Source organism: Lytechinus pictus, chromosome 2, assembly GCF_037042905.1.
Source record: "Lytechinus pictus isolate F3 Inbred chromosome 2, Lp3.0, whole genome shotgun sequence".
Taxonomy (NCBI): Eukaryota; Metazoa; Echinodermata; class Echinoidea; order Temnopleuroida; family Toxopneustidae; genus Lytechinus; species Lytechinus pictus.
In genome coordinates, this window is record NC_087246.1 from 31659639 (window position 1) to 31731727 (window position 72089).

The 72089-nt window shown below is 36.3% G+C and overlaps 2 protein-coding genes and 2 long non-coding RNA genes across 5 annotated transcripts in view; 2 read left to right on the forward strand and 2 right to left on the reverse strand.

Moving 5' to 3' along the window:
* Window positions 1–25447: 25447 nt before the first annotated feature.
* LOC129258419 (uncharacterized) lies at window positions 25448–40144 on the reverse strand. Its single transcript, XR_010297238.1, has 7 exons — window positions 40000–40144; window positions 37327–37645; window positions 36562–36622; window positions 35482–35549; window positions 34278–34338; window positions 33050–33173; window positions 25448–29836 (listed from the first exon to the last, which is right to left on the reverse strand). It is a non-coding gene; the product is annotated as an uncharacterized LOC129258419 (long non-coding RNA).
* Window positions 40145–40160: 16 nt separating this feature from the next.
* On the reverse strand, window positions 40161–44849 carry LOC135158472 (uncharacterized). Of its 2 annotated transcripts, none has more exons than XR_010297255.1 (4): window positions 44755–44849; window positions 43232–43404; window positions 41638–41734; window positions 40161–41007 (listed from the first exon to the last, which is right to left on the reverse strand). It is a non-coding gene; the product is annotated as an uncharacterized LOC135158472 (long non-coding RNA). The 2 variants fall into 2 exon arrangements; XR_010297249.1 differs by having other exon boundaries at window positions 43222–43404.
* A 5150-nt stretch (window positions 44850–49999) lies between these two features.
* On the forward strand, window positions 50000–51841 carry LOC129272731 (E3 ubiquitin/ISG15 ligase TRIM25-like). The gene has a single exon (XM_054909840.2). The coding sequence runs from the start codon at window positions 50006–50008 to the stop codon at window positions 51839–51841; it is 1836 nt and encodes a 611-aa protein (XP_054765815.2). The 5' UTR covers window positions 50000–50005.
* An 11249-nt stretch (window positions 51842–63090) lies between these two features.
* The window catches only part of LOC129272762 (uncharacterized), an 11372-nt gene continuing 2373 nt past the window's right edge, over window positions 63091–72089 (forward strand). The window contains exons 1-2 of the mRNA XM_064095824.1: window positions 63091–63202; window positions 71993–72089. The exon at window positions 71993–72089 is cut by the window's right edge and continues 2373 nt beyond it. Coding sequence (XP_063951894.1) covers window positions 72002–72089 — 88 coding nt within the window. The 5' untranslated portion in view covers window positions 63091–63202; window positions 71993–72001. The remainder of the gene's footprint in view (window positions 63203–71992) is intronic.

Consider the following 72089-nt stretch of genomic DNA (forward strand, 5'->3'; position numbering starts at 1 on the left):
TTGGAAAAAGGAAGGAAAGAAGAACATGTGAGGAAGAACAATTTTCCCAGATATACACATACGTTAGCATGATTAGTAAGACAGGGAAATGAATTAAAGATGACAAAAAGGCAAACAAAAGCGGGAAATTAAGGTAGAATGGAATGAGGCAAAATCTAAATTGGAAAATAAAAAAAAAGGGACAAGATGGGCTGCTGAGGATTGAAGATAACGAGAGGGGAAAAAAGATGGATGGTATATAGCACAATTTCGTATGAAAGTCTATTATAAACTTGTTAAATATCCAAAGCTACCGGGGGCTCTGTCCAAGAGTCAAGACCCCGTGCAGTGGAGGCTCTTAACCTGTAACCTTTAAAGGGCTCTATAACGGCCCCCTATATGGATCCTTCCGTTGAAGCACTGGCGTACGGGGGGGGGGGGGTTCCACAGCCAAGGGGAAATAAAAGAAAATGAAGGAGGCAGCGTAATGAGATGAATAAAATATTTTAAAAAATATATAAGACATGACATTTGCTATGATGTAAAAATCTATCACATAATTATAATTTTATTTCAAAATGCCATTTTTCTTCTGGCTCGCTTCGCTCGCTGGCGACTTTTTTTTAAAACAAATTTTCCCACATTTGCTATGGTGTGCCCCCTCAAAATATTTGGATGATTACGGTACACAACTACATTGATTGATTGATTGATTAATCGACTAAATTTCCAAAGCGACTATCACATAATTATAATTTAATTTCAAAATAATTTTAAAAGACAGGGAAATAAATTAAAGATGATAAAGGCAAACAAAAGCGAGTGAAGGTAGAATGGAATGAGGCAAAATCTAAATTGGAAAATAATAAAAAGGGACAAGATATTACTACCGGGCTGCTGAGGATTGAAGATAACGAGCGGGAAAAAAAGATGGATGGTATATAGCATAATTTCGTATGAAAGTCTATTATAAACTTGCTAAATATCCAAAGCTACCGGGGGCTCTGTCCAAGAGTCAAGACCCCGTGCAGTGGAGGCTCTTAACTTGTAACTTTTAAAGGGCTCTATAACGGGCCCCTATATGGACCCTTCCTGCATTAACCTTTGCGTTGAAGCACTGGCGTACGGGGGGGGGGGATTGGTTCCACAGCCAAGGGGAAATAAAAGAATATGAAGGAGGCAGCGAAATGAGATGAATGAAATAAAAAAAATATAAGACATGATATTTGCTGTGATGTAAAAGTCTATCACACAATTCAATTTTATTTCAAAAGGCCATTTTTCTTCTGGCTCGTTTCGCTCGCTGCCGACTTTTTACAAATTTTCCCACATTTGCTATGGTAGACCCCCTCAAAATATTTAGATGATTACGGTACACAACTGCAGCACTGAATTTATGTGTAGTGTGAAAGCTATATAAATATACACGCAATTTGATTAAAATTAGTGGCCATCTGTAAGGTTTAAAGTGGCTTTAATATCAAGAGGTTCCGGGGCTCTACCCCGGACCCCACTCATTTTTGCCATTAAAATGTCAAAAATTTTGCTCGAACGCTCCGCTCGCTCGCATAAATATATATTTTTGTCCGATACTCCATAATATCGCCCCCTCAAAATGTTTGCCTTATGACTCCATTGCCTGCTTTATGATGTGACCGGGAAATTCTTGGTTCTTGCCCCCCCCCCCCAGCCACCGACCCCTGTTACGCCACTGCATGCAACGGGTCAAGCTAATGTGTATCTGGTTGCCCGAGTCGAGTTCTACAAGTTAGGATACACGGTTACCCTGGCTAGGCCGTTGGAATATCCCTGGGGCCCCTTGAAAAAATACTTTATTTTAATTTAAAAAATGCGATAAATAGCCCTTTATTCCCTTTAATTTTGTTAATTTGAGCCCCCTAAATGTGCATGCGCCGGATCAAATCAGTGTTTATCTGGTTGCCCGAGTCGAGTTCTACAAGTTAGGGTACGTGGTTGCCCTGGCTAGGCCGTCGGGATATCCCTGGGGGCCCCTTGAAAATTTACTTTATTTTAATTTTAAAAATGCGATAAATAGCCCTTTATTCCCTTTAATTTTGTTAATTTGAGCCCCCTAAATGTGCATGCGCCGGATCAAATCAGTGTTTATCTGGTTGCCCGAGTCGAGTTCTACAAGTTAGGGTACGTGGTTGCCCTGGCTAGGCCGTCGGGATATCCCTGGGGGCCCCTTGAAAATTTACTTTATTTTAATTTTAAAAATGCGATAAATAGCCCTTTATTCCCTTTAATTTTGTTAATTTGAGCCCCCTAAATGTGCATGCGCCGGGTCAAGTAAGTTTTTATCTGATCGCCCGAGTCAAGTTCTACAAGCTAGGATACGTGGTTACCCTGGCTAGGCCGTCGGGATATCCCTGGGGGCCCCTTGAAAAAATACTTTATTTTAATTTAAAAAATGCGATAAATAGCCCTTTATTCCCTTTAATTTTGTTAATTTTTGCCCCCTAAATGTGCATGCGCCGGGTCAAATCAGTGTTTATCTGATCGCCCGAGTCAAGTTCTACAAGTTAGGATACGTGGTTACCCTGGCTAGGCCGTCAGGATATCCCTGGGGGCCCCTTGAAAAATACTTTATTTTAATTCTAAAAATGCGATAAATATCCCTTTATTCCCTTTAATTTTGTTAATTTGAGCCCCCTAAATGTGCATGCGCCGGGTAAAATCAGTGTTTATCTGGTTGCCCGAGTCGAGTTCTCCAAGTAAGGATACGTGGTTACCCTGGCTAGGCCGTCGGGATATCCCTGGTGGCCCCTTGAAAAAATACTTTATTTTAATTTTAAAAATGCGATAAATAGCCCTTTATTCCCTTTAATTTTGTTAAATTTAGCCCTCTAAATGTGCATGCGCCGGGTCAAGTCAGTGTTTACCTGGTTGCCCGAGTCGATTTCTACAAGTTAGGATATATGGTTACCCTGGCTAGGCCGTTGGAATATCCCTGGGGGCCCCTTGAAAAAATACTTTATTTTAATTCTAAAAATGCGATAAATAGCCCTTTATTCCCTTTAATTTTGTTAATTTGAGCCCCCTAAATGTGCATGCGCCGGATCAAATCAGTGTTTATCTGGTTGCCCGAGTCGATTTCTACAAGTTAGGGTACGTGGTTGCCCTAGCTAGGCCGTCGGGATATCCCTGGGGGCCCCTTGAAAATTTACTTTATTTTAATATAAAAAATGCGATAATTAGCCCTTTATTCCCTATAATTTTGTTAATTTTAGCCCCCTAAATGTGCATGCGCCGGGTCAAGTCAGTTTTTATCTGATCGCCCGAGTCAAGTTCTACAAGTTAGGATACGTGGTTACCCTGGCTAGGCCGTCGGGATATCCCTGGGGGCCCCTTGAAAAAATACTTTATTTTAATTCTAAAAATGCGATAAATATCCCTTTATTCCCTTTAATTTTGTTAATTTGAGCCCTCTAAATGTGCATACGCCGGGTCAAATCAGTGTTTATCTGGTTGCCCGAGTCGAGTTCTCCAAGTTAGGGTACGTGGTTACCCTGGCTAGGCCGTCGGGATATCCCTGGTGGCCCCTTGAAAAATTACTTTATTTTAATTTAAAAAAATGCGATAAATAGCCCTTTATTCCCTTTAATTTTGTTAAATTTAGCCCTCTAAATGTGCATGCGCCGGTTCAAGTCAGTGTTTACCTGGTTGCCCGAGTCGATTTCTACAAGTTAGGATACATGGTTACCCTGGCCAGGCCGTTGGAATATCCCTGGGGGCCCCTTGAAAAAATACTTTATTTTAATTCTAAAAATGCGATAAATAGCCCTTTATTCCCTTTAATTTTGTTAATTTGAGCCCCCTTAATGTGCATGCGCCGGGTCAAGTCAGTGTTTATCTGGTTGCCCGTGTCGAGCTCTACAAGTTAGGGTACGTGGTTACCCTGGCTAGGCCGTCGGGATATCCCTGGTGGCCCCTTGAAAAATTACTTTATTTTAATTTTAAAAATGCGATAAATAGCCCTTTATTCCCTTTAATTTTGTTAATTTTAGCCCCCTAAATGTGCATGAGCCGGGTCAAGTCAGTTTTTATCTGATCGCCCGAGTCAAGTTCTACAAGTTAGGATACGTGGTTACCCTGGCTAGGCCGTCGGGATATCCCTGGGGGCCCCTTGAAAAAATACTTTATTTTAATTTAAAAAATGCGATAAATAGCCCTTTATTCCCTTTAATTTTGTTAATTTTAGCCCCCTAAATGTGCATGCGCCGGGTCAAATAAGTTTTTATCTGATCGCCCGAGTCAAGTTCTACAAGTTAGGATACGTGGTTACCCTGGCTAGGCCGTCAGGATATCCCTGGGGGCCCCTTGAAAAAATACTTTATTTTAATTCTAAAAATGCGATAAATATCCCTTTATTCCCTTTAATTTTGTTAATTTGAGCCCCCTAAATGTGCATGCGCCGGGTCAAATCAGTGTTTATCTGGTTGCCCGAGTCGAGTTCTACAAGTTAGGGTACGTGGTTGCCCTGGCTAGGCCGTCAGGATATCCCTGGGGGCCCCTTGAAAAAATACACACGTGCACGCAGTACAGTGCATGCATGATACGACCACGTGCAACAAAAATTCACGTTAACATGGCTTTTTCCAGCGTTTTCGGACCTTCACAGAGCAGGAAGTGGAAAGCGAGTACCCGATTTCGTTTTCGCCGTCTGCGTTTTTCCAAACAGAATCACGGGGTAGAAAGCGTGTTCTGATATAACAAACACAAGTATAGAATGAGGTATCAGAGAGAGCCCAAAAGTATTTATGATTTCATTCTTCTGTTTTTGATCTCCAAAAACGAAATCACAACAGGTTTTTCTCTATGTGATTTCGTTTTTGTGTTTTCAAAGACCGAACCATGAGGTTGATTTCCGTTTTTGCTCTGCGATGATCGGGAATGAAAAACGAATTATCCATTAGTACCCTGATTGAGAGAGGTACCAATTCAGAGAATTTATAGTGAGTCACAGGTGATTGTGCTGTGTGAGGGTCATTATTGACCACTTGTTGGCATGTTTATTGCTAGGGAGTGGAAGTAACTGGTATCCAAGTGTAATGTCCTCTCGAAGATGATGAGTAATAGAAGGCAAAGTTGAGAAATGAAAAAGGATGAAATTTGGAAAATACTACATCAGCCCCCTCCTAGATCGTTGAATAAAATGAAACGGTCGATAACAAAGAAAATAGTAATAGTCCAAATGAAGAAAATAATTTCTCAATTAAAATGAAAGACTTGAACAAAGCGCTTTGGAAAGTGCACTTTTCTACCCGAACGAGTTTGTCTGATTTCAGGCTCGGTGGATGATGAAGAAGGAGTGATGGAGGGAGGCGTAGGCTTAGTGGTTGGTGTAGTAGTCACTTGAGAAGGTTTAGGGTTTTCAGGAGTAGATAAGCTAGGTTGAACAGTGGTTGGAACGGTTGTTGAAATGGGTAGTTCCAAATATGCTGGTTTCAGACGGTCGAGACTGATAGTTTCATGTTTTCCTTTGAGTAGGATGGTGAAAAACTTATCAGCTCGCTTGATGACTTGATATGGGCCATCATAGGGTGGTTGAAGGGTTTCTTGACAGCATCATGACGCACAAAGACATGGGTGCATGATGTGAGATCAGGGTGGACCTGTGGTTTGCGATGCTGAATACGAGTGGGCTGAGGTTTGAGGTTCTCCATTTGTTTTCTCAGTCGATGGATATAGTTGCTAGGGTCCAAATCACAATATTTCTGTTTAGGTGCTACAAACTGACATGGCAATCTTAAAGTTGTTCCATATACCAGCTCAGCAGCGCAACATCCCAAATCAGATTTGACTGCAGTTCGAATTCCAAGCATGACGAGAGGGAGAGTTTCAGTCCATCGTGAAGAAGGGGTAGTTTTGAGTGACGCTTTAAGTTGCCGATGAAAGCGCTCAACCAGTCCATTTGATGCAGGATGATAAGATGTAGTTCGAATTCTAGAGCTACCAAGAAGATGAGTTAGAGCTTGAAAGATGGAAGATTCGAATTATCGACCTCTATCGGTAGTGATGGTTGAGGGAGCACCGAAACGAGATACCCAGTGTGAAATGAATGCTCGGGCAACTGTCTCAGCTGATATGTCGGGAATAGGCATTGCCTCAGGCCATCGGGTGAAACGGTCAACACATGTGAGAAGATATGCATTGCCATTTGAAGGAGGAAGTGGTCCCACGAGATCGATATGAATGTGATCGAATCTAGCATCAGGTGTTGAAAAAGTACCTATCGGTGTCTTGGTGTGACGGTGTACTTTACAACGTTGACACTGTATGCAAGTTTTGGTCCAATTTCGAACATCTTTGTTTATTAATTCCAGGCCAAACAAATCTGTCTGTGATGAGTTTTTGGGTAGCATTGATGCCAGGGTGAGATAGGTTGTGAAGAGCATCAAATACAACTCGTCTGGATTTAGATGGGATGTAAGGTCGAGGATTGGTAGTTGAAGTATCGCATAGGATAGTAGAGTCAGAAATAGGAAGAGGTAGAGGTTCGAGTTTGAGCGAGGTTGACGTGAGTTGTTTGAGTTCCTCGTCAACCTCCTGGGCAGCGGCGATGGCATTGAAATCAATGGTAGGAGTTGAAGTGAGGGAGTTGATTTACATGCGAGATAGAGCGTCTGCCACTACATTGTGTTTTCCACTAATATGCCTTATATCTGTGCTGAATTGAGATATGTAGTCTAGGTGTCTGACTTCGCGTGGTGAATACCTGTCAGGTCTAGCATTAAAGGCATGAGTGAGAGGTTTGTGATCAGTATAGATGAAGAATTGTCGTCCTTCAAGTGCATGTCTGAAGTGACGAATAGTGAGATACACAGAGAGAAGTTCACGTCCGAATGTGCTATATCTTGTCTCAGCTGGCTGCAGGCGTTTTGAGAAGAAGGCGATGGGTTGCCAGTCATCGTCAATGTGTTGCTGCAACACACCTCCAACAGCAACATCTGATGCATCCACCATAATGCAGAGTGGGGCATTAGGTTTTGGGTGTGAAAGGAGAGTAGCTTGAGCGAGAGCTGTTTTCACTGAGTTGAATGCATTTAGGGCTGTATCATCGAGATGGATCCCTTACAAAAATGTCCTGTGGTAATACCATATAATTACCATAGGACTTTACCACACGATTACCACATATATTGTTGTGTGGTAATGCTATGTCTTAATGTCCTGTGGTATTGTGTGGTAATGTGTGGTAATGTCGTGTGGTATTGTCCTGTGGTAAATTGGAACATTTACCACACAACATTACCACAGGAATACCACATGAATGGATTAATATACGGTAACATTTACCACACAAGGGATTAATTTATGGTAACAATTTTTACCACATACCGGTTACCACACAATTTACCACACGATGGTTACTACACACCAGTCACCACATGCATTACCATACACCATTTACCACATAGATTACCACACACCATTTACCACATGACAGTTACCACACACCAGTTACCACATGCATTACCACACACCATTTACCACACAAATTACCTCACATTTTACCACACACCAGTTACCACATGCGTTACCACACATCATTTACCACACGAATTACCTCACATTTTACCACACGCCTTACCACACAAATTACGTCACATTTTACCACACACCGGTTACCACATGCATTACTACACACGATTTACCACACGCGTTACCACATACACTACCACACACCAGTTACGTAACTGGTGTGTGGTAATGCATGTGGTAACTGGTGTGTGGTAAAATATGAGGTAATTCGTGTGGTAAATGGTGTGTGGTAAACACTCACCAGTTACCACATGCATTACAATTACCACACACGTTACCACACATATTGTACATACTACATATAATACCATGCATCAGAGTCATTACCCAAAATGTGTGTGGTAACTAGTGTGATGGTATGTGTGATAACTGATGCATGATAATGTATGTAGCAACTGGTGTGTTGCAATATGTGTGGTAACTGGTTAGATACATCACAGATCATGGGTATGATTTTGGTAGCAGTAGAATGTGTTCATGACCCTATCGACTTTTATAAGATTAAGAAAATACAACACCTTCAATGAACAAACAACAAATGATTTTACAAGTGATATAGAAAGTACTGGGGTGGTATTCTGAAAACGTTCTTATCTTTGTTCTTATCTTTGTTCTTATCTCATTGAGATAAGAAGACGCTAAAATCATTGCAAATCGGTATTCTGAAAATCTTCTTAACGCGTTCTTATCTCTGTAAGGACTGCCTCCTTCTTATCTTCAACACGCCCATTTTTAGGATTTTACCAATCAAAATGCGCTTTATATTGGCAGTTTAACCAATAGAAGCGTTCCTTATGTCAAGAGAATATCATGGACACTGCGCGTACACTGATTCTGGCGCATTGCGCGAAATAGGCATTTTATACGCAACAACGACTGATTATTATTTCGAGACACGTGCACAAAATAAAGAAAGAAAGTAAAGACAAAGGTAAAGAAAGCAATTACGAATAAAGAATAAAACAGGAAGAAAGACAGTAAGTAGGTAAGTAAGAAGACAGAAAAGGGTCAGAATGAAGCAGAAATTAAAAAAATAAAAGGAACAGAGCGGAAAACAATGAAAGAAAGAAAAGGTAAACGAAAGAAAGCAAGCAAAAAGAACTTAAAAGAAAATATAAAAATCTAAAGAAATAAAAAAGGAAAGAATACAAGAAAGAAAAAGGAGGAAGTAATAGAATGATAATCAATGATAAAAAGAGGAATAAGAAATTGAAGGAAAAATAAAGAAGGAAAAGGAAAGACACTTTAAGAATAAAGAATTTTTTTTTTTTAACTTAATAGAAAAAAGAGTAAAGAACAAACGAAATAAGAATGAGCGAAAAATAGAATAAAGAAAGAAATAAAGAAAAAAGAAAGTAGGCCTAAATGAGGCACACATTTAGTGTGATAAAGCAGAAATAAATAAAAAATGAAAGAAAGAGCAAACGAACGAGCGAATAAAAAGAACAAAAAAATTAAATGAAAGAAATTAGAAGAGAAAGAAAACAGAAAAGAATGAGGGTAAAATTTAAAAAAAATTGAGTGAAAGAGGAAAGAAAGAAAAAAAGGAACAAAGAAAATGAACAAAAAAATATATAAAAACGAAAGAATGAAAGAAAGAAAAAGAATGAAGAAATAAAAAGATTGCAAAAAATAAAGTGAAGGGAGAAAGGAAAAGAAAGAAAGAGAGAAAAGGAAAAGAAAGAAAGAGAGAAAAGGGGGAAAAAAAGGGAAAAATTTAAAAGGGAAAATAAAAAAAAGGAAGAAAAGTAAAGAATAAATAAAATAACGCAAAAAATAAGGAAGAAGTTAAAAGATTTAAATGAAGAATGAAAGAAAGGAAGAAAGACAAACAGATAAAAATAAAGAAAAAGATAAAATAAATAAATGAAATAAAGAAAGACAGAACGAAAGGAAGAATGAAGAAAGAAACAAAGAAACAAAGAAACAAAGGAAGAAAGACAAAAAAGAAAGAAAGAAAAAAGGGATAGAAAAATTTTGTTCTTATCTACGTCACGTTCTCAAATTGGTATTCTGAAAACGTTCTTATCTTTTTCTTATCTTTTGTTCTTATCTTTTTCTTATCTTGCTTTCCATCGATGCTGAGCGCGTAAATTTATAATTCGCGCATATGATACAAAAGCGCGCTAAAAGATAAGAACAAAATAAAGATAAGTGGTATTCTGAAAACGTTCTTATCTTTTATCTTTCTTATCTTTTTACGATATTTATGATAATATTTAAGATAGCTAGAGGGTTATCACATCTTACGATGTCCGCGCTCTTTCTTGCTAAAAATCGATGGCCACTCGTAGTAACAAGTATTCCTCCCACCCTTTTTTTCATTCACCCTTTATTTTGCCCGTCTCCTTTGTCTTTCCCTTTTTTCTTTCTTTCTTTCGTTCTGTCTTTTTTTCTTTTTTTCTTTATTTAATCTATTTATTTTCTCTTTTTCTTCCTTTCTATCTGTCTGTCTATCTTCCTATCTTCCTTTCTTTCATTCTTCATTTTATATTTTGTTTTATTCTTTTGAATCTTGTAACTTCTTCTTTATTTTTCTTTTGCCTTATTTTATTTATTTTTTATATTTCTTCCTTTCATATTTTCCCTTTTCGATTTTTTTCCTTTTTTTCTTTATTAAGTTTTTTTTCTTTCCCCTTTTCTCTCTTTCTTTCTTTTTTCTTTTATTTTCTTCCTTCATTTTATTTTTTTGTAATCTTCTTATTTCTTCATTCTTTTCTTTCTTTCACTTACTCTTTTGTCTTTATATATTCTTTTTCTTTTATATTCATTCATTTTATTTGTTTCTTTTTTTTTTTCTTTTCTTCTTCCCTTAATTTTTTATTTTTTCCCCTCATTTTTTTCTTTCTCTTATAATTTTTTTCATTTTATTTTTTGGTTTTTTTTTTCTTTTTTCACTCGTTCGTTTGCTCTTTCTTTGATTCTTTTTATTTCTGCTTTATGACACTAAATGTGTGCCTAATTTAGGCTTATTTTCTTCTTTCTTTCTTTCTTTATTCTATTTTATTTTTTTCTCGCTCATTCTTATTCCGCTCGTTCTTTATTATCTCTTTCTTCTATTAACTTAAAAAATCTTTTTCTTTATACTTTCCATTAATCTGTCTTTGTTTTCTTTTTTTCATTCATTCTTCCTTTTTCCTTCCTTTTTATTTTCCCTTTCTTTTTCTTTCCTTCTTTGAATTTACCTTTCTTTTTATCTTTCTTTAGTTTTTAATTTTCCTTTCATCTTTTATCTTCTCTCACTGATCTCTTACTTTCTTTCTTTCTCTCTCTTTCTTTATTTCTTTGCTTCATTTTCCTTTTTTCTCTCTTCCTTCACTTTTTACATTTTTTTTTATTCCTTCCTTTTCTTTTTTTTTTTTTTTTACTTACATTCGTTCTTCTAACTTTATTGGTTCTTTATTCCTTCATTTTATCTTTTTTAATCTTTTTATTTTGTCATTTTTCGTTTTTTTATTTAAGTTTCTTTCCTCTTCCTTCTTTATTTTTCCTTAAATTTTTTATTCCTCTTTTTATCATTGATTATCGTTCTATTTATTCCTCCCTTTTCTTTCTTTTATTAAGTCTTTTTTTATTTCTTTAGATCTTTTTTATTTTCTTTTAAGTTCTTTTTGCTTGCTTTCGTTCGTTTACCTTTTCCCTCTTTCATTGTTTTCTGCTTTGTTCCTTTTATTTTTTAAATATCTGCTTCATTCTGACCCTTTTCTGTCTTCTTACCTACTTACTTTCTTTCTTCCTGTTTTATTCTTTATTCGTAACTGCTTTCTTTACTTTTCTTTCTTTCTTTATTTTGTGCACGTGTCTACGTCTCGAAATTATAATCAGTCATTGCGTATAAAATACCTATTTCGCGCAATGCGCCAGAAACAGTGCACGCGCAGCGCCCATGATATTTTCTTGACATAAGGGACGCTTCTATTGGTTAAACTGCCAATATAAAGCGCATTTTGATTGGTAATATCTTAAAAATGGGCGTGTTGAAGATAAGAAGGAGGCAGTCCTTACAGAGATAAGAACGCGTTAAGAAGATTTTCAGAATACCGATTTGCAATGATTTTAGCGTCTTCTTATCTCATCGAGATAAGATAAAAGATAAGAACAAAGATAAGAACGTTTTCAGAATACCACCCCTGGTATTTAGCTCATAGAGTCATCAATTTACAATACTGGTTTACATTTGCTATTGACAAAAAATGTATAACATCTGCTTTACTGTACAAACAGTGTAACATAACATTAACTATCAAAGAAATTACAGTGCATATAAATACTTTTTAAAAAGATACATTTCTTCTAAATACTTTAAAAAGTTACCTCAAAGGCTATCAGGCTTTTCAGCAAACCAAATTAACGACCATTGTATTTTTTTTTGCAGGTCACACATACAGAATGGACTGATTACTCTTTGTTTTATGCTTAAAGACAAAAATGATTAAACTCTTAATCGTTTTTAAGAAAATGAACAAAACATAAGGATGTGTCTACAATAGGTAATATCATATAAGTAGCTGCAGCAAAGTGCACTGTACTCAAAATTGCGTATAACAAAATGCATAATTATCCCAAGTTTACTTCAAGGCCGAAGGGCAAGTAGAAATAGACGAGAGATGATAATATGTATTTGGAGTCCACTCAGTTTAGAATAGTGCTCAAAGGAACGAATAATTTGATCAATTTACGCACCAAAAATGAAAACTAGGACAATACCCTGGCATGTAATACATGTATCTGAATTAAAGGAAAATAACACCCAAAACATAATACCACATGATCCCATTGATAAATACAGGACAATCAAAATGAATCCACTCATACCCTAATCCAATTACGGAGTACCACCTTTTCAAAGTTGGCCTCTTACAGTATGGTTCGAAGTTTCTGGATGGAGGTCGCCATTTTCGCGGGGTTAGTTAGAAAATTATTACATCAGCGACGAACTACATCTCTAAACGTTTAGGCATTATATATTCTATTTTAGCAATAACAAAGCAAATGTACAGATAAAACTCATAAAAATATTAGTTAAAATTTGTTTAATATATGGTAGGTTCAAAATACAATTTGATGAGTTTTAATGATAAGATTTACACCCCAATTTCTGATTGATTTTCGCTGCCAATTTGTAAATCGTAGATTAGGGTGTAATTTTTATCATTAAAACTCATCAAGTCGTAATTTGAACCTATCATATAATATTTAACATATTTTAATTAATATTTTATGAGTTTTATCTGTACATTTGATTTATTATCGATGAAATAGAATATATAATGCCCAAACGTTTAGAGATGTAGTTCGTCGCTGACGGAATAATCTCCATCCATAGACTTCGAACCAGAAGATGCCAACTTTGAAAAGGTGGTACTCCATACTGGGAAATCGGATTGGGGGTATATGAGTGGATTCATTTTCATTGTCCTGTATTTATCAATGGTATCATGTGGTATTATATTTTGGGTTTTATTTTCCTTTAAGATATTGTACTGCTTTATATCATGGCATTACAAAGTTCATCTGTAGTGCACACTGTGTCAAGTGCACAAACCTATTCAGGGTTCCCACAGAAATTTGAAAACAGAATTCCATGACCTCTCCATGACTAAATTGCTGCTTTCCATTCCTTTCTGGCACAGTTTACAAAATCAGACATGTTATGATCATGAACACCAATTATAATAGTAGAGTACAATCACAGAGTATGAGAGTTGTGAGACATAAAAACTAGAAAGCTGTCATAGCCAAGAGGTACATGTAAATGCAATTCCATGACTTTTCACATATCTCTGACTTTCCATGACCAATTTTTTCCAGGATTTTCCATGACTGTGGGAACCCTGTAATAATACTGCATTGACAGCTATCATTTTTAAAGTTAATTTCAATTTCCTTCAAACATTTTATTCATCTCTTTTTGGTTGGTCCTTGAATATATATACAATACAATGTTTTGGCAGGTCGTCTATAAAAGCATGTACATCGTTTTAAAAAAAAGGCTTTTGGCAGGAACTTTTGGCAAGTAGTCAACAGTATCAATGCATGTAAATTTGGGTGAAAGAATCATACATGTACACTAATTCTTAAGAAAAGTTTGTGGCTGTATTACACTATCACTTAGAGGTATTAAAAAGACAGCAGTTGCAGCAAACAATTATTTCATGAGAAATTGTCAAAATATTGTACATAATCTTTAGATCTGGTACATTATGTAAATTTGTATCTTTGTAAAATTACTAATTTTGAACTTAAAGGAGAATGAAACCCTTGAAACCAGCTGAATCCATATCAAAGAGAAAAATCAAAGGAACACATTGTTGAAAGTTTGAGGAAGATTGAATGAATAATAAGAAAGTTATGAGCATTTGAATATTGAGATCACTAGTGCCATGTAGATCCTCCCATTGGCAATGCGACCAAGATCTGTCATGTCACACACGTACAACTCTCCCAATTGGACACTGAAAATATACCTCAAAACATTTCTTTTTGCTCATTCTAATCATATGACAAACGATTCATCAATGATATAATGTTGTGAAACCTCTGTACTTGTCATCTCATAAAGAGAACACCTCACCTTGTGATAAACTCTATAAAAGTGAGAATATAAGTGAAATAAGTACTAAAGTAATGAGGGAGTTGTACGTGTGTGATATCACAGATCTTGGTCGCATTGCCGATGGGAGGATCTACATGGCACTAGTGATCTAAATATTCAAATGCTCATAACTTTCTTATTATTCATTCAATCTTCCTCAAACTTTCAACAATGTGTTCGTTTGATTTTTCTCTTTGATATGAATTCAGCTGGTTTCAAGGGTTTCATTCTCCTTTAAAATCAATTATTCTGATGATCACTAGGCACTAACACAGAAAAGCATATGTGGGACAGGACAGTGTATTATGATTGATTTGAAAAATACCTGACATTTGATAGAATTACATGCTTATTTTGCTCATTTCTCAGCAATTACACATTTTCTTCCCGAGCTATAATTATGGCACATATCTTTTATATTTTGCTGGTAATTCTATTGGATTTTGTTCGAACTCATTTTAAGATTGTTACAACTGGTAATTTATCTTTAAAGTTGTACTTGTATATGATACGGGCTCAACATAATCTAAAATAAAGTAATTTTTACCATGCAAAATAGTGAAAATTTTATCAAAATCAGATAAAATTTAAAAAATAATTACAAAAATATTGGTCATCCACACATGCAAGTAGATACATGTAAGTTTATGATATCATGCCCACATTTTTTTTTGTTCTCATGTTACCAGATAAACTAATAATTTACTTCATGTGTGTAATAAGTATGTCTTCCAATCCCATGTAGCAAAAGAACTTCCAGCAATAATCAATACAGGTAAGTCACATCAATACAGTTTACAATCCGATTTGTTTCATTCTTGGTAAACAAAATTAATGCACAATTTTATATACAAAATAATAAGTTGGGGATACGTGTGTTAAGGTCTTAAACTGTAAACTCATGCTATAGCGTAACTCGCTCCCTAGCTTATTGAAAATATGTCCAGTGTGTGCGCGCACTGCCTCTGTGTTGTTTGGTACTATTTGTTTGTACACCAACGCACCGGATGCACGCATATAGGATCCACTGCACGTACACGATCGATCACCTATGATTTTCTCTAAATGAAAAATATGCTGCACTTTTTTTTAATCTCTTATTTTGTGATGAGAAAGATGTTTTTTTAAATGGACTACAACCCCCCCCCCTCCAAAAAAAAAAAAATTTAACCAGTTGCAAAAGCATAACCCATACAGAGTGTTTGTGCGTGAATATTTTACAAATTAGATTAACATACATTTAAAAAGTAAAAGCAGGGGCGGCTCTGAACATATTTTCGTTTGGAGGGGGGGGGGGGCAAAGACAAAAAGAGTACTTAGTGCGTCAAGATTTGCATTTTGGTGCAAACGTACATGTTACCATGACACTACCCTCTGCATGAAGTAGTTGGATGTTTTGTAGTAATTTATAGGTTGAGGAGAGTCTTTTGAACTCAGTGATTTCTGAGATATATAGGCTCTTTTCCGCGAGAGAGTATAGCATGCAAGCGCTTTGGAAAAATTTCAAATCTGAAGTTGCAAAATCCGCTTCATAGTGCTAATCAGTTTTAAAATAAAAGGGCATTATTTCGAGTTATTTAAGTGCGAATCGCGACCTCAAAATTTTTTGTCACCAGAAACATGAATACCTTTGATGCTAGCGCGAAACGCGAGAAAAATTGTAAATAATAGAAACTTAGACACTGGACATTGTCAACATTTTAAAAACCGTAAACAGGATAAGTACTACCTTACTGAATAATGATTATTGATGGAGCGCGAAGCACGAGCCAAAAATTTAGTGATTTTTTAACCTAAAATGTATATATTGTTAGAAAAAGACATATTTCATTAAAAAAAGGCCTCCATTTTGGAAAAAAAATTGTTTCCTATGGTTATTTTTGGGGGGACAAGGCGGAGGGGGGGGGGGCAATTGGGGGCATGTGCCTCCTTTTCCCTATGGGACTAAATGATCAACATAAAACACTGAATTATCAATAAAAATATGAAAATAACAAGTGATAAGGATAAGGAAGTATTAAAGAGGAGAAAATTATCCAATTATTTTCTTTGTGTAACTTAACGATGAAATGACAATATCTTTTTGCAAATAAGATATTTTCGTTATTTAGGATTAAATTCTGGATTTCATTAGATGATAGTTTAAAGGTTCCCCAAAGCTTGCATAGCTTTAAACAAAAATTGAAAAGCACATTGTTTTCCAAATACATAAACCTCAACAGTGACTGACTTGAAGAATCATTTTCTCTCTCTCTCTCCCTCTTTCTTTTACTCTTACATCAGCTTTTTCATTTTATTTATTTTTGCACTAATATGCACAATAATATAATTCAATTTGTGCGAGTCATTTGTATTTACATCCTATATGTAACATTGTAAGTGTTCAATGTATGCATTCATGAAAACAGTGTTTGGCTAATTATGTATTTTACTTTACGAAAAACAAATTATAGGCCTACTATTCGTCATGTTCATATTTTCGGGATCTAGGGACCTTCTCCCCGACTTACTGCACTTAGTTATTCAATACTTTGCTAATTTTCTATACAATGATCACTTTTTAAAATTGACATTTTAATCCAATTGTTCTTTGTTTATCATGTATGTATGTATGTATTATTGTGAATTATAATTATTCTCCAGTTATTACTATGAATTTGTAAATGAAACAATGCAAATCAAATCAAAGTATGGTACCAATAAAGATATTGTACATCTTTCCTCCTGCGTTGTGCTCGCTTGTTTTATTTTTAGATACATGCAGGTAAGTTTTGTAAAGAAAATGATTTGGCACATTTGGCGAGTACGATGACAAAATTGTAATTCTGATACCTCATGGCCCATTCTACATTCGATTACAAGAATAAAAAGATACCCCCAAAAAAGAAAACGATCCTGGACTCGCACTTTAGTCTATAACTTGTTTCAAAATTGAAAGTTCCCTTTTTGCAAAATGATATATGCAGCCATTTTCTGTTCTCTTGTTTTTCGCAAAACTTACAAGATACTTACATATTTTAAAATATCAAATGCATATTTCAGTAAGCAACAAATATCACTCCTGCATATATATATATATATATAACTGCATTCGTGAGTGCCTATACAAAAGATACAAGACATTTCATTTTACAAATGGCCTCGAAATGGAGGAGTCGCCTTTAATAGTTTTCTGAAATTCCGAACAGATGACCTCGCACCAACTTATGTTGATACCTTGGGCATGTTAACATCAGTGGCGTAACAGGCGGGGGGGGGGGCAAGCTGCCCCCCCCCCCCTGGCGGAACTCACCGGGAAAATAAAAAAAAGGGAAAAAGAAAAAAAAAGGGAGGAAGAAAGGAAAAGGGAAAGGAAAGAAAAAAGGGGAAAGGGGAAGGGGAAAGGAAAAGGGAAAAGAAAACTAAGAAAAACATAAAAAAGTGAAAACGGAAAGATAACGGGAAAAGGAAGGAAAAAAAGAACAAGTGAGAAAGAACAATTCGCCCCGATATACAAATACATTAGCATGATTAGTAAGACAGGGAAATAAATTAAAGATGACAAAAAGGCAAACAAAAGCGGGAAATAAAGGCAGAATGGAATTAGCCAAAATCTAAATTGGAAAATAAAGAATAGGGACACGATAACGTACACTACCGGGCTGCCGAGGATTGAGATAACGAGCGGGAAGAAAAATTGATGGTATATGAAAGTCGATCATAAACTTGCTAAATCTCCAAAGGCTCTGTCCAAGAGTCAAGACCCCGTGCATTGGGGGCTCTTCATCTGTAACCTTTAATGGGTTCTATAACGGGCCCCTATATGGACCCTTCCTGCATTAAGCTTTACGTTGAAGCACTGGTATACCGGGGGATGGTTCCACAGCCAAGGGGAAATAAAAGAAAATAAAGGAGGCAGCGAAATGATATGAATGAAAATAAATATATGACATGATATTTGCTATAATGATGTAAAAATCTATCACATAATTCAAATTTCATTTTAACAGGCCATTTTTTTTCTAGCTCGCTTCGCTCGCTGGCGACTTTTTACAAATTTTCCCACATTTGCTATGGTGTGCCCCTCACAATATTTGGATAATTACGAAACACAACTGCATTGAATTTATGTGTTGTGTTAAAGCTATATAAATATACACGCAATTTGATTAAAATAAGTGGCCAACTGTAAGGTTTAAAATGGCTTTGATATCAAGAGGTTCCGGGGCTCTGCCCTGGACCCCACCCATAAAGCACTGTTATATGGATGAGTTCGGACCATGGCCCCCAAAAGTTCTACAACCAAACAAAAAAAAAACGAGGAAAGAAAGGAGAGTGTATTATATTTTTCTGAATATCACGTTAAAATCTATCTTCATGTTAGATTCTCTTGAAAAGGTGATTTTTTTTATCTCGCTCGCTTCGCTCGCTCGGGACCTATATTAAGCTACTTCTTGCCACAAGCGCCATACTCGGCCCCCTCGAGCATATAGAGCTTCGCCCTGATGCTCACAATCATAACAAAAATCCTGTTCACCGTGGCGTACAAAAAAAAAGAGAAAAAAAGGAAAGAAAGGAGGGTGAAATATAATATCATCTTTTTAAAATTTTGTCAAAATATATCACAAAATTGGATTTTTGCAATAAAAATGTCAAATTTTTTTTCTCGCTCGCTTATATATATTTGCCCGATACGCCATATCGCCCCCTCAAAATGTTTGCCTTATGACGCCATTGCCTGTTCTATGATATGACCGGGAAATTTTTGGCTCTTGCCCCCCCCCCCCCCCCCGTGGCCACCGACCCCTGTTACGCCGCTGGTTAACATTACATCAACAAAACCTACATCCAGTCACAGCAAAGTGTCAAATCAAGTGGTGGGCGGACTTGAACCTGGGGCGGATTAGCCCCACTCTTCCGTATCCGATTTGTTAGATGTATCCTATTCATCAGTCACTAAATGCTCGCGCTTCGCGCTTGTGTAAATTCGTTAGTTAATTTGATACACATAACAAAAACTGGTAGTAATTTTTAATTTTCTTGTCTTATAACATAAAATATCCAAAAGTTTGAGATAGTGATTCGCGCCTGTAACATCTCGCAAGGATGCTCTTTTGACAGTAATCACCACAATTGACCAAAAATCGAATTTCACATATTCAGGTTTTAAATTTTTCCTGAATATTTGCTCGCGGAAAAATAAAGCCTACGTAAAATTATGTAATCAATCACTAGTCCTGAAGGCTTTGCTCAACTTTAGTACCACAAAACTCACAAACTACTTCACGCAGATGATAATCTCATGGTGAAAATATCCGTTTGCACCAAATGCCCATTTTGACATATAAATTCCCTTTTTTACTCCCCCTCCAACGTTCATGGGGTGCACGCCTTTCCCCTGTGTACTGCACTTGTACCAAGTGGTAGCTAGCGCATATATAAAAAAGGAAATGACTCATTGAACCCTTTCCCTTCTCAATATCTTTCTCTTTCTAATTTTATTTCTATCTCCAATTTTGGAACTTCTGAGGGACTAGAGCCAGAGTCCCCTTCTTTACGACAGTGGTTTTAATTGTTAAAGGACAAGTCCACCCCAACAAAAAGTTGATTTGAATAAAAAGATAAAAATCTTGCAAGCATAACATTGAAAATTTCATCGAAATCGGATGAAAAATAAGAATGTTATGACATTTAAAACTTTCGCTTAATTTCACAAAACAGTTATATACACATCCTGGTCAGTATGCAAATAAGGAGACTTATGACGTCATCCACTCTTTCTTTTGTATTTTATTATCTGAAATATTCTCATTTTCTCCTCATTGTCAAGTGATACAAGGATTAATTCCTCCCTGAACATGTGGAATTAGAATTATTTAATGCTATATTTATTTATTTCAGTTTTCACGCAGGGTAGCCCTTTCAGTTATAGAACTGATTTACAAAGAGGCCCTGCAAAATATGGTTTAGTCAAGTTGGTCATTAATGTTAAAACGGTAAAAAATGAAATATTTTACAATTCAAACAATTGAAAACAAAAGAAATGGTGAGTGATGGACATCATCGACTGTCTTATTAACATGTCACTGAGTTGTGCATATCACTGTTTTGTGAAAAATAAGCGAAACTTAAAAATGTCATAACTTTCTTATTTTACATCCGATTTTGATAAAATTTTCAGTTATGCTAGTTTGATTTTTCTCTACTTATTAAAATCAACGTTTTTCTCGGGTGGACTTGACCTTTAATAAGCTAACCATTTTTTTCATAAATAGTAAACAAAGAAGGATTACACATATGTTATAAACTTCGGCATTTATAGTCCGGCAGCCAAACCCTGATTTTGGGGCTAAGGTTGCATTGGAATGTCATAGTTTATTTTTTAACTGATTTTGACTGGTGAGACCTTCTTTTTGAAGAATCTATATGCTGGAGCTCTGTCAGCATTGAGCAATTTGAGATATACGCGAAAATCCAAAATGGCCGCTGGCGGCCATCTTGGATTTTCTGTTTACTCACTTTAGCATACCTAGAATTTTCAAAACTTGGAATATAAAGGTTTTAGGGGGCGGAGAATCCAAATTTGAAGTTATTTTGGGGATATAACCATGCTTTGATGTCGAAATATACAAATAGCGGCCATTTTCCAAGATGGCCGCCATATAACATGCATTATATTGTTTATTTCCTGTAAAGGGTACCTAGAATTTTCAAAACATGGAATATACTGGTTTTAGGGGATGGAGAGTCCATATCTAATGTTTATTTGGGGATATAAATATGCTTCGATGTCGAAATATACAAATAGCGGCCATTTTCCAAGATGGCCGCCATATATAACATGCATTGTATTGTTTATTTCCTGTATAGGTTACCTAGAATTTTCAAAACATGGAATATACTGGTTTTAGGGGATGGAGAGTCCAAATCTGAGGTTTATTTGGGGATATGACCATGCTTTGATGTCTAAACATACAAATAGCGGCCATTTCCAAGATGGCTGCCATGGAACATGCATTATATTGTTCACTTACTTTAGCATACGTGCAATTTTCAAAATATGGAATATATATATATATATATCTTAAGGGGTGTAAAATCAAAATATAAGGTTTATTTGGTGATACAACCATGTTTTGATCTGGAAATTTGTAAATCGCAGCCATCTTAAGATGGCTGCCAAAAGTACATGCGTACACGGTGATATCTTTAAATCATTTATATTTCCTTTTTTTTTTGAAAAAGTTGGAGAATGGTCATAACGACAAAAAAATCATTGTAACGCTGATTAAATATTAAGAATTATTGACAATAAAGATGTTCGCATTATGCATCATTTCCAATGTATTAACATATGAGGTGGGCTATTCAGGGGTAAAAAGGGTGATGTTTTAAATTTGATAGGGAACCGGCTATTTAATTAAATGTACTTTAATTATCCCACCTGGTCTGTCACCAGCTTCTGGCCTGTATCCCACTCACTCATAGGCCAAACCTACTCGATCAGACGCCCCCAGACAATGTTCGCCTAGGGCTATTCTTGGCCCAAGTATTCCTCCTCACCCCTCTGGGCAAGGAGATTGTTTTACTTAACTGCTCCCGATGGGTAATTATGATTCATCCACAAAATTACTAGCAGGGTCCCGACCTTTGCAGGCCCTGTTGGAAACGTGGGTCAACATGCTCCTTTTCCCACTTTAATATCCAATTCAGCTAAAGAAGCGCCAAGGTTCTGTCAGGAGGCCCCACTTTGAGATCTGTTGACCATCGGCCTTTTGACATTGCACCACTCTTTTCCATGGCATGACAACCTCATACTGCCTTGTCCTGGATAACACTCTGTAGGTCTCATCTTGATGCAGGTGTCAACTTAAGTTGTCTGTCTTGGTAGGGCCATTCAGCAGCGGGGTAGATATACCAGGACTTCAGATTTTCCATCGGCTGAGAGACATCATGTTAGAGGCTGTGTGGTGCTTGCTTGCTCTGTCTGTGCTCATTACATAGTTCCTCAATTAACAAAGAATTTCAAGAGGTAAAGAAATCCTGCCTATATAAAGGAATCAGTCGAGTGCTAGATATGGTAAGCCATTGTTTTTAGGCTACTGTCTGGAAAAGATCTACAGTAGAAGGCTTCATGCTCTTCATAATGCAATACAGCCTGATGGTACCAAGTAATTGACTAGATAATATAGTTTGGGCATTTTTCATTATTGGTGTTGAACTTGAAAGTCCTAAGAAATAATTCAGGGCTGCAGTCGATAGGAATCATTGTTGCTGACATGATGATGCGATACGTGAACTGACTAGAGCTTTCAATTGGCTCATTGCTAGTGGCCAATTCAGAGTTACGAGAGATGTTTTCAGTGGTCCCGTAAATGGAGATTAATATTGAAACATGATTTTTTTTTTTTAAATTCTCAAATGAAGACAGTCAGTTGTTTCAAGTATTTTATTTCAGCATACAATTCTCACCCTGTTTCAACAACAGTGTCAGTGCATTGCATATGTAATATTTAACTGTATAAGCTGCAGTGATATGCAAACTAATCAAGAATTTGAAATTAAATTTACTTTACAGCAAATTTGGCAATGTGGTGATCACTTCAGGAGGATTAAAGGATCGTTTTGTCAAGGTCAAGCCATTACTTCAGAAGAGGATAAACATCCACCCCTTCTCATATACTTTAGGCTACTATAAGATATCTTAAGGAGTAATTTTATTATATTGCATCATCAAAGAGATAAATGTAAAAACCATATGACCATCAAAATAGTCATTCAAGAGATATAAGGTGGAAATGATTCAGATGATTAATATGCCTGATCATACACATACATGTAGTGAGAACAACTAAGATATCCTACTTTTTTGCACTTAATCTTGATATTTCAATTACTGCCTCATTCAATTGAAGTCTCAATATTGTTCATTATCCCAATCCTTCCACCTTGTCCAAAAAGAAAAAGGAAAATAATTGATAAATAAGGCATCTGCTTGTATATAATTACGGTACTGTAATACTTGTTTTATGGTGGCCACCTTCTTTATCTATTTGTATATTTTGACATCAAAGCATGGTCGTATCCTCAATATAACCACAGATTTTTACTCTCTGCCCCCTAAAATCATTATATTCCATGTGTTGAAAATTCTAGGTACATAAGTAAACGAAATAGTGCATATTCCAAGGCGGTAATCTTGGAAAATGGCTGCTATTTATATTTTGAGAGCAAAACATGATCACATTCCTTAAATACCCTGAGGTTTGGATTTTCCATCCCCCAAAGTATTCATATTCCAAGGCTTGAAAATGTACGTATGCTAAAGTAAGTGAACAATATAATGCATGTTCTATAACAGCCATCTTAGAAAATGGCCGCTATTTGTATGTTTTGACATCATAGCATGGTCATATCCCCAAACAGACCTCAGATTTGAACTCTCCATCCCCTAAAACCAGTATATTCCATGTTTGGAAAAAATAGGTAACCTATACAGGAAATAAACAATATAATGCATGTTATATATGGCGGCCATCTTGGAAAATGGCCGCTATTTGTACATTTCGACATCGAAGCATGGTTATATCCCCAAATAAAACTCAGATTTGGACTCTCCATCCCCTAAAACCAGTATATTCCATGTTTTGAAAATTCTTGGTACCCTAGGAAATAAACAATATAATGCATGTTATATGGCGGCCATCTTGGAAAATGGCCGCTATCTGTATATTTTGACATCAATGAATGGTTATATCCCCAAAATAACTTCAGATTTGGATTCTCCGCCCCCTAAAACCTTTATATCCCAAGTTTTTAAACTTCTTGGTATGCTGAAGTGAGTAAACAGAAAATCCAAGATGGCTGCCGGCGGCCATTTTGGATTTTCGCGTATATCTCAAATTGCTCAATGCTGACAGAGCTCCAGCATGTAGATTCTTCAAATAGAAGGTCTCACCATTCAAAATCAGTTAAAAAAAAAACTATGACATTCCAATGCAACCTTACCCCCCTTGGCTGCCGGACTATTATTGCCATGTCAGAAATGAAAGTTAGCATTTCAAATAGTCGCAAAACAAATCCTCATTAAAAGGATGATCCGGGCTGAAAATATTTATATCTAAATAAATAGTTAAATTCACTGAGCAAAATGCTGAAAATTTCATCAAAATCGGATAACAAATAACGAAGTTTTATCAATATTTTGTGAAAACAGTTATATGCACATCGTCATGAATATTCATTAGGTGGGCTGATGTCACATCCCCACTTCCCTTTTCTTATGTTATTACATGAAATCATAAATGTTTCATTTTTTCATACATGTGTAAATGATGTGTCTCCGTTATGATGAAATAAGTTGCGGCAGTTAATAACTAATGCACTTAATCAGTTGTCAATCCAATTGTTTTAGTTCTTGGTAGAAATTTTTTGAATAAACCTAATTTCATATAATGAAATACAAAAGAACAAGTGGGAAACGATATCATCAGCCCACCTTATGAATATTCATAAATATATGCCTAGAACTATTTCACCGGCGAAATGCAAATCTTTAATATTCAATAACTTTGTTATTTGTTATCCGATTTTTATAAAACTTTCAGCATTTTGCTTTGTGAATTTTACTCTATGTATTGATAGGTAAATATCTCCAGCTGGGACCATCCCTTCATAGGGTAAACTCTTTGGTAAAAATTGTTTATTTGTAAAAGAAGAAAAGCAAGATCTGCAAAGATATCCTTTTCTTAATTTCTTTTGATTTTTGGCCTCAGTGCATAGCATTTCTCTATAAATTAGCTAAATCGAAGTCCTGGTTCAAAGATAATTTTAGATGTTTCTCAGTCTTCTCATGCTCATCTTTTCTCATATTCGTCACATCTTTTCATATTTCCACAATACTTTTACTTGCCTCATACCAGTGCTGGTGCTCACACCCATTATTCATATATTCTGTACTCTTATGGGGTGTTGCAAGAAACTTGCAATTGATCGCAAGTCAATTTCAGGTCCCAAAATCAATTGAAATTCATGCATTTCATTGCAAATTTGCAACTGACTGATGGCCTGCTTTTTGCATCAACAAGTATAAATTGATTTGCTTTAGTTTAAATTGATCTATTACTTGTAAATTTGCATTATAAATTTGCAATTGATCGCAAATATTTTCTTGCAACACCCCAACATTAATTTTAAGGCATCTATGAATTTGACATACATCAAGTAACTGAAGCATCACCAGGCTTAAACATTATAAAATGAATGAATGTAAGTCATTATAATAAGCTTAAGATACAGTACATAAAGCACTCAAGAAACACATGTGCATATAAAATAAAGTGCTGATGTAACTTTATTGAAGAAAAAATCAACAAAGTACACTGAGATGTGAAGCAAATCTAGTCGTCAATATACTTCATAAAACTCTTAAATTAAGAAAGAAAAAAGTCATGTTATCTGTATGGGTAACAAATACTCTACTCCACAAAACTATTCAAATAATAGTTTAAATTAAACTCCATATATCTCATACCATAATGAAGACCAAACAATTTAGATTAGAAGGCCACACCCCGATGTGTACAAGACAACCTTTTACTTGAGGTAGAGTGGGCCTGTTTCTATAAAATATATGTACATGAAAGAAAGAGCAATCAAAAGAAACAAACGTACTAGCAAAATGATGCTATATATATCTTGTTAAGGAGAACAAAGCAGCAAAATAAAGCGAAGTATAAAGCAAATGAATACTCTGTGAAACTCCTAAAAACAAAACTAGACAAAAGCATTATATATACGACATAAAATTCTTAGAATACAAAACAAGTGGAATGCCTCTGGCCGTCTCACCTGCATCACGCAATTCAATATAGCAGCAGTGCTGATTTTGAAAACTACTATAACTCGCACAAGATGTTCAGTGATACTTGGTTACTCTTATTTCCACGTTTTATGAACTAGACCAATACACTTATAGAGATATGATGGCAATTCAACAAATACCCCCAACGTGGCCAAAGTTCTTTGACCTTACATGACCTTTGATCTTGATCATGTGACCTGAAACTCGCACAGGATGTTCAGTGATACTTGATTACTATTATGTCCAAGTTTTATGAACTAGACCAACACACTTTCAAATTTATGGCTGTAATTCAACAAATACCCCAATTTGGCCAAAGTTCATTGACCCTAAATGACCTTTGACCTTTATCATGTGACCTGAAACTTGCACAGGATGTTCAGAAATACTTGATTACTATTATGTCCAAGTTTCATGAATCAGATCCATAAACTTTCAAAGTTATGATGGTAATTCAACAGATACCCCCAATTCGGCCAAAGTTCATTGACCCTAAATGACCTTTGACCTTGGTCATGTGATGTGAAACTCATGCAGGATGTTCAGTGATACTTGATTAACCTTATGTATAAGTTTCATGAACTAGGTCCATATATTTTCTAAGTTATGATGACATTTCAAAAACTTAACCTTAGGTTAAGATTTTGATGTTGATTCCCCCAACATGGTCTAAGTTCATTGACCCTAAATGACCTTTGACCTTGGTCATGTGACATGAAACTCAGGCAGGATGTTCAGTAATACTTGATTAACCTTATGGCCAAGTTTCATGAACTAGGTCCATATACTTTCTAAGTTATGCTGTCATTTCAAAAACTTAACCTCAGGTTAAGATTTGGTGTTGACGCCGCCGCCGCCGCCGCCGCCGCCGTCGGAAAAGCGGCGCCTATAGTCTCACTCTGCTATGCAGGTGAGACAAAAACCATATACCTGAGTTATTAAAATACAATAATATGGTAAGTCAACTATATATTGTTGTTTGTGGGTGGGATTGGGACGCAAAGCCAAATCCTCGACCACTAAGCCAGAACCCAATCCTGATACATTCAGAAACCTGAAATTGTTGATTGCACAAGCATGAATATCCAAAACATTATGGATCTATATAGCCAAAATAATAACAGTTCCATGTCTTCTGACTCCATAATTACCAGAGGAATACTATATATTGGATACATACAAATTTGATCAATAAAACTGTAAAAGAGATATTCTAATAAAAATCTTTTGATTTGAGATCCAACGCGCAATGTTCACTTTCCAACGATGAGCAGCTCGCCACCAACAGGAGATAGGTACCAGTGACGCCCTGAAATAGACCGATTTACTAATAAGGTCAAATTTATGGATGTTTCTTCCATCGGGGCCTAGTAACGAGTTATTCTATTAACCTGTACCTATTAATCAGACCTGCTATTAATGGTATTTCAATACTTGGAATCCACTTTGCATACATTAGTTGTTGCTATTTTCGGCAAATATCAGGCAAGCTTTCCGGTTGTTAGAAGCAACCTTTGTTAAACTGGTATGCATAAAATTTGAATATGTTAGTAAACCGGTCTATTGATCCTTGTTTAATTCATATAAAATTAGAATGCATATAATTAGAAATGTTTATTTTGCAGGTTTTATTCTTGCTTGCATTCATGTCATGAAATGATCAGCGTGATGTTTTTGTAAAAAAAATCCTCCAAAAAATAAGAGTGAAAAAATCCTCAAAGTCACAAATGGCTTTTTAGGTATAAAATTAAGCATAACTCCCAGACAGTTTTATGACCACTATTTTTTAGTAATCTGAAGACTTTTAATACAAGAACAAAGTCTGAAATAGCAGTAGTGTAATCTGGGCCTACTTGCGTGCAGTATAAAAGACATCACCGCATTGGTCAGATCATGCTGAGATGACTCGCACTACTGCGTACGGTATTGATAAAAAAGATTCACGTTGCATGTCATGTAAGAGTCATATCAAAATCTTTGTGAAACACCCCTGACCTTATAGTGTAACCTGACTAAAAGTGTAACATGGCCTGATAATGTAGTCTTGCCTTGTAATGTAACCCAACATTAAAGAGTAACTAGGTTAAAACTGAAACATGGTCAACGTAACCTGGGGGGTGTTTCACAAAGAATTAAGTATGACTTAAATCGCACTTAAATGCCGACGCGTATCTGAAATGCAACGCGCAATCTAATTCATTAATACGCAATAGTGCGCGTCCTCTTTGCATGATCTGACCAATGTGCAATGCGGTCATGGCTTTTATACCGCGCAAAACTAGGCATTTAAGTGCAACTCTAAGTCATAATTAAATCTTTGTGAAACACCCCCTGGCCTATATAATGTAACCTGGAATTAAAAAGTAATCTGGCTTTGATAGGCTTTAAGTGTGATACCTGTGCTTATTGTGTAACCTGGCCTTATAGTTTAACCTGCAAAGAGTTAACTTCTTAAAACAGTAACCTTGCTTTAAACCTGGCTTTAAAATGTATCCTGATCTTTTAGTGTAATTTAGGCTGAGTTGCCTGATAGTGTGATACCTGTGCTTATTGTGTAACCTTGCCTTATAATGTAACCTGCAATTGAAAAGTCAAGTGGCTTCAATAGACCTTTTAAGTGTGATTCATGTGCTTATTGTGTAACCTCTCCTAATAATTTAACCTGCTTTAAAGAGTTACCTTCTTTAAAGCGTAACCAGGCTTTAGAAGGTATCCTGATCTAAAAGTGTAATCTGGGCCTACTTGCATGCAGTATTAAAGACATCACTGCATTGGTCAGATCATGCTGAGAGGACTCGCACTACTGCGTACGGTATTGATAAAAAGATTCATGTTGCATATCATGTAAGAGTCATATTCAAATCTTTGTGAAACACCACTGACCTTATAGTGTAACCTGACTAAAAGTGTAACATGGCCTGATAATGTAGTCTTGCCTTGTAATGTAACCCAACATTAAATAGTAACTTGGCTTAAAATTGAAACAACTTATAGTCTAACCTGGCTTTACAATGTAACCAGGGTGGTGTTTCACAACGATTTAAGTATGATTTAGGTAGCACTTAAATGCCAACGCAAATAGGCAGTAGTGCGCTGCCTCTACTCATGACCTGACCAATGCGGTCATGCCTTTTATATCGCACGTAATGAGGCATTTAAGTGCGACTCTAAGTCATACTTAAATCTTTGTGAAACACCCCCTGGCCTTATATTGCATGCGTGAGTAGCAGACAGCATGGTAGTCGGATCGCAAGGTGTGCAGTGTCGAAGCTTAAATCGCATGGTAGTCATAAGCCTCGACACCGCACACCTTGCGATCCGACTTTCATGCTATGCTGTCTTTGACTCACGCATGCTGCGCTTTTTGCCATAGCAACTGAGAAAATAGCGCTTGCTACGTACAGCGTATGCATGTTGTATATCATATACGCGTCGTGCAACTCTGCTGTCTGATTGGTTGGAAGTTGGATTGAGCCTGCCGTTCAGTCATAAGGATTTGACATGTCAAATCCTTACGGTTTACCTTGCGACTTGTCTCTGACCGGTCTGCGACTCTCAAGCTGACAAGAGCTGTGACGCCGGATCGGGTCGTAAGGTGTGCGCTTGCCTTAAAAGACATCACCGCATTGGTCAGATCATGCTGAGAGGATCTACCTTTTCCTCATCTACAAATGGGCGGATATCTTTCCATAGGTCCTCTTCCCTCTTCTTGGAAAGTTCCATTGTTGACTTAACTGGGGGCATCTGAAAAAGTATTGGGATGTCCGCAGAGTTCATCTAAAAGATAATTTTTCTTCCTCTGCATCGCTTGCCTTCATGTTCCAGTCATAATGCCTTGTTCCGATAACTTAAATCTGCATGTTGGATGAAAGCAAATGAAAAGTGTTATAAAAAAAATTACATTGCTTCATGATTTGGAGAGCATATCGAGATTAGAGTAACAAGTGGAATGCCTCTGGCGGTCTTACCTGCATCACGCGATTCAATATAGCAGCAGTGCTGACTTTGAAAACTACTATAACTCGCACAAGATGTTCAGTGATACTCGGTTACTCTTACGTCCATGTTTTATGAACTAGACCAATACACTTACAGAGATATGATGGTAATTCAACAAATATCCCCAACATGGCCAAAGTTCATTGACCTTACATGACCTTTGACCTTGAACATGTGACCTAAAACTTGCACAGGATGTTCAGTGATACCTGATTACTCTTCTGTCCAAGTTTCATGAGTCAGATCCATAAACTTTCAAAGTTATGATGAAACCAATTCGCATACTTAAAGAGCTGTGACCTTAGACCTGCGTACTCCGAATTCAAACTTAGCCTGTATTTTGGTGTCATCTACCTACACACCAAATATTTTAAAAATTCATTAGATATTTTTCGAGTTATTGCGTGGAAATCAACTCGCATATTTAATGAGCTGTGACCTTTGACCTGCAAAATTACCCGTGCATTATAATTTTGTTCCCTCGAAATTCTATTTCGTTCCCACGAAATACTATTTCGTTCCCACGCAATATTATTTCGTTCCCACGAAATACACTTTCGTTCCCACAAAATATTATTTCGTTCCCACGCAATATTATCCCCCCTCTCTCTCCGATCCGCACCGGCCATGTATAACACGTGCAGCATAGCAACATGCTTTGGTATGGTATGCGCTGATGTCTGAGGCTGATGATGATGGGGGTGATGATGATGGGGGTGATGATGATGGGGGTGATGATGATGATGGGGGTGATGATGATGGGGTGATGATGATGGGGGTGTATAATGATGATGGGGGTGATGATGATGATGGGGGTGATGATGATGGGGGTGATGATGATGATGTGGGTGATGATGATGGGGGTGATGATGATGGGGGTGATGATGATGGGGATGATGATTTGAACAGCGGTCTCCGAATTCAAACTTTGCCTGTATTTTGGTGTCATCTACCTACATACCAAAAAAATTTAATCCATTAAATATTTTTCGAGTTTTTGCGCGGAAACCAACTCGCATACCTAACGAGCTGTGACCTTTGACCTGCGGACTCCGAATTCAAACTTAGCCTGTATTTTGGTGTCATCTACCTACACACCAAATATTTTTAAAATTCATTAGATATTTTTCAAGTTATTGCGTGGAAATCAACTCGCATAACCTGTCCTTATAGCTTAACCTCCTTTAAAGAGTTTAGCTGCTTAAAAGAATAATCTTGCTTTCAGGCGTAAACTGGCTTTTAAAATGAATGCTGATCTTATCTGGGAGAGCTAGCAGTAAAAAAAGACATCACTGAACTGGTTGGATCATGCCAAGAGGACGCCACTACTGCATACGTGATGTACGACTAATATTTAAATCTTTGTGAAACACCCCCTGAAGAAACCCGTCTTTGTAGTCTAACCTGGCATTAATAGGCTTTCACGTGTGATACCTGTGCTTATGATGTAACCTGTCTTTATAGCTTAACCTCCTTTAAAGAGTTTAGCTGCTTAAAAGAATAATCTTGCTTTCAGGTGTAAACTGGCTTTTAAAATGAATGCTGATCTTATCTGGGAGAGCTAGCAGTAAAAAAGACATCACTGAATTGGTTGGATCATGCCAAGAGGACGCGCACTACTGCGTACGTGATGTACGACTAATATTTAAATCTTTGTTAAACACCCCCTGAAGAAACCCGTCTTTGTAGTCTAACCTGGCTTTAATAGGCTTTCACGTTGATACCTGTGCTTATGATGTAACCTGTCCTTATAGCTTAACCTCCTTTAAAGAGTTTAGCTGCTTAAAAGAATAATTTTGCTTTCAGGTGTAAACTGGCTTTTAAAATGAATGCTGATCTTATCTGGGAGAGCTAGCACTAAAAAAGACATCACTGAACTGGTTGGATCATGCCGAGAGGACGCGCACTACTGCATACGTGATGTACGACTCATATTTAAATCTTTGTGAAACACCCCCTGAAGAAACCCGTCTTTGTAGTCTAACCTGGCATTAATAGGCTTTCAAGTGTGATACCCGTGCTTATGACATAACCTGTCCTTATAGCTTAACCTCCTTTAAAGAGTTTAGCTGCTTAAAAGAATAATCTTGCTTTCAGGTGTAAACTGGCTTTTAAAATGAATGCTGATCTTATCTGGGAGAGCTAGCAGTAAAAAGACATCACTGAACTGGTTGGATCATGCCGAGAGGACGCGCACTACTACGTAAGGGATGTACGACTAATATTTAAATCTTTGTGAAACACCCCCCGAAGAAACCCGTCTTTGTAGTCTAACCTGGCTTTAATAGGCTTTCAAGTGTGATACCCGTGCTTATGATGTAACCTGTCCTTATAGCTTAACCTCCTTTAAAGAATTTAGCTGCTTAAAAGAATAATCTTGCTTTCAGGTGTAAACTGGCTTTTAAAATGTATGCTGATCTTATCTGGGAGAGCAAGCAGTAAAAAAAGACATCACTGAACTGGTTGGATCATGCCGAGAAGACGCGCACTACTGCGTATGTGATGTACGACTTATATTAAAATCTTTGTGAAACACCCCCTGAAGAAACCCGTCTTTGTAGTCTAACCTGGCATTAATAGGCTTTCAAGTGTGATACCCGTGCTTATGACGTAACCTGTCCTTATAGCTTAACCTCCTTTAAAGAGTTTAGCTGCTTAAAAGAATAATCTTGCTTTCAGGTGTAAACTGGCCTTTAAAATGAATGCTGATCGTATCTGGGAGAGCTAGCAGTAAAAAAGACATCACTGAATTGGTTGGATGCAGAGAGGACGCGCACTACTGCGTACATGATGTACAACTAATATCTAAATCTTTGTGAAACACCCCCTGAAGAAACCTGTCCTTGTAGTCTAACCTGGCTTTAATTGGCTTTCAAGCTTATGGTGTAACCTGTCCTTATAGCTTAACCTGCTTAAACAGTAAGCTACATAAAAAAGGAACCTTGCTTTCAAGTGTAACCTAGCTTTTAAAATCGTATCCTAGCTTTTAAAATCGTAACCTAGCTTTTAAAAGCGTATCCTGATCTTATCTGGGCCTAGTAAAAATTGAATCATGCATTGCAACTCACCATTACTCCAAATTAAAAGAGGGATTTCTTGTTCAATGCTGCTAAAAAGCAGAGTGCTTGGACTTCTGCCTCCTTCCAGTTTGTCCTTCTTTCTTTATCTCTGCTCACAATCTGTATGATTTACCTGTAGTATAGGCAAAACCAAACTTTTATAGCTAACAGATTAAGAGTTTCATTTTTTGGGATAAACTACAACAGAACCCCCTTGTGAAAAAAAATCCTTTATATATTCGTTGATATGGGTATTACTCAGTTTCATTGGCTCTATACAGAACTGTGTAAAAATGAATTGTGTCCATGTGCATCAAATGTCTTTTTCAAAGGCCACGATCGCAATTTAATATACCTCAAAAATAACATTTTTGTATCCCTTACTAAACGTTTTCCAGATTCATCCACTGCGCAAATTTTTTGAGCGCATCACTCACTGACTCTTCACTTTTACTTTTTTGGGTGTAGACTTGTAAAAAAAGGTAAATTAACAATCAAAGGACCCTTATTTCAATTTTATCATTTTAACCACTCCATTCCCCCTTTTGTTTGTGTAATTTGATAAAGAGAGAAAGGAGGTCTGTATTGCTGTACCACATCATTCAATTCCCGAAGGTAGGCTTGTATACTTATCAGCATGATTTTTTTTAATCATTTATTTTATCTGCAAGGTATAATTAGGAAATAATTTTGCTGCCCCCAATTGGAAAACACACAGGTTTTTGTTAGACAAAAAGGCTATTGGATCAATTGGCAATTAGACGAAATGTTGATGAACAAAATGGCTTAGAAAAAATGGCAGATCATGTGGTGGGTGGACGGGATGGCAGTAGATGATTTGGCACTACTGCTAATTGTATGGTTTAAGTTACATGTAGATCCTATTTGTAAAGTATAATATTCCCAAGCAGTTCAAGGATGGTTGGGGTGGAGAACAATATTCATGCACCCCTTTCTTTAAATATGAAGATGAAAAATTCATAAATTACCCAACATTAAGAGTAAGTGCCCCCTGAAGAACCCCATCAAATCTTTCAGTGTAACATGTTATTCAAGTTGAAACAAAGTTTAAGACATACAGCAAGGGTTGTTTGGAAGCAGATTCTTGATATGATGACTTTTGTGACTTAATGGATGAATAAACTGGAAGAATTAATGGGTTCTTTGGGATGTGGTCTTACTTTGATTTTAAACATCAATGAAAAACTGAGAGGAAATAAGTTTATCTTGCAATTACCTAGTCTAGTCTTAAACTGGTAAAGGGAAAGGAGGCCGAGATCCGGTGATCAGATAAATGCCTGTAAAAACACAAAAACAAAATGTATCAGTGGTTCTAAAACACATAACATACAAATAACAAATAAAAAACAAGACAAAAGAAACTAAAAATAAAAATATCAAGTAATAAAAGTGGAGTGACTCTGGTAGTCTCCCCTGCATCCACGATACAATATAGCACCAGTGCTGACTTTAAAAACAACTATAAATTCACTATTCACAAAAACACAATGTTCTTATCTTAATATACTACTACATTTATTAACCCTTAATGACATTTGACCTTGATCTAGGAACCTACATGTACATGTTAGACTTGTGCAAGATGAGCAATGATACTAGATTACCCATATGTCCACATTGCATTAACATTAACAATATCCATAAACTTTATGATGGCAATGAGCTATGATGGTAATTCAATAATTGCCCACAACATGACAACAATTTGACACTAAGTGACCTTTTACCTTATTAATGTGACCTGCAGAGCAGGTTCAGTGATACCTGATTACTCTTATGACCAAGTTTCATGAACTACATCCTTTAACCATAGAGCTATCTCTGTAAGAGCTCCATGCTTTAACTATCAAAGTTATTATGGTAAATCAACAAAGAAATTGACCAATGTTCATTGACCATAGACCTTAGTCATGTGATCTGTATCTTGCACAGGATGTTCAGTGATACTTCTTTACTCTTATGTCAATTTTCATGCACCAGTTCCATAAACTTTCAAAGTTGTGGTGGAAAAAACAACTACCCCCAACATGATTCAAGGTTCATTGACCTTGGTCATGAGACGTTAAACCATGCCTTTCTAATTGCTCTCTGCTGTACAGGCAAGATAGAAAGACAAAATCAACAAGCCTCATAAAAGAAAGATTGGCATGTTGTCAGTGATCACGGCAGTATTTTTGATTGAGAGTCACTTGCATTATCTGAGTTTAATTATTTCATAGTATATGAATTTAAATAATTATTCGAATTCATACACTATGAAATATATTAAACTCAAATACATAAAGAAAATGAAGCTCACAGATAATGTTCAAGAAGCCTGGCATGAATGGTCCTGTGAGTTTCAGGGCTGGAGCATCTCATCATTACTTTAGATGTTATAGATGAAAAACTTGAATAAAATAAGTTAATTTGGAACTTACCAACTTTAAGTCTCTACACTAGTCGCATAAAGTGAGGTGAGGTTGTGATTCTGCATTCTTGGAAGTACCTGAAAAAATTGAGTGTAGCAACCAAAACATAAAATAAAACAAAAAGACATTAATATAATAACAAGACACTTTTTTAAATAGTGCTTAATTCATCACAACGACATGTCTAAGCGCTTTACAGATATATTATTACCCAGGTCATCGAATTCAATTGGTAATTCCCGCACACAATGTGTGAACATCCTCCACTCCCATTGAGCAATTCAATGTAGCAGCAGTGCTAAACTTAGAAACTACTAGAAAATAATTATTCACAAAAAAACACTACCAGGTACATTCATTTGCCCGAAAAGATATTAGACCATGATCATGTGTAAGACCTAAGTCTTATCAGAGTTATTTGACCTTGGACCTTGGACCTGAGACCATGGCAAGAGAATCAGGTATACTTTTGTATGTGGAATAATATTAAAAAACATAATTTCTTAATTTGAATATCAATGTAATGAATTTGATTTACTATTGTTGTGTCAATTCTTAGCCAACACATAGAATAACATCTGTCGCCAGACATTGCAAAACAGTGCATAGATCTGACAGCATCAAGTTTGTAATGTATACACACAATGCTTTTCTTTATAATAAACCAAGCAAACTTATTGTGAGCTTAATTAGTAGTCCATCAGACCCTTGAAATAAATATGGCGCAAGAGTGATTCTGTCTGTAGGGGCAAAAGGTTAATGCCTCAATACGCACAACTGCATGCGTACAGTAATAAATTCACCAGACTAAAACCATAGATGGAATGACCAAGAATTACAGGCCACTGCCTTCTTCCTATACCAGATAATGATGATGATGAAGAGGAACATGAGCAAAAATAACACTTTTTTCAAAATATGCAAATTCTGTGCTTTAATGACTCCATAACAAATCTTGCTATATCCCATGCTTGGATTAGACTTGATAATTTGTATATTGGAAGATTTGATAGGTTTTCAGGGGGATCTTACTTTAGATGTTATATATCAAAGAAAATAATTAATAAAATAAGTTATTATAGAACTTACCAACTTCAAGTCTCTACACTAGTCGCATAAAGGGATGTTGTGATTGCAATCTTGCAAGTTCCTGAAAATAAATGTGTGTGTGGACACCAAAACATAAAAATAAAATTTTAAAAAGGCGAGCGCATCTGGCAGTCTCACCTGCATTGCGCAATTCAATATAGCAGCAGTGCTGACTTTGAAAACTACTATAAATAGTTATTCACAAAAAACACCATTCAAATGATTCAATACTACGTTCATTGACAATAAATGACATTTTACCTTGATCATGTGACCTAAGACTTGTCAGTGATACTTGATTACCCCGATTTCTACGTATTATAAAGTATATCTATTACCTTGGAAAGTTATGACAGCAATCTAACAATTACCTCCAACATGGCCCTCGCACATGCCATGTTTTGAAAAAACAGTGAATAATTAATCAAGTGTGAGGAACTCCATGTCGGCTGTAAATCACCAATTTTGAGGCTGATAGAAGCATGGAAAACAAGTGAAACTTTGTGTAAAGTAAGAATATTAAATTTGATTGTTTTTAAAGATCATGATGTTGCATGAATTTTTTATTTTTCACCATAAAATTCCATCTTTGTCAATTGGAGTATCAGAACGAGTTCACGTTCGGGTAACCCAGGGAGCTCCGGCCCACGAAGCTTGCCGCAGCCCAGGAGTCCACCGTGCATTTAGACATAGACACAGGACAAGGGTAGATTGTGGTCATAATAACTTGGAAGAAAATTGTGTAAACAGAAATTATGCACTTACCACGATTATATGGATGAAGGTCTATCATGTGGCAGTATCCTGACATCGAGGCACAGACTGGAACCTCAAAAAAAAGAAAAGTTCTGTCCTTCTACCCCAGTCTCGATCGGCCATTTTGTAATGAATTTTGAAAAAATTAGGAGGGGTATCGCAACAGAACTTTTCGCTTTTTTGAGGTTCCAGTCTACCCTAGTCCCATGTCTATGTCTGGCTCAGGCCCGCTTCGCAGCCGGAGCTCCCTGGGTTAATGTTCGGGTAGGTGGAGCTTAGCAGTAGTGAAGTGGAGCCTGCACGAACATCACTTGAGGTAGAGGCACACCTACAGTTTTAAATTAAAACAGGTAGAGAGATACACGTACATCTTTAACTTAAAACCACTCACACATACTGTGAGGTTAATATTACTAACCTTGCATCATGAACCACGTGCTGCAATCCCACTTCTGGTGTCCACAAGCACAACACACGACTTGTACTGCTTGATTTTTCTGTATGCAGCGGCATGTAATGAACCCTTGCGTGACTTAGTTAGAGTTAGATCTATACACAAATAATTATTATCTGAGAATAGATCAAACTCTAACTAAATCACGCAAGGGTTCATTACAATTTACATGCCGCCGCGCACAGAAAAATCAAGCAATAAAAGTCGTGTTGTGCTTGTGGACACGAGAAATAATAGAACCAGAAGTGAATCAACTTGACAGTCAGCATGCATGTATTAAACAATGTTGAGGATAGAACTTGCAACCCAAACACCATAACACAGTTAATCAATGGGCATGGCACAAGTGCAGTTTCGCACCGGTCGATTACCACTACCAGTACTACCTCAGGCGATGTTCGTGCAGGCTCCACTCCAATTCACTACCGCTACACTACGCTCCACCTACCCGAACATCGGGACAGTGAACCAATTCGGATATACCGAGTCACAAAAGGTGGGATCAAATGGTGGTTTATTGTAAAAAATCTAGGAAAAATATGTAACAAGGGATATGAATGACTTAATATCTTACTCTACACCCGTACAATATTTCACTCCGTGTCCATCCTCCAGTTATACTCAAAATTGGTGATTTTGGGCCAGTATCTTTTTCCTCACGATCGCATGCAATTTTTTAAAATCGGCCGTGAATAATACGTGTGAGGAAAAAGATACTGGCCCAAAATCACCAATGTTGAGGATAACCGTAGGCGTAGGATGAACACGGAGTGAAATACGGTGTAGAGTAAGATATTAAGTCATTCATATCCCTCGTTACATATTTTTCCTAGATTTTTTACAATAAACCACCATTTGATCCCACCTTTTGTGACTCGGTATATCCGAATTGGTTCACTGTCCCGATGTTCGGGTAGGTGGAGCGTAGTGTAGCAGTAGTTAAGTGTAGTGGAGCCTGCACGAACATCACCTGAGGTATACCAGTACCAATACAACTTACAAGCATACCTCACCACAACCATAACACTAACATGACTAACTGTTCACAAATGTCCTAGCAAGTCACATTTCAAGGTCAATATACCCACCGCTTTTCTAAATATCGCAATCAGGAAAGGCTAAATTTCAATATATTATGGCTTCGCTCTGCATACCGTAAGGGCACTAGTATTCAACCCGTTTGGAGAGTTTCCTCAAATTTATAGAAATATAGAATTTACCTGAATTTCAGACCCGTCTTATTTCCAAGAGCAAATGCTGGTTATTCTTTTTCCGTTATTTTTTTCTTCAACCAGTTGACTGTGTGCGCGGGCGATCGAATTATACGGCGACGGATTTTGGTACTAGTATTCAACCCGTCGGCACTAATATTCAACCTAGCGATGAAAGATGGCCCTGTCTCTCGATCTGCTCTTGTCCCATCCGACTATGGACTAGACCATTTGAGATGAGACCAGACAGGGAATTAATCAAAGCCAGAGACTTACATAGATCTAGATCTAATTTAGCAATCTAAACCCTTTTGAGATTTGCTATCAATCCTCACTAGGTTGAATACTAGTAGCCTAGGCCTACAATGTACCATTCAGTGCAAAAGGCCATCGCCGCATAATTCGATCCTCCGCGCATGCAGTCGACAGATTGACAAAGAAAATATCGACAACAGATTACCCTGGAAGTCAAAGGAATGAAATTAAGATAAATTCCCTATTTCTTAATATTTTGGGGAATATGTCAAAATCTTTGAATTATGCCGGGTTGAATACTAGTAGGCCTACCCATACGGTATAGTCATGCAGGTCAGTCTCATGCATCTATGGCTGCTTGGATTCGCCATGCACCATAATGTTGGTATGGACTGATGTTAGCGACCAAAACTTCAAAAAGACTCCCCTGCGGCATGCCAGCAGTTAATTTGCAGCATGTTCACTTCACATGATTTGGTTGCTAACTTCAGTCCACATATTACCCTAGTCCCGTGTCTATACTGCAGTGTGTCTATGGCCAAATACACGGTAAGCGCCCTGGGCTCCCGCCAGCGTAGCGGGCGGGAGCTCCCTGGGTTACCTAGGCCTATAACTTAGAGCAGCCAAGACTGGCAAGAGTATTCAAGGCTATTACATACGAATAACGAATGAAATGCGGTAGACCATAGATTGTATAAATTCACGCGCCGAATTATATTACATAAACTGAAATTGTATTATTCTTTCTGTATTAATACTCACATGTTTTATGGAATATTGATGGTACCGTCGGGGAACAGTGTACTACTGAACTGAAGTGATTTTCTCGCACAAACTCCCCATTCGGTGCGCGCGCGTACATTATAATTGCAATTAACACTTTATCGCGAACTTACCCGGCGAGTTACACGTTAAGCTCAGGTCCTCTTTAAGACCTTAACATACGTGTACATGTACAATGTACGTCAGTATGACATCATCAGCTTGCTACTTGCATATGCTTAGAGCTCTTTCACCAAAATAATGCAGAGGTTAGAATGTCATACATTACTTTATTATCCCTTGTCTAATTTGGATGAATTGAGACGCCATCCTAGTCAGCACATGAGATTTAAAAAAATTCAAATTACCAGGCAGTGACAGTATTGTTGTAAGTACAGAGCAAAGATCAGGAATATGGTAGGTCTTCTCAAATTGTATTTGGATTGATCCAAGGTTGTTGACAACTGGAGGAGAGGAAGGAGCTAATTCCATGGCCTTGGAGCAGTAGTGGAGAAAGTTGCATCACCAGTAGCTAATTTGTAGGTGCGTAATGATCACAAAAATAAAAAGGCAAGTGCGCCTAGAATGGAAATGACGCACAAGGGATTCCTTATAATACATGTAATCTGGATCTCTGTCATTGACTTTGAAAATCAGGAGACGGACACTGATGTTCATGTATATCCTTTCCTTGACTTGCAGCCAGCGAAGTTGGCGTATGGCAAATGGCACAATAGATGCAGCATTCTGTACTATCTGCAGTCAGTCCAGATCGCCCTAATTCAAGCACGAAGAGCATTACAATAGTCCAGTTTAGATTGCGCTAAACCATATGGACTGCTTTGTGGCAAGTAGAAATATAAAAGGCACTTCCCATCGGCCTTTATTCTTCCAATCTGTTTGATGTTATACTGGTAGGGAGCAGGTTCCAATAGCACTATGAAAGGAGTTACGAAACCAGATGAATGGGTGCAGATTCAGGACACCTTCCATTCCAACTTAAGGCATCTGCAAAAATAACAGAAGAAGATAAACATAAAAGCCTTTCCTGTATTAACTATTTTATATTCATTAAAAACTACATGGTTTCAATATCAATTTCCAAACTTTTTAAAAAATGATTAAAAAACAATGTGGGGTTTGTTACATATTTATACTTCAAATATTAACATGTAAAGTCAAGTCCGGGGAGGGGGCTTGATGCCCTCATGATCTGCTGCACCTCCAAACCATCTCTGTATAGGGAAGGACATTTTAGAGTAAATTTATTTTTGAAAAAATATTTATTTTAATTAAACATGATTTTAATTCATGCTTTTTTTAAATGTGTTTTAAATGGTTATGGGATAATTCCATCAGTTTGAATAAGAAATTACAAGTTGCCAATTTCACATAACGAAGATCAATTCTGATGTGATCATAAATGCACATTAGGTGTTGATGTTTCACTTATGCCTATCTATTACGTTTGAATTGACAACAGCATGAACCTTGTAAGAGCATTACACAAGCTTTGTATCAGAGTGGTTACAAAATCAAAATTATTTAACTGCATCTCATGTTCATGCACATGTAAATAATCAAAATAACACAATAATAATAAAAAATACCTTCCAAAAAGGATACATTTTTACTCACCATTATATCTGCATGAATATTGTTCTTTTAGTCCACCTATAATGATACAGCTGATGAGAGTTTGAATGATAGTATCAAGATGGTGCTTCTACCAGGGCTGCAAAAAAGAGAGAGAGAAAAAAATGTTAACCTCAATCATGCCAAGAAATTGCAGAATCTACAAGTACATGTCCCAGCCATGGCACATGCACAGTAGGTAAGACGCAAAATATATGGTGTAGTAAGCCTAAGGGTCCTACAAGTAATTCTTCGCATGTGCCACTCATTAATGTGCATGCAATTTCAATGTTCAATTTTTACATGGAACTGTAACAGCAGTGTCAGTGTGAGGAACATATTAATGCAAAGAGTATCCAGCAACTGTTTGCAGCTTACTTTATGTCACTTCAATTTTTGTCTTTTTAAGAATAATAATATGAATCTTTTAAAGTGCATAGCTTTCGTAATGGGCAGGAACCCTTTCAAATGTGGCTGGCAAAATGAGGCATTTAGAAAATTTTGCAGGATTTTTAAGGTAAGATATGGTCTAATTTTCAGATCTGAGAATTCTAGATCTAATCATCATCTTGATTTTTAACTTCCACAAATTAAAGACAATCTGTATAAAAGCTTTAAATATACAATAGTAATAGGCCCTAAATGTGGTTAAGTTAGGCCTTACATTATTTTTTTAAATTTATGAATATGAATATGAATTTATGAATATATTATTATTCTTATACTTAATCTTTAGTAGTTTTAGAACACATTAAATTGAATAGATATTTGGCCAAAAAATCTGACAAATTTTGAGGTGAAATTAGTTTTCTGGCATCGCCAGATCAACCGTTGCGAACTGTATTAGCGCCAAATTACACTCTAAACTTGTCATTAGAACGTCCAAACCGATACACGTTGTTATGTTTGTAAGACTGTGCTAACAGTCAACGTCGAGGGCTCAATCCCCTTTATGTACACATGATCACAATATGATCGGACATCTTGGAACAGATTAAATCATCTCAACTTCTAAATTCATTGTATCTAGTTTTATGTCTCGGAGTTCCTAAATACTACACACGTCAGCCTGGAATCTAATACTAGCACAATCAGCTATGCATTTGCACCAATTCTCTCTGTATTTTCTTGCATATGGACGTCACTCCAGTTAAAGGTCATGTCATTGTGTTATATAGCTTGGGAATTGCAAGCAAGTGATCCTTCGAAATGTTTACCTGCTTACAATTAACATTTCTTAAGCCTTAATTTTTTATATTTAGATTACAAAGGCTTACAAATTGGACAAATTAAATGTTTGCCCAAAAATTATTGTGGGAAAGGTGGATTTTTTACGGAAATCCATCTTTGTGTACCAAGTTCTACAAGCAACAGAGACTTGTCTAGGCTCCGTGAATAAAAATACCCCTGGTACAATGTAAAAATGATAAAAATATCATCACAGAGTCCTCTAAGTACAGTTAGGACTATTGACAGATAAGGTGCCCCAAGATTGCGCACATCCGAATCTGCGCGATTCTGATAATGGAAGATATGCAACGACTCCAAACAAAAAATAAACTTTACACCTGAAAGAGCCTACTGTACTTAGTCTTACCTACTGCCCGATGCCTCCTGACATGTAGAGCAACAACAAAGGACCTCCACTCCTGGCGGCCGGTGGTTCTGGGCCTTCTTCTGGAAACTCCCCCGGGCTAGGTCATATTCATCGACTTCTTCTCCTCAAATGTGATGCCAGGACAGGTAGTTTTGGGTCTCCCTCTCTTTCTCCTGAAATGTCATAAACAGATCTATTCATAAAAAATCTGACTCAAAATGGTGGGAAAATAATGAATTTAGGGCATTGGCAAGAGTTCCATATGCACTCCCCTAACATAGAAAAACATGAAGAAGGTTCAGAATAATATATCTAGCACAATATAGAACATATATGATGGGGGAGTGGATAGTACTAGGAGTGGAAATACATACTAAAATATGGCTTTATACCGTCAAATTTCGAGCATGTATGGATGTATCTAGTGTGTGTAATTGTCCATAGACATCGGTTTATTTACTCAAGGGTCTATGTCACTCTGTGAGTCAAGTCTAGTCGAACTATTGGCTGATAATCGTTAAAATACCCCTTCCGGTATCAGCACTTCTCGCTAGCATAGCAGGAACAGGTCTTGACTGTAAATAAAACGAGGTGATCTCAAGTCCCAACTTAGGTGCCAACACAACGGTAAGAAAAAAATTATAGGAAAATCTGAAATGAACGAACTGGAATGGAATTAAGTCTCAACAATCTTATTTTTGATCATGTTGGTGGGGGGTGCATTGGAATTGCATATGAAACGATCTTTCCTGGGCATTTCATGTGACGGCCTCAAAATGCAGCCTCTGTGACTGCTTTCTTATCGAAATCTTCGCATCATGTGTAATAGGTCTGTGTAAAGTGAATAGGTGCGCAGACATCGGCCACTATTAGTATTACCTAGTTGTTGTGTGTCCGGACAGGTTGTGTGTCCGGACGATCAATTTTAGAAAGTCATTTGGAAAAAATTACAAGCGAAGTTCCATCAATTTTTAGTACAAAATGTTAGGAAATATTATTTATAAGGAACAAAATAGAAGATGATTAAAAGTATTGAATTCATATTTTTAGTGTAATCCAAAGACAAAAAAGAAGGCTTCAAAAAGATAAACTGTCCGGACACCCGACCCCCATCCTACCAGTACCACTAATCATTTTGTTCAATCAAAATGACCATGACTGGCCGAGATTTTTTCCCAAGAAAATCAATTATTTCTCTCAATTTTTTATGAAACTTTTTGCACACTTACTCATAAGAATACAAGGAACATCATCAATTGAAAGATTTTGTAAAATAATAGGAAATTCACGTTAAATCTAAAACTCAAATCGTTAGGTGTGCTGTGTGCAGACTTTGAGACCACCAGCCAGTGGTCCACATCACAGCAGCGAGCAGGCGCTCGGGGCCGGGCGAGCGCCCGGTTGGACAGGGTGGGATTGCCAGTGTCATGTCATTTTCATTGACGAAATCTTTAGCTAGTTGCAAGCCGGGGCATTTAACAAACTACGAAAAGAAAATCATAGAAAATGGTTATCTAACTTACTGTTTAGCCTACTGCAAATGTCTTCGAAGTCGTTGTCCATATCTAACCCGTATTCTTTAAGTAGTTGAATTATTAACGGCCTTCTTCGTCACACTTCTCGATATGATGGAGCTCAATAAACTGCAACGCAACGGAATTCTTTTCAAATGTTGGCGGTAAGTGCGCATGCGCAAGCCTGTCACCGCCCCCCCCGGCCCCCCCCCCCGGCGAATCAATTTTTAATTTTGATAGGGGGTGAGCTGAGGGGGGTCTAAGTTATGGGTGCGATAACTTTTTTGTGTGGTATTTCTGATTTTCAACAGAAGGGCAATAACACACAAATACCACATATTTGAATTGACATTACCACACAATGGGCTAATGTGGTAACATGCATGCTTTCATGTGGTAATTTTGATTTACCACAGCAGTATAACAATACCACACAAATACCACATATTTGAATAGACATTACCACACAATAGCATCATGTGGTATTGCATTCATGCGGTAAGTTTGATTTACCGCAGAGCATAACACCACAAAAATACCACATATTTGAATTTACATGTACCACACAATGGGCTAATGCGGTATAACATGCTTTCATGTGGTAATTTTGATTTACCACAGCAGTATAACAATACCACACAAATACCATATATTTGAATTTACATTACCACACAATGGCATCATGAGGTACATGCATTCATGTGGTAATTTTGATTTACCACAGAAGTATACAATACCACACAAATACCACATATTTGAATTGACATTACCACACAATGGCATCATGTGGTAACATGCATTCCTGTGGTAATTCTGATTTACCACAGCAGTATAACAATACCACACAAATACCACATATTTGAACTGACATAACCACACAATAGCATCATGTGGTATTGCATTCATGCGGTAAGTTTGATTTACCGCAGAGCATAACACCACAAAAATACCACATATTAATTTGAATTTACATTACCACACAATGGGCTAATGCGGTAACATGCTTTCATGTGGTAATTTTGATTTACCACAGCAGTATAACAATATACCACACAAATACCATATATTTGAATTTACATTACCACACAATGGCATCATGAGGTACATGCATTCATGTGGTAATTTTGATTTACCACAGAAGTATACAATACCACACAAATACCACATATTTGAATTCACATTACCACACAATGGCATCATGTGGTAACATTCATTCCTGTGGTAATTTTGATTTACCACAGAAATATAACAATACCACACAAATACCACATATTTGAATTTATATTACCACACAATGGCATCATGAGGTAACATGCATTCATGTGGTAATTTTGATTTACCACAGAAGTACCACATAGACAACAAATTACCACAGCTACCAGCTGACGTTACCACACAAGGATATGGAAAATTACCACAGATGTTCATGTGGTAACCATGTGGTAACCTACATTCATGTGGTAATTCGTGTGGTAAAGCCGGGTACCACACAGTTATACCACACGACATTTTTGTAAGGGATTGCTTTGTTTTTCTGCTTGCATGCCAATAGATCGGTGAGTGGTTGAGTGAGAGTTGCACAATCAGGAATGAAGCGACGATAGAAATTGACTAGTCCTAGAAATTCTCTGAGTTTGCGAAGAGAATCAGGAACAGGGAAATCGTTGATGACTTTGACTTTCTCGCGCAGAGGGCGGATGCCGTTCTCATCAACAATGTGTCCGAGAAAGGTGAGAGAAGATGCGCCGAATTCACACTTGGCTGGGTTGATGACGACGCCATATTTCGAGAGTCGAGCGAAAAGTAGCTGGAGATGTTGCTTGTGCTCCTCTTCATTTTCGCTAGCGATGAGCAGATCGTCGATGTAGGCGTACACAAATGGAAGACCACGGGTTACTTCATCAATGAATCGTTGAAAAGTTTGTGCGGCATTGCGTAGCCCAAAAGGCATGCGTACAAACTCAAATAACCCAAAGGGTGTGGTGATGGCTGTTTTGTGTACATCTGCTTGATCGACAGGAATCTGATGATATGCTCGTACGAGATCGAGTTTTGAAAAAATTCGCTTGCCTGCTAGGGCAGATGTAAAGTCTTGAAGATGGGGAATGGGATATTTGTCGGGCACTGTATTCCTATTTAGTGCACGATAGTCTCCACACGGTCTCCAGTCTCCGGGTGTTTTCTTGGGCACCATATGAAGTGGGGATGCCCAGTTGCTGCTAGACGGTTGAATGATGCCTAGTTCCAGCATGTGATCGAATTCCGCCTTCGCGATATTGTACCTGTCGGTTGCTAGGCGACGAGGACGGGATGAAACAGGAGGGCCTTTCGTCACAATGTGATGGGTGACGGAGTGCTTGATCTCAGCCTCCTTATACACAGGGCGTGTGATATCAGGAAATTTTTCGAGGATAGATTTGTAGGCAGCTTGATTTTCTGGCTTCAGAAACATAGGGCTAATAGAAGGAGATGAAGAAAGGATGCCAGTAATAGATAGATTGGTAGAAGAGTCGATGAGCTTGAGATTGCGCACATCAACAAGAAAACCAAAGTGATGAAGGAAGTCTGCCCCGATGATAGGAATGGGAATATCAGCAATGGTGAAAATCCATCTGCAAGCTCGACGCAGGCCGACGTCGAGAGTCAGGCTTCGCTCTCCATAAGTCGTAATGCTTGAGCGATTAACTGCTTGTAGATAGAATTTTGATGAAGGATGATGTTTTTCGGCTTTTGATGGAGGAAGAACGCTAACTTCAGCTCCTGTGTCGACCAAAAAACGAATTCCAGTTTTCCTATCAGTGATGTAGAAAAGGCGACTTTTTGATTTTGAGGAAGATTGGTTAGTTGTTGCTAGCTTTGGTTTGTTGGTGTCCTGTTTGTTTGAAGCCTTTTTGAATTTGCAAGGTGGTACACATTTGTGAGATTTTGTACCAAAGCGCCAATGATAATAACAATAATCTCCGGCATGTTGATGTGAGGGAGAATGATTATTGTGACGAGCTTGACGTTGACGATAAGCGTCGATAGCAATTGTGAGTTTTGATAGTTCTGCTCTTAAATCTTGAATAGAAGTACCAGTACTAGTAGTTGGTTGCGAGAAAGGGTGCTTTTGATTGCAAGTCGACATATTGAAGAATGTAAGTGAGTCGACAATGAAATGAGAAGAAGGGAGATAATAATTAGAACATTATATGACGAAGGATGACTGTTCTCATCACGTTGGTCGGGTTTTAATCACGTCGGGGTCACCAGTGAAGCGGGGGTTGGTTTATAAGATGAAATGGTAATAAGCCAATCTCAACTTACCGACTTTATGCGTGTAGAGATCCGACAGACAATCCTCTAATATAACAAAGTGTTCCAATTATTGCACAATCCCAATGACACAGAATCACACAAGATTATATCACAACAAATCACTTGGCTAGCTCAAGCGGTATTTGGATTTTCTCTTAGTGAAAATGACGGAGAAAAAAGGGTAGTACGCAAATTTGAAATGGTATGCTGTGGAAGATGCAATGGATGAATTTGCTCCAAGTGAGATGATGGAATCCACAAATGTATCAAGTATTTGACGACGTTCTCAAGACACGTGTTTACTGAAGAAGAAAACTTTGAGAAGTGTGTTCAGAAAAGAAAGTAGTAGTTTTCATCCCAAATGTGATGTAGGATGTAAACAAAGAGAGAGGGGAGAGAGAGGTACCAATTCAGAGAATTTATAGTGAGTCACAGGTGATTGTGCTGTGTGAGGGTCATTATTGACCACTTGTTGGCATGTTTATTGCTAGGGAGTGGAAGTAACTGGTATCCAAGTGTAATGTCCTCTCGAAGATGATGAGTAATAGAAGGCAAAGTTGAGAAATGAAAAAGGATGAAATTTGGAAAATACTACAACAGCATTATTACTGTATTACTATAACTATTGAAAATGTCAAAGGTCGGTGGGAATTCCCAGTCACTAAGAATAGATTAACGAACCGTTCGTACACAATGATAACGGTATTATTATGATCAGTTTACTAAATACGCATTTCAGAGAACCCAGCTTCTATTTATAATTTAGTGCATACTATCAAAAAACGATATCATTTTGTACATAGGAAAGGTGAGTGAATTAACCCTTTTCAGTCTAGTAAGAAAGAACTTGTGTATATTGTGTTCTCATTTCACATTGATGAAAGTCAAATCATTTTTAGGATGTCTCCCATATCCGACATGGAATCATAATTTACTTTGAACTGAAAATGCTAGGTATGTGTATAGATAGGTCATCTTTGTCACATTGAGAAATGTTAATAATTCTTAAGATGAAAATGCATATACAAGCATTCATGCTTTCTTAGCAATCAGGTAAACTTCACTACCATTTACTCGCTTATATATTTCTTACGAAGGGGTAGGGCTGAAAAATCATTTATATTTTCATTTGAAAAGATAAAGCCATTCAGACAAACAGAAACTGAAAATACCATAAAAGCTAGAGATGAATAGGAAAGCTGGAAAAGGTATTTTAAAATTATGGATGAAATAACAAAGATATGATAAGCAGCCTACTCCACACTGTGGAATTATGTTTTTTTTTATTAGAAAAACTAAACCAAATGAATGAATTGTTATGAATGATAAAAATTACCTTACTTATGACACATTGATATACAGATTATGATAATTATAATTTTTTGTTCCTTAATTGTGAGCTCAATATAGTGATGTCATGCTTGCTTTCAATCGATGAATTTAGGCTTAATGTGGTAGCTTTATATGATTTTATCATATTTTGCTAACATTTTGATTTTTCCGCTTACTTTATATTCATATCAACGGAATTTCATATCTGAAAGGACAAATTTCAGTGGTCAGAAGATGGAAATTCATTTAAATGTAAGAACGTATATCCCGGATTTTTTTTTTTAATGAAGGAATTATGTTGTATTCTTATACATACATATATATATATAATAGTTTAAATTTTATACATATATACATTCATATAATAATACATATTCATTCATCTTCTTATCATGATCATATATTATTATTATCATTATGAATAAATCTAGAAATAAATGCTGCCATATATCCTTCTTTTGTTTCTTTCCAAAACGTGTGTGTCTGTGTTTTTAATGGGGGGGGGGGGGGTGGCAGCAAATTCCTTCTGCTTCTATAGAGGTACGCTCCAGAGACGAAAGAAAGGCATTCTTTTCCCTTCTTATGAATTCGTTGTTTTTATTTTGTTTTGTGATTATGTAGATTTAAGGTCATGGCTGAAGAATTAAAAGACACGATTGCTCAGAGTCTGGAGTGTCCTGTTTGTCTGACTACCTTCACTGATCCCAAGATCCTGTCTTGCTCACACACCTACTGCAAGGTATGTCTGGAAAAGCTCTTGGAATCCCGTGCTGATGATCAGATGATCCGATGCCCGGTCTGCAGAGATGATACCCAGGTACCAAATCTAGATGTCAGCAAACTACCGGCAAGCCTAGCTTTAAGGAATCTTATAGAGGACGTGAAAAACCAACAGCAAATTTGCACGAATTGTGATTCCGAGTATAAGCCTCAAGCTGTTGTCTACTGCCAAGACTGTGGCAAGTATCTATGTAATACTTGCCATAATATGCACTCTCAGTGGAAAGACTTCGTCAATCATGAGATCATAGCCATGAGTGAGATCTCGTCAGGAAAGGTGTCAATACGTAGATACCGGAAATGCAGGACACATCCGAAAGAAGATGAAGAATGTTTCTGTTCTAACTGTAAGAAATTCACATGCTTCAGGTGTGTTGTTATGGAACATAAAGACCAAGGACACCATGTCATCGAGTCAGCTGCTTATGAAAGTAATCACACGAAGACCATCGAAGAGCTTGAATCCCAGGTGGAGAAGAAACAATCATGCTTTCGAAATTACATCGATCTCATCGATGAACAGAAGAAGTGTGTGGATAATGCTACAAAGCATTGTACATATGACATCAACAAAGCGTATGATGAAGCAGTTCGACAGTTGACAGAGACGAGAGAAATTTTACTTGGTGAAGTAAAGGGAAAGACTGAAAGAGTAGAGGAAGCCCTGGAAGAAATGAAGAAATCAGCTCAGCAGCGCATCAATCACTTAACGACCATCGCTGAGATGGTAACCAATAGGAGAAATGCACCAGTAGACATGGATACTTTGGCTGTATATGACACCTTATGTGAAGACCTACAAGAGGCCTTAAATCAGGAAAATCCTGATTATGAGCAGCCGAATAAAACATGCAGGAAGGCGAAAAGTTCCCTTTTTGAAAGGAACATTGGAAAGGACGAACTAGGTCTGGGAAAAATTGTTAACGAGCTTGTAAAGAGCATTGCTTTGCCTACTAAAGATAGCATGAATGTCATGATAAACACACCAGATGGTAGGATGGCTGTAGGATGTGGTGAAGTGCGTGGCGTGAATATCTTCTCTGCTGATCGTCATCTCCAGCAGACAGTCCTCAAGGATGTTAAGATCAGTGCATTGGGTTTCCTCTCTGATGGTCGGTGTGTTGTAATTGATAAGTCAAACACTGTAGCACTGTATACACCAGAGTTCACAAAGTTGAATGTGATGTTTGAGACTCTGAATTACGATGAAGGTGGGATTTCTAAACTCACTGTTGATAGTGATGATCTGATCTATGTTAGCTACAGGAAACCCGAGAAGATCCAAGTGTTCTCATCAGCAGGTGGGAAGGCAATCAAGGAGATACCATGCCAAGGATATGAGCCTCAGCAAATCACTTCTTACAATGATTCACTAATCATTAATACAAGTAATACTGTACGATTGATAGACAAAGAAGGTGATGTAAAGCATACATTAACCAGTCCAAGTAATACTTACCTATACGCTGTGTCTCAAAGAAATACAATCCTGACAGCCACGGTGAAGTACGATGAAGGTTTGGTGAGCATCGATGAGTACACAGACGAGCTGAAGCACATTCATAACCTCATTGATGAGTACAAGATTGAGAAACCTGAGAGACATTGGTATTATCTCCAGCGGTACCGATCAGGAGAGATCGCATTCTGTACTCCTGATAACCTCTATATTATGAATTTCACATAAAAATGATGGATGAAACCGCAAGAAATACGTAATATAAAATATGATCGCATACCGTATTAGAAATGGCATTATGAGATATAAACGTTACCATGTTGAGTTCTTTAACTTTCCTCGAATGAAACATAGAAATTATCAGTAATCAGTATTTTAGCTGTGTTTTCATTTCTCGATACTGTCAATAATGATTCGATGTCAATGCACTCATATACAGACTGACAACTTTGATACATGGTTTTAAGTAGTCCCATAGACAACGACAATAAGAGTTTTTTCCCTGATGTTATGTAATCACATGGGGTGGTATTCTGATAAGTAATCGATTCTAACTAGAAATTTAACCACATTTCTATGGAATGCTGGATTCATTTTACTTCTTTTCTTATCTTGGAAATTATTATGGACCAATTGAATTATTAAAAATCATTAGTGTCTAGATACACACTTTTTAATTTTCATATTCTTCCCATTTCGTGATTAATTTTTTTTGATTGGATAATAATTGCCCAGAATATATACATATATATATTACCAACATACATTACCCAACACAGTGGACAGTATGTTTCCCAACATTTTAAATGTGTAGATATTTGTAATGATGACATCCGACGATGCTCAAAGGCTTAAGGTTTTAGATATAAGATGAAAAGTATTGCATAATAACAGTCAGTTTTCAGAGGCCTAGGTCAACTCTTGAAGATCAAAGTCTCAAAACCATCAATGTTGTTAAAAATGTCCCTGACCCCTATCCCTTCCCCCCATATTGTTCAAAATCAACCTAAAATTGTATTGTTAACCAATACTTTGGTAGGTTATTCTGAGAAATCCTTGAGTGACGAGTTCATGGAATATTAGTATTTTGATAAATTTGCAAAATTTGTCCAGAAACATTTGATATATTTTTTAATTATAAATGTTTGATAGAGTGAGTTGCAATGGAGTTTTATCTAACATTTCAATTTTGGAAAGATGTGGTGATGTATTTATTTATTAATAGTTTTTTTCAAGAGGATGCCCAATCAACATAAGAGTTACATTCCCTTGCATTGGGGTCCTTCCTATTAAAACAAACAATCAAATATAACCTACATGATACAATATAATTAACATACATGTTTAGAAATTAAAAAATATATAAATAAAAATAATAAATAATATAGGATCTGTATAGCGCACGTATCCACCTTGCTAGGTGCTCAAGGCGCTCCTATATTACCCCGGCTAAGCTAGTCTACCGATTCTGGTGCGCACAGCTTTTTTGAGGAATTACTTCCTGCCGGTACCCATTTACCTCACCTGGGTCGAGTGCAGCACAGTGTGGATAAATTTTTTGCTGAAGGAAAGCACGCCATGGCTAGGATTCGAACCCACGACCCTCTGTTTGAAAGGCGAGAGTCAGAACCACTAGGCCACGACGAGCCCATGCATATTTTATCGCGCTCTATCATTAACAGTTTTATTTCCTTTAAAAAAGAGGCTGTTTTAACGCATTTTTTTATAAATACAATGATTCCATATCTGAAAGCCACAAAGAAAGATTTCATTTATTTTTCAGTCGATTCTATTCTTCAGAATGCCCCCCTAAGAAAGGAAGTATATGGAGCTACTTTTGTTTATGGCGAGATCGAGACTAGAATTAAATGCTTGTACAGTGTGGTAAAACAGGATTTCTTAGAATATAAAGAATCATTTATGTAAATATAAAAATTAACGGATGATATACTAAAATTCTGATGCCGACAATGCACTCTTAGAAAAATGTTGGGCAACATACTGTCCACACAACAATTGGTTAAAACTTTATCCAATTCTGATTAGTTTTAAACCAATAATGCGTGGCAGTGCTTGCTTTGGGTGAAAACTGCACAGGATTGGTCGAAAACTGCCCAGAGATGGATAAATTGTGTAACCAATAATGTTCTGTGGACAGTATGTTGCCCAACATTTTAAGAGTGTGGAGCAGCGGCGACATTTTCAGATGAAGGGTCTATCCATACGCCCATGCTTTATATAATGTATATAAACTTGTTGGAGGCTCGTTGTGAAGAATGGTCTGTTGGAATATAGCCGTGTCTCAAGGAAGAAATATAATGGCTGCTCTAATAGTGAGAGTTTTTCCTTGAAATGTTGTTACAGTCGTTTATTCATTTCTCAATTTTACATACACAGATTCTCTCAATCATGTAACTGAATATTTAAATGAAATTATATTATTAAAAAAGAATTTGTATATATTTATACATTTTGTACAATACAGTTGATTTCTATCAGTTTGTACTTGTAGGACAATGTGTACTATAAAAAAGGAAGAAATTGGATCATGATTGTGTTCAATTGAATTGTAGCTTATTTTCTCATATTAAGCAAATATAATGATCTTCTTGTCTGCAAAATAAAATAGTTATATGTGTTTACAGGACTCTGCATTCTCCAAATAATATGATTAGAAGTAAAAGATGTCCTTCACATGTAAAACAAAAGAGTTTAATCAAAATCAGAAATGAAATAACAAAGTTATGGCTTTTCAAATTTTACATTATGCATTATATCCCTATACCTGTGAAACAGTTCATGAATATGGATTGAGTGAGCTGACAATCACCCTATAATTTTTTGTATTTTATTATGAAAAAATATAATATTCATTCTAGTTTCTGTCTGTATAATATTTAAATTATGATTGATTACTGATCGAATGTGATGTGCAAGAAACACATTGTTTGTATAATGTTTATTTTTTCTTGTTTGTAGTCGGTTTGTACTAGTAGAAGAAAAGGTGTACGATGAAAAAGAAGGAAATAGATCATGTGTTAAATTGACTTGTAACATAATATTCTCATATTAAAGCAAATATTTTATCTTGTAGTTGCCTGAAGAGTTATTAGACATGCCTTTAAAGGACTATGAGTTCTCCATGCAGACTGAAAAAATATATGATCTGAAGTAAAAGAGTACATCTATTTATGTAAAATAGGATTTCCTCAAAAACCCAAAATGAAATGACAAAATTATGGATTTTCGAGTGTTGCATTATGCATTCTACCGGTGAAACAGTTATGAATGTCATCATGAATATGAATATGAAGTGAGCTGACAATGCCACCATACCTTTTTCATTATGAAAATTTACAAGATTAATTGTTTTGTTTCCGCTCGTAGAAATAACAAAAATGAATGATTAATGATCAAGTGTGATATATAAGAACCACATTGGTGATCGAGGTAACCTGTTTTGGGAGATAAAGACATAGTCTTACTCTTATAAGCAATGAAATAATTAACATTTCATATTAAAAAAGAAAGAAAGTGAGAACATCAGCTTACTTGCTGCATCATGACTTGACATGCATAAAATGATAGAGATAAAATGTCAAATTCTATTAACTTCCTTAGTTTTCAACAGGTTTTGAAGAAAATGTTTCAGTGATTTGCTTGCTCTATTTGAGTCCATTCAATTCATGTTATCATCAGCCTGAGCCTTAAAATAGTTGAAAGATGAAGGGTTCATTGAACTTTGATTTATTATCCGTACATTATGTTAACCTGTATTCTTTCATATACATGAATATTGTAGAATCTTGACTTTTTGGAAAGACTAAATTAATTCATTATCTTTAGTAGAAATATATAACACTCTCTTGTCTCTGCTTTCTTACATATTGCTGTTTTTGCCAAATCACATTACTTGAATATATAATACATCAACAATAAACCTTAAACTAACATGAAAAGAGAATGCAAGATATAAATGTATATGTATATTGTTATTGAACTCTCAAATTTATAAATTGTTTGCCATGTTGTTTACGATGCTACATTTGTTTAGTGAAAACAATACTGCAGAGGTGAATGGATTCTATTGCTGATTTAAATGGAAATCAAAATGAGTGTTTTAGAATACTGCATTTAAAATGTTTTTATCATTTTCAAGAAAATTGTCTTATTAAAAAAATAAAGAATAAAGTTAGTTATGAACCTGAAAATTTGATTACTCAAAATAAATCTAAGTATGCATTTGTGTCATTTACTTAACATTCCTAGTTGTCAAGAATTCCTACTAGTTTTCTTTCCTCTGCCCCCCTCCCCTCCTCTCTCTCTCTCTTTCACTTTGTCCCTTTCCCCTCTCTCATCTTTCAATAAAATCTAAATATACCTTGCACACTACATGTGAATATCATTGGCGTATATAGTCAGAAACATAAGTCTAACTCTTTAAGATGATACATAATAAAGGTCATGAAAATTATTGTACGAGAATTTCGCTTTCGTCTTTTGTTAGTTCAAGAGTTAAATCAACAAATAAGGGAGACGGAGAGGGAAAGAGAGAGAAAGAAAGAAAAGGGGTGGGGGTATATAGAGAGCAAGAGGGTGGGGCATGATATATAGAGAGGGGGATATAGAGAGAGAGGGAGGGGGATAGAGAGAGAGAGAGAGAGAGATAGAGGGAGGGGGTAGAGAGAGGGGGAGAGAGAGAAATAGGATTAAAAAAACATAATGTGAGAAGGAGGGGGGAGGGGTTCCTCTTTGGAAAGAAATCAACTACAAATAACTTTTAGGCATTGATCAAACAATGGTAGATATTTCACTAATAGAATCAACATCTAGAAGTTTTCAATCAGTGAAAGTGATATAAAATAAAAATACAACAGAATTCTCATTAAAAACATACTGTTTATCAAATATATTTAATTTGTCAGAAAAAAAACCAGTTAAAAATATGTAGAAGAATTGCAGTCTGGAAAAACCAAATCGTACATTTAAAAGTCTTGAATTATTACTTTCAAGTTGTAGTGGACAAGGACAAATTTCCAATTAAATCAACATTTGAGATTACTAAGACGAAAATACTGTCCAAAGACACCATGTCTCTGGATGATGATGTACGTGAATGTAAAATTAATAATCAATTATCAAGATACTCCTTCATGATAGGTTTGATTAGTACCTCTGGAGAGAAATCATGAAAGAAAAATGGTTTCAACTGTACACGATCATGCCAATAAATATGGGAGTCTTATTACTATATTGGAAATAAATACTGAATTGAATGGAATATATTATTCTTCTCAATATTATTCCATGACAGCTTTGATAATATTGATTCCTTCCTACCTGCCATTTGAATGTAGATCATCATTCTGAATATATCAAATTAACTCCCAAGTCCCAAATAACTTCTCACCTGAAAAACCCAGTCCCTCTTGCCTTCGCCGAAAACAAATCTCTCTTGAGGAGAGTTTTTTTGAAGGACACCTGCCCTAGAGTCTGTGGGAGTACTAGACCCTGGCTTTTGTGAATGGGAGGAAGGTCAGATCAGGAATCACCAAATGGTCTGCCATCTCCGATCCTGTACCAGAACTACACACTGCAAGTGATCTTCAAGGTTTTCATCACCAAAGATGAATCCTCAACACTGGACACAAAGAGCAAGTTGAGAGGCATATGGTGGCTCACTGATAAAGCGGCAGACTGATGCAGGATCATGCAATCTCTGGCCTAAGATGTAAATATAACCTTCGGCAAATGCCAGGCAATCACTTTAGGATTTATGCTATAATTGAGGATTATTTTCATTATCATTATTATCATTATATTCATAAATAGATGAAAATACCTCCGGTTCAAATATGAGTTATCCTCTGGGAGGGGTGTTGTATGACCTATTTTAAGCTGTTTCTCGTTATCTTCCTATGCCAAAAAAAATAAAATAATAATTTTGAAAATCATTGGAGTGCTTGCTTCTGGTTGGAGCAGTACTGGGTTGGAGGGGGGCATTTTATCGTATGATCCTCAGTCTTCAGAGCTGTAGAAAGGCTTACGTGAGAAGCTATGATCTGCTACTGTTATGTAGCTATCTGCATGCTTCTGCTACCCCAAACAGACTGAACCAGAGCGCTTATCTTGCAGAATCTTGACAACTTGGTTACAGTTAAAAGACATGACTGATAACTGTAAAGAGATTCATCTGATTGGTAGAATTCAATTCGAACAAATTTTCCTCTTTTCACAATCATTTACACCCGTGATCCTTCGCCTACTCGTTTCAGTAGGCTTCTTCACACTAACGCTGACTCGACGTAGATGGGGGTAGTATCGGTAGCGCGAAAGTCCGTGAGAATGGGAATGTACGGAGTAATAAGTTTATATTGTCCAGCGTCTTGTTCATGAATGTGCCTGGTTCTCATCTGGATGTAAATGACCGGCATTTTGTGTATTTATTGTCATCTCTGGCTAGGATCTGGCTCTTATTCCAATTTAGCGAGTGATTCCTTTGGGCTACATTGTCACTAATAGCAGACTTAGAAAGGGTTGATTCAGCCTCCTTCTTTCTTGATCTTGCAAAGCCCACTTCACAAGAAAAAAAAAATTCCCGAATTGATTGTGAAAAGAAGAAAATTTGTTCGACATGACGGATTTACTTACCACACATTACCATGCTGTTTATTTAAACCAGGTGGCACTGACTCATTAGAGTAATGGTAATAAAGTCATCCAGGAAGATGATATAATGTCCTCACAGTCCCTTGCATTAACAAATCAACCAATGTCAAGAGTTTTATACCATTCTGATGGTGTTCTATAATTTGAATCCTGAGTGCATTGCAGCAACATTTACTTGTGACAGTCGTACAGTTCATTACAAATGAAAATACGAGATGATCGGGGGGGGGGGGGCGTCAAATATATTGCCGTACACACGCTAGGCCAAATTATTTCCAAACACCCCCTAAACGAGTTTTTCTCTGTGTGCAAAATAGACCCCCTAAACAAGTTTTTCGCGGGTTTTATGTACACATTATGGCCCCTAAACAAGTTTTTCGCGGGCTTTATTGACACATTATGGCCCCTTAACAAGTTGTCGCCAGAATATGACCCCCGGGAAAAAGCTTGGGGGGAAAAATCATACCCTAAACAGTTTTGGCTAGTCTTTAAAAAAAAGCTTTGGAAAAAACATACCCTAAATACGTTTGACCCTGCGATTGATCATTGACCAGTCTTTCAAAACTACCCCTTTAAAAAAAAAAAAATCGGTGTTTTTGATATCCTTAACGAGTGCACGCGCGGCCCGGGTTCAAAACTGAAAAACCTTTTAAACGCGTTTTTTTTATCAAGCGTGTGTACAGCAATATATTTGACTGCCCCCCCCCCCCCCGGACGCGCGTTTCCGTTTTACACCCTGGCGAAGGCATTTTCCGCAAAAATAGCCACAAAGCGACTAGTGAAGAGTCTACACACGTCGCTGGTTGCAGCGTGCGACACAGGCGAGTCCCACACCACCGCATGCAATCTACACAGTTACTGATTAGAGCATGGAGCTATTAATAGCTCTATGATTAGAGCATAGAGTTCCTCGGCACTTCATGTACAGAGAGCAGATGAGTGGAATCCGAACATGCTTTTGCAGTTGCGTTTTTTTAATGAAAAGTTATGAAAAAGTTGTTTTTCTAAAAATTAATTATTAACTAAATGAATAGAATGGCAGACAAAATAAAAATAAACAGATACATATAATAGAAAGAAAATTGAATTTTGATGGATTGATACACTTAGATGCTGAATGATAGATAAAGAAGACTGATAAATAGATAGAGACATAGATAGATAGATATAAATAGAGAGAAAGACAGATAGATGGATATATAGATAGATAGATAGATAGATAGATAGATAGATAGATAGATAGATAGATAGATAGATAGATATAGAGAGAGAAAGACAGACAGATGGATAGATAGATAGATAGATAGATAGAGAGAGAGATAGATAATTTGAGAGATAGATAGATGTTAGATAGATAAAGAATGAGACAGAGAAGATTAACAGATAGATAGATACTGTAGTTACATAGATAGATAGATAGATAGATAGATAGTTAGATAGAGAGAGATAGAATTTGAGAGATAGATATATAGACGGATAGACAGAAAAAGACAGACAGATGGATAGATAGATAGAGAGAGAGAGAGAATTTGAGAGACAGACAGACAGATGGATAGAGAGAATTCGAGAGATAGATAGACGGATAGAGAGAAATAGAGAGAGAGAGAGAAAAAGACAGACAGATGGATAGAGAGAATTTAAGACATATATATATATATATATATTGGATTTATTGCAATAAAAACTATCAAAATACAATCACAAGCAGTCAAAGACTGAAATAAGTGAATGTTTACATACAAATAAAATCATAACAAAATATAAAGTAAACATTATAAATAAATATCAAATACAATACAAAAGAAATGTATCATAAATAAATACAAAAGGCCAAAAGTACTACAGAGTGTCACCAAAGAAGAAAAATGCGGAATGAAAGATTAAGAAGAAAGAGGAAAGAGGTGAGAGAAGGGAAAGAAATTGGGATAAGACAAAGAGAAGGGAAAGCAAGAGGTGGACTTTGAAAGAGAATAGGAGGCACCGAGGAGGCAACCTTCAGAAAAAAACTCATTATGCAATACAAGACATTTAACAATGGTAACAAGTAAATAAAGTAGTAATTGAATCGAATCGAGCACAAAAAAGGGAAAAGTAGAGCTGAGGAAATAGACTCCCGAAGGAAGTCGAAGCAGTGTTGATATTGCACATAAATAGATTAATAGATGGATAGAGAGACAGATGGATAGATAGAGAATTTGAGAGATAGATGTTAGATGGATAGATAGATAGATAGACAGATAGATAGGTAGATAGAGAATGAGAGAGACAGAGTAGATAGACAAATTGACAGATAGATATATCATGTAGTTCCATAGATTGATTTATAACATAGATAGTGGATAGACTGATATGATAGATATAAGGATAGATATAATATGAAGAAAAAAAGGTAATTATGTGTTTTATTTTTCAATATTTTAGCTATTATTCGTTTTCATTTATATAAACGATCATGTGCGATAAAGTAAAAAAATATATAATAATAATGGAGCCAACGTAGTTCAGCGGAACAACCAAAATACAGAGACTGCAAAGCGTTTGGTCTATAAGCTCAGCTGCATTTGCACGTATGTTTCTGCGGATATCTTCGGTGCGGACTTTTGGATCGAGCGCCCAGCTGATTATGTAAACAAACGTAGACGTAGACTCTTCACTAGTCGCTTTGTGGCTATTTTTCCGGAAAATGCCTTCGCCAGGGTGTAAAACGGAAACGCGCCCCCCGGATGATCCGAGCACTCAGTCGTTTCGCTCCCATTGTAAGAAAAGGTTTCTGAAAGGATTATGGATAGAAAATACAACAATCTGGTTTAGCATTGATACTTCATCAACAAAGTTATAATCACAGTGATAGAAATGTGCTAAAATGCCAAAAGGAAATACAGCAAACTTAGATGTACAGTGTATGCCTAAATCATTTATCACTTACAGTGCTCTGAGTCAAAAAGTGATATTACATACTACTTGCCAGTGATTTCTCGAAGAATTATATATATCGGTTAAAGGGATGGTCCGGGCTGAAAGTATTTATAGCTTAATAAATAAAGTAGAATTCACTGAGCAAAATGCCGAAAATTTTATCAAAATCGGATAACAAATAACAAAGTTATTGAATTTTAAAATTTAGCAATATTTTGTGAAAACAGTCGTTATGAATATTCATTAGGTGGGCTGATGATGTCACATCCCCACTTGTTCTTTTGTATTTTAGTATATGAAATTAGGTTTATTCAATTTTTTCCTCCAAGAACTAGAAAAATTGGATTGACAACTGATTTAGTGCATTTTATATTTATTCCTGCAACTTATTTCATTATAAGGGAGACATATCATTCACACAAGTATGAAATAATGAAAAAATATGATTTTATGCAATAACATAAGAAAACGGAAAGTGGAGATGTGACATCATCAGCCCACCTAATGAATATTCATGACGACTCATGTTTTCACAAAATATTGCTAAACTTTAAACTTGAATAACTTTATTATTTGTTATCCGATTTTGATGAAATTTTCGGCATTTTGCTCAGTGAATTCTATTCTATGTATTTAGATATAAATATTTTCAGCCCGGATCATCCCTTTAATAAACACAGTCTTGTCACATACATGCACGAACGTTCTTGAAAAATGAAATTATATGATTGAGCTCTCGCTCGCGTCGTTTGCGTATATAAACTTGTATAAATAAATATTTCTGAAAGGATATGGTGTGAAAATTCTGACCTATGATATTTTGAGTCATTAAAAGCGTAATTCAGAATTTAATTGATCAGACTTGCAAACCCAGTGGCGTAATACACCAAAATTTTTGAGGGGGCTCGATACAGCGTATCGCATAAAAGTAATTTCGACATTTTTCATTACAAAAATCCAAGTTTGTGATAGATTTTGACATAATAGTCAGAAAATAACATCACATTCTACCCTTATCTCTTTCCTTTTCTCTTTTTTTTTAAATCTTAGGTCGTGAAAAATGGGGGGGGGGGGGAAGGGACCAAGAGCCCCTCATCTGTACATCAGTGCGAAAACCTGCATAAATACTAAAGCATTCGATCGCTCGCATTAAAAGTACTGAGGCATGAATAGTTTTCAGAAATTATTACATTCCTGCACATTCAATTCCAACTATACCGTTTAATTCCCAAGAAATTTGTATTAAAGCACTTTAAAATCGCGACATTTATAGTCCATTTTAGTCCTTACCCTCGCCGAGGATCTCACATTGTAACTAAATTGTGCCCCTTCAAGATTTACCTCCCCTTAAATATATAAAGACCTTTCATCCCTTCTGTTTTGCTTCTTAATTTTATTTAGCTTATATCACCACTGCCCTTCCCTTACTCATGTTCAACCCTGGATCCATCCCAGGGGAGCATTTCATATCGCTGTTTTTATCCTACAATATTACCCTAGTATCAGTGCTTTTTATTGTCAGCCAATCAAAATCGTGGAAAGTTGTTAAATTTGACAAGTTGTCAGATGTGACAGCCTGTCAGACATGAAATGTTGATGAAATGCTATCACACGATAAAGATTTGATTTGTTTCATTATATTTCTCGTGTTTATTTTTTTCAAATCTCCTTTTCTATACATTAAGTCACAAGCCGATATGAAAACAAACAAACAATAAGGTCTAGAGGCCTGTGATCATAAGTATACTAATAGGTCAGAACACCACCACCGTCACGTTCATTATTTTAATTTTTGATAATGTCAAGAACTATTTGATATAGCAAAGGTCGGTGGAAATTCCCCGTCATTTGAACAGACTGCATATAAAATGTAAAATTCGTTCACGATTATCATAATTCTGATATGCATAACTGTGTGTGGACATGGTGGAGGACTGAGACCAATAATCTTGCATTTATATAGAACGAAATCAACTGCTGGAATTAACGGATATATAGACAAAGGTGAGTAAATTGAACTATTCTTCTATTTTTGTAAGTGTATGCATATTTTACGCACATTGAAGTTGTAGGATTCAGGTGGGGCATAATGGAATAGACCTTATCAACGAAAAAAAGACAATGGCACTGACAATTTCAGATACATTTCTTTGTACTTTTTTTTTATATCAACGACAATAACGACAATTTATGAATTACCAGGTGTAAATTCCAGAGAAATTCGAATTTATTTTTCCAAAAGACAAATCCCTTTTGTCCCACCACTTGGGCAAAATGAAACTCCCCCTTTTATGGCACTCTTCATTGGGTCTTCATCCCATGTCTGTCTTGTCACGGTTTTCCGCTTGTAGTTCCTGACCATCTTTACGACGACCTGCAAACAATACACCCACTGGCGGATCCAGGAGGGGGGGGGGGCACAGCCGGCCCGTGCCCCCCCCCCCTTTGAGAAGCAAAGGTTCATAATAGTAAACAGCGTTTTTGCTGTGTAATAATCTAACTATTCTTGTACAAAACTAATAATCACTAGATTAGAGGTAATCTTGGAGATTTTCAATAAATATCTGGACTAAAGATTAATAAAAATAAACCATTTATTTTACATTTCAAGCCTACTCATGTGGAAACTCTTTCCCATCTGGAAAGAAAGTTGGTATTGCGTAAAATATCAACTAAGCAAAAAAAATTCTCTATCATATCATATTCATTTAAACATATCTTTCGACCATATAAAACATAACACAACATAAAATGCTTTAATTATATACATAAATAAAGATCCAAAAATGTATGATTTTAATACAGCATAATCAATATAATATCAACAACATAATTATATTTCTCCATCTATTGTCAAATGATACAAATTTATTATTTTTAACATAAAAAAATGTTCTAAAGAACGAAGCAAAATTATTAAATTATTAAATTGGTGGAAAGAAATTAGACCTCACATCTATTGGAAGCATCCACTTGGTAGACATTCTGTATATTCAAAATTAATTAATTAATATGAACGCTCTATCACTAGTGCCTGATTGGTATCCAAAACAAAATGTATCATGTTTATGGCGAGAGAAGGACACAAAATATTTTCTTTCTTGATTATGGGGTTTAAAAAATGCTTACTCTTTGTTGTATACAAATGGTTATGTGGATCAGAGAACTGGTCAGGTGACCAAGTATCTGGTGTTATATAAATGTAAGTATTATAAAGAACATCAGGAATAAAAGAACTGAAATCTTTCTCAGTAATAGGTTTATTAAGAAGGTAGGAAACACAAATTGTCATAAAAATCTTTTTTTCTCAAAAAATACCTTTGAACTGCGCCATTTTATCGATAAAGAAGGGGCGTTTAAGTCAGATACTTATTTTAGATGTATACACTCTTAAAAATGTTGGGCAACATACTGTCCACACAATTGGTTAAACTTTATCAAATTCTGGGTAGTTTTAAACCAATAATGTGTGCTTTTGGTGAAAACTACACAGTATTAGTTGAAAACAACCCAGAGATGGATAATTTTTTTTGTGGACAGTATGTTACCCAACATTTCAAGAGTGTAGGACTTGGTAAAGGTGAAATATGAGCCATTCATGATATATTTTCAGACACTCCAACAGAAAGTTGAATTAAGGAAGCATATTAGAATTGAAGATCTAAAAATTGAATTTATTTTCTGCAATAAGTTTTCCAATTTGAATCGGTTTGTTAAAGAAAAAAAAATGTATAGAGAGTGTAAAGATGACCGAGGTTCCGGTAGCTTTTCACAATTTAGAAATAGCATATGAATTGTCCCAACATGATATTGAAAAAGGAATTTTATCGTTGAAGATGGAACACATTGGATAACAAATTGAGAGAATTTCAATTTAAGTTATCATACAACATTATTTATGTGAACCACAATTGGACAGAGTTCACTTTGTAACAAAATAATATAGAATGTTCATTTGGTAAAATTATAAAGTTGAGGAAACCTACAATCATATATTTTTCGAGTGTGAAAAAGTGGAAATGGTATGGACTTGTTTAATGAATTTGTTTAATCTTCCACTAGTAATTCTTAATTACTCAAGTTGAAAAGAAATTTATATTGATTTAGATGTGATAGATTATGATTTGTTTTATTGATTAAAAATAATGTTTAATGTACAATGCAAGGGGGAAATATAAGCTTCCAACTGCGTTTGAAATACGAGAAAGGTATTACTGAAAAGCACAGAAAAAGAACAAAAGATTTCGATCGAGCGGAAAACGTTAACGAGAGACTTGAAAAAATGGGAAAACCTTAAATGAGAGGAGGGGGGGGGGGGGTTAATACATCCTACCCACGCTTCCAGTGCCAGGCGAGGATCCAACCTTTGCCAATAGGGAGGGGGTTAAGCCATATACTCCCCGATCGGCCGCTCGAAGTTGCTTTATGTTTGTTATTTCGAAGGGGTAGTCCTAATAGTAACTTCTTTGCTTTATTCTTTTAAATCAACATAAATATATTATAATATCATAAGCCTTATTCAAATAGTGCGAGTGCGAAGCGCGAGCTAATTTTTTTTTTTTACAATATCGTGTATTTTTTTGATCTGATTAAAGTGACCTGTTTAGGACATGCTTGCAGTTAGACACGACGTTACACATTTCAACACTCAAATAATGCGAACGCAAACGCGAGCTGGACATTTCTACCAAAATAATGGAAGTTCTAAGCACTTTTTGTAATCGTGAAGCGGATAGATATAAAATTAAACAATTGATGCGAGCGCGAAGCGTGAGCGGAAAAATTCGAGATTTAAACCTAAAAAAAACCCGCGGGATACTATTCATGTTTTGTAAATCATGAACAGAATAAGTAATTGGGAATCTTCCTACATTAATAATGCGAGCGCAAAGCGCTCATAATTATGAATAATTATAATGTCATAAGCCTTATTTAAATACATGTAGTGCGAGCGCGAAGCGCGAGCTAATTTTATTATGAAATTTCATGTATTTTGTCATAAAATTCTGGGCAATGTTTGTGATCCTGAACACATGTATATGCAACTAAATAATTACTGCGAGCGCGAAGCGCAACAGAAATCTTTAATATACGTTTTGATCTTATTAAAGTGACCTGTTAAGGACATGCTTGCAGTTAGACATGAAGACGTTACATATTCAGCAATCAAATAATGCGAGCGCAAAGCGGGAGCTAAAATTTTTTGACATGTCTACCAAAAGAATTGAAATTCCTAGCACTTTTTGTATTCGTGAACCGGATAGGTATATAACTAAACAATTGGTGCGAGCCCGAACGGAAAAAAAAATCGAGATTTAGACCTAAAAAAAAAACCCGGAACACTCTATACATGTTTTGTAAATCATGAAAAGGATAAGTAATTGGGAATCTTCCTATATTAATAAAGAAATGTGACATTTCTACCAAAAGAATGGAAATTCTAAGCTCTTTTGTAATCGTTAACAGGATACATTCTATAAAAACAAATTAGTCAAATTGACAAGACCAGTAGTTAGCTGTGTGCAACTGATATGGCAATCACTGATAGTCACATTTGTGACATATATTCTAGTCAGAAGTAACTTTGTTGTAGCAAAATACGACTAGAAAATAGTCAAATGTGACTAAAAAAGCAGTTGCACCCAGCTGACCCTATCAACTAATCATTTTTTGACCGATTTGTTTTTAGAGTGTAGGTATATATAACTAAACAATTCATGCGAACGCGAAGCGTGAGCGGACAAAAAAAAAATCGAGATTTATGGGGCTTTGCAAGAAACTTGCAATCAATTGCAATTCTATTTTCGTTCCCGAAATCAAGCATATGCCGTGCAATTAATTGCAAATTTGCGATTGATTGCTCATCTGCTTCATGAAATAAGGAGTGTAATCTGATTTGCTGTAGTTAAAAGTCATTAATCAAATATAAAATTACAACAGAATATTTGCGATTGATTGCAAATATTTTCTTGCAACACCCCCTTAGACCTAGAAACGGGACACATATTCATGTTTTGTAAATCATGAAAGGATGAGTAATTAGGTATATTCCGACATTAATAATGCGAGCGCAAAGCACGAGCTGAAAATCTTTGATATTCTGATCTGAAACTGGATAATGATTTAATAAATAGAGAACAAGCTCTTATCTATTAAACATGCGCGCGTGTTTCATATTTTGACCTAGAATCTGGACATTTTGAATGCATTTTTTTTTCATGAAAATAAATAAAGCGAGCGCGAAAATATATTTGATATCCCGATCTGAAAAAAGGTCAATTCAAACTCTATATTTCAAGCACTAGGAATCTTATGAGGTGGATATGGATCGCACTATTATTGCTTTGAGTTTTGACATAGGGCCGGGACATTCTAAGGACAATTTGTCATCATATGAACATGATGACTATCTTCCTATTCCTCTTCCTAAGCACGAGATGAAACTTGTCGATATTCCATTCTGAAAGAAGGACAATTTATTTATTGAATTTATATCTTATTAATTAATTTGATAAGCCTATGAGAGCGCCAAATATGTTAATATTATGGCCTGAAAACTGGAAATTATTTTTTTCTTTCCCCCTTTTTATTGTTTTCCCTCTGGCAATAAGGGGGGGGGGGGCGGGCCCCTCGCCCCCTGCATCGGCCTATGCGGTGCCACTGACAGACCATAATAAAAAAAACAATATTAGAGCGTGTTGCAGATTTAGCTAACTCAGTTAGTTGACCGTCAATGCCGATAAAAACTGCCTCCTTTTTGTCACAATTTTTTTATTTTCCTCTATTTTGTTTTCTTTTGTTTCTGTATTGCTTGTTGGTCTCTACTTGTTTGTTTGTTTGTTCAGTTTACTCATGTACATTATATTTGTCTATTATCTTTTTGATCAGTTCAAAATAATGTTGAAACAGTTACATATATTCTATTTGTATTATGTTACTCGAAAAATAATGATATTGTATTTGTGTTGAATGAATTCAATAAAACAACTTAAAACAAAACAAAAAAATCAAATAATTCTATTTAATTCCATACGTAGCTAGTGTATTATGATTTTACTTATTACTCAGTAAATATTTACATGCAATTATGACATGCATTATGCTTAACTTTGATTTAATTATCTGTTCAGTAATTTCTATCCTTTCATTTTGGGAAAAACGAACCTTATTTCATTTTCGGACTAACGAACCTTATTTCGTTTTCGGACTAACGAACCTATTTCATTTTCGGACTAACGAACCTATTTCATTTTCGGAATAACTAACCTTCGGACAAACGACCTTTCGGAATTACGAACCTTCGGAATAATGAACCTTCGGAATAACGAACCTTCGGAATAAAATATGTCGCCATCTTGTCAAAGGAGTATACATGTAAAAGTAAATAAAACACCACTCGGCATGATACTAGTGAGTATGAGGGAGGGGGGGGTAGCTGTATGAAAATTAGGGTGTATCCAATATCCAGCATATACCTGTATAGACAATTTGATACGCGCCATTACAAGGATAGTATGTTGTTATCATTATTGCTGTGTTATAATACATATTGATAAAATCAAAGGTCTTTTGGAATTCTCATAAGAATAGATTGATGTTATTTGTACACGATGATAATGATCAGTTTACCACTATTCTGAAGAGAACCCAGACGATATAAACTTTAATAAATCTGCAACTGACGGATCATAGTGCAAAGGTGAGTGAAATAATTTTGCTCAAATAAAAAACTTGTGTACATTTTTATTCACATCGATGAAAGTCTTAGCCATTTAGCCTACGGAATGTCTCCCGAAGTCACAGTGTGGCGCAATTCCAAAGGTGGAAAATGTATTAAACTTATGTATGAAAAAAAAAAAAAAAAAATTATTTTTCTAATTTACAAAAGGATTGGCCTACTATACCAAACGAAAATAAGTTGTTTGTGAAAACTATACTAGAAACAATTAAATGAATAATTACGAATAATAAAAATTACCTTATCAAAGAAACATTGATATTCAGATTATGATAATTCAATGTTGGATTCTTTATTGTGAGCTCAATATAGTGATGTTAAGCTAATATTCAAGCGATGCATATATACACAACAAAAAAAAGTAAGTCCCCCCATGAACAAACATCAATAATTTCCGAACCAATGCGAGTTTTTGATATATTTTTACATGAGCGTGTAGGTAATTTTATAAGCTACCCTCTTAGTAAATGTTATGAACGTATTTTACATCATGCTTCAGTGAGCACCGTCAGAAGGCAAAAATTTCACTTTTCAAAAGTCACAAGCCAAAAATCATGACTTTGATTTCATTTTATTGGAACTGATTCCACATTCTCATCATGAAAAATAGTCAGAAGGCTTGTAAAAAGTACTTTCTAAAAGACGATACAATTCACGGTTGAATAAACACAAGTCCAAATTTGCTATAATTGGATCTTTTACAAATTTTCATCAATAAAAATGATAGCATATGATGACAGTTATTTTTGGGAAGAGTATCTTCAGCAATATTCATCGTTTCACGGTTCAATGAACATTTATTGAAAACAAAAAATACGATTTTCAAATATCATAGGCAAGTATTGTTTCATTTTGGTAACTGAAACTGATCTTTTATCAACTTTTTCGTTATGTTCATGACCAATTAACATGCTTCAATGATTCAAAGGCGTTTAATTAAACATTCACGCTTGAATGAACATGTGGAATGTGATTAGCTCTTTTTTTACGTTATTGGAAAAAATGCACCTTGTAACTATGGATATCTGTCACAAACCTCCTTGCATGGTTCATTTGATTTGATTTTTATGAAAATCCCGATGTTTGATGCATCAGTGAGCACACAATATTCGAAAATTATGTAAATGAGAAGAAAGTTCAAGGCTTTGGCCCCACTCTGTGCCGTATCGAATTGTTATTTTGGTGTGCGCGCCTTTTGGACAGTGTTACTCTGAAGCCTTTAGCGAAGTTTCATGAAATAACTGTTGGCAAAAGTAACAAAAACCGTCCATGAAACAAAACCATTATTTCATATTTGTTAAAATTTTGACTTCCTCTCTCATAGACTTGTGTACATTATGAGCGCATATGTTTAAGAATAAGTAACCCCTTATTCAATATGGTGGAACTTTTTTCAAGGCTGTCTTTAGCAATGTCATTTGGCAGTAATATTTATCAACCTATGGGCAGAATTCTGTGCAAAAATGAAATCGATTTGTTTATTAACGGATAAAGTGAATATTGGGGGCAAATTCGGTTTCAAATGTGACTTTAATTGCTGTTGTGTTTATCATCCATCATTTCTATCACCACACACTTACCGAACTTAACATTTTCATGGTTGAGCGAGCACATTCGAAAACTTAGGAATGAATACTCTTTATACTGCATAAATGTATTCTTTTTCTAACAATTTCTCATGATCAGTTTAATTTATGGACAAATCAGTGGTGGATCCAGAATTTAAAAATGGGGGAGGGGCCTATAATCGGGGGAGCCACCAACATTTTCAAATTATAATATGACCTAACAAGTTGTCGAGGATACTACCAAAAACCCCTATGATGATACGTCACAATACAGGGGCCGCGGAACGGTTTTCAAAGTGTGGGGGAGGGGCTGAGCCAAAAATGGGGGGGGGGGGGCTGACCATGCAAAAAATCACAATCGTATGGTCATTTTTACATTTTTGTACATAATTTTTGAAAAAAGTGGCCCCAACCCCGCTTCCGCGGCCCCTGCGATATTGTGCTCACTCAACCATGAACATACGATATCAAAATTGTGTGTGGAGTGGCTAAATGATGAATAGCAAAACAGCATAACACCATAACATTCACCTAAAAACAACTTTTGCCCAACTTTGTATTTGCACAATCTGAAAAACGACTCTTGTGACTTTCAAAAATTGTCATTTTTTATTAAATCTTTAATTACTCATGCATGACTCACCCAATCAATCTCATTTTTCCCCAGGAGTTGCTTAATGAGTTTAGAAAACCACCTACGAAATATCATATCTCAAAATAACTCCGTTCAAAAGTTACAGCAATTAGATTTAGGGGGACTTACTTTTTTTGTTGTGTATAGTTTAAATGTGGTAGCTTTATATAAATTTATCAAATTTTGATATCATTTTCACTTTTCTGCTTACTTTATATCAACAGCAACGGAATCTCATATCTGAAAGGAAAATTTCAAAGATTAGAAGGTGAAAATTAATTCATATATGTAAGAACGTATATTCCGGAAAGATGAAGAGATAACAAATCACGAAGGAAGTACGTTGTGCCTTTCTTAATGAAAATAAAATGTTAAACTATGTTTACATGCACACACACATTTCATTCTTTTTCTACTTATCATTAACATTATTATCATTTATCACTTCTTAGAATAAAAATCCCTGGAGCTATATTACACCTGTTTAATCAAGGCTAAAGAATGAATAAATCTAGAAATAAACGACATACCATTCTTTCGTTCCTTTCAAAATCGTGTGTGTGTTTAATGGGGGGGGGGGGGTTGGCAGCTAAATCATCCTGCTTCTATAGAGCAAGGGGCTGCGGAGCGGTTTTGAAAGTGGGGGGGGGGCTGACCATGCAAAAAAAAAGAATCATAATCAGATGGTCACATTACGTTTTTGTACACTTTTGGGAAAAAGTGTGGGGGCTGAGGCCCCCACTGCCCCCCCCCTCCGTTTCCGTGGCCTCTGAGAGGTACGCTCCAGAGACGAAAGAAGGTCATTGTTTCCCTTCTTATGAATTCTTTTTTTTTTTCATTTTGTAATTCTGTAGAGTTCAATCATGGCTGAGGAATTAAAAGACACGATTTCTCAGAGTCTGGAGTGTCCTGTTTGTCTGACTACCTTCACTGATCCAAAGATCCTGTCTT

Coding starts and splice junctions, on each gene's coding strand:
- LOC129272731 (XM_054909840.2), top strand. CDS start 50,006: ATGGCTGAAGAATTAAAAGACACGATTGCTCAGAGTCTGGAGTGTCCT.